Source organism: Python bivittatus, unplaced genomic scaffold (genome assembly GCF_059951505.1).
Source record: "Python bivittatus isolate LINGU-HERP-01145 unplaced genomic scaffold, Pbiv_v1 ctg000440_np1212, whole genome shotgun sequence".
Classification (NCBI taxonomy): domain Eukaryota; kingdom Metazoa; phylum Chordata; class Lepidosauria; order Squamata; family Pythonidae; genus Python; species Python bivittatus.
Window position 1 is genome coordinate 3,251,963 of NW_028277063.1, and position 70,726 is coordinate 3,322,688.

Here is a 70,726-nt window from a genome sequence, read left to right on the forward strand (position 1 = left end):
AAGCACTCTACTAACAGCAAGTACGGCAGTGACTACATTTCATGATGCACATACATATCTACAACAAGAGAGAAGAGGTCTATGCTTCTTTGAGATGGGTTCTTTAAATGGTTGATATAAATCTTACAAACCTAGCTTTACTAGAAGTTTAGGATGCAGATCACTCATACATTATTTCATATAAGCTCCATTCAAAAAGCTGGGTTTCTCAGGAAGACTTGCACAATACCTTATATTCCAGATGAACTGTTTCCCATGGAATCAGCAACTTGGAAAGAGTCCTAGGCAGGCCATGTAAACCAACCAGACTTGCTGGAAGGAATCCAGAGTTAGATCCTCAGTTTCCCCTAAGCTATAAATTCCCTATATTAAACATTTAGCTGAATAACTGACTCAAGCTTGCAGTCTTCACTTTCATACTTATTCTATGCAAATGTATTTTGTAACTGGTGATATAAACACACATTTTGATAACCTCGTACCTTTGGGTTGAGTCCAAATCTTTAAAAAATGATATATTTGAGTTGGTGTTATATATGAAAGGCAATATAGAAATATAGCATTATTATTACTATTATTGGTAGCCAAAGAGTTCATAGAGTGAAATAGCTCATTATGAATTTCTGTGCCTCTGGATAATTATTTTCTGTGCCAATCACAAAGATTTTGTAGATTGGTTTGATGATAGTCTTGGAAAGGCATGGTCACAAACTAAAAATAAACTAGAATTAGGTAAAAGAACAGAAACAGGATCCTACTGAACTCAGTCAAAAGCCCATCCAGTTCTGTACACTGGATACTTTGGCAAAGCCCAGCACAGAGCACAAGACAAAGAAACTGCACCCATTCCACCCCTCCAAAAGGAAACAAGTTTAGCAGATGGGCAGAGAGGCGGAGGAAGTAATGAGACACACCACTGGGTGATTTTAAAAAGCTGAACCACAGTTGAGTTTGAGGCAGTGCTGAATCCATCCAGAGCATCACAGAATATGGGGGAAAGGCTGATTTTTGTTCTGCTGCAGGGTACAAACAGTTATGGAGGGATAGATTTTCATCAGTAAAACAGCATGCTGAGAAAAGGTAACCACCTTCTAATTCCAGTGTCTGTTTCAGTAGACACTGTCTGTTTCAGTGGAATGGTGTCTTCAGTGGATGCTGTCTGTTTCAATGGAAACTGTCTGTTTCCATTGAAACAGTTTCCTTTGAAAACACCACAGAAGAATAGGACATCAGCTTGCATGTTAAAAAAAATATATTATCCTAATAACTCTTAAATAACCATGTAGGAAGGCTATATTATTATTATTATTATTATTATTATTATTATTATTATTATTATTATTATTATATACACAACAACATGAAATCACAGCTGCCTGTTCTTTAGCTGGTGTTGGCCTTCATTCGCATCAAGTTCTTCCCAGGAACCTAGGCTGTCGTAATGTATTGGCATAGTATACGCATGGATCCAAGCAGCGTGGCCTTTTGTAATTGACAGATGGAAATTCTGTCAATGTGCCGATTTTCTAAGTGCTGTCCAAGGTTTTTAAGTATGGCACCCAGTGTGCTGATAGCCACTAAGACCACCACTGCCTGTTTATACCATAATCTTTCAACTTCGGTTTTCAGATCTTAATACTTTATGATTTTGTCCAATTCTTTGTCTTTTATTCCACTATCCCTGGTATTGCCATATCAATTATCCATACTTTCTTTTCAACCACAGTTAAATCTGGCGCTTTATGCACTAAAACTTTATCAGTTTGTATTTGGAAATCCCACCGTATTTTAACCTGCTCATTTTCGACTACTGTTTCAACTATATGTTCCCACCAGTTTTTCATTATTGGCAGATGATGATGATGACAATTCCTATTTGGCACCCAGAGGAGATAGCAAGGCTGAGGGGGAGAGAAGCCAGCTAGCCTCAGGCCATCTTGGGGGTTCAGCAGTGATTTGTAGTGAAGACTTCCTCAATCAACTCAGTGTTCAATGTCTCATTCAGCCCATCATTCCTCTTCTCTCCATAAAGGGTGGGAAACCAGGGCCAAGAGTCCATTAAATCGCCCCTATTCAGCAAAAGTAATCGCAAGGTAAGGAAAAGCAACAGGCTGTCTGCAGCAAGTACACTCTGCTTTACTTCAAAGCAGAAAGTGTGACTATTGGGGAAATATCCTTGGCACAGAAATGACAGAGGGTGGGTGAGCATATCTGTTTGGGGCCATGGAATAGCAGCCTCAGCAGTGCTGCCTGTCCATTCAATCTCGCACTTGCATCAAGAGATTTCCCGCACCTGTTTCCTGAGTTATTATTCCAGAGAAGACTTGTTTTCCCTTTGCCATACTCCACTTCATAGGCAGAGGATGGGGTTGTCCTGGTAGGGTGTGTAATCACTTTCTCGACCCCAATTTCGATTTTGGGTGTGTGCTTGCTCAGTACGTGAGCGTGCATTTCCCTTCCAACTATTTTCCTTAGCCAGTATGCCTGGGTGTGGGGAAAGGAGTGGTGTTTATGTCCTGGCTTCACACCTTTCCCGTTCATTATCTCTCGTGTATTTTGAGGTGTGGATCCTATGTGTGTATACAGGATCTTGTTTGAGAAGGCAAAAATCTTGGCAAGGCAATCTTGGGTTTTTGTTTGAAGCCTCAGATTTTGTGATTCCTTATATGGTAAAATAAACTGTGATACTTTCTTGGCTCTTTCTGTTTGTGCATAAATCACCTGTTAAGATCTGGATCAAAACCAGGATATGAGAGGAGGATTCAATCCTTTCTTGTACTGTTTTTCCAATTAAAACCAACTTGTCCTCTGAAGCAGCTGTCCATAACTATGTGTTCATATATATTGGACTACAGCTCCAGTTGTCAAGATAATAGGAAGATAGCTACGATAGTCCAACACATCTAAACAGCACAAGAGGAAAAATCTGTCTTGAATGAACTATTGAGAAAATGTACTAATAAAGGTTTCCACAGACAACTTACATATGTTCTTAATTTAAAGAGGTTGGAGAAGAAAATACTTCTTCAGAGGTAGCGCAAACAAATAGAACAAGGTCTAAACTAAAACATAAATAAATCTGAAGATTGGGGAAATCAAAGTTTCATATAAAAGAATCTGGGGACAAAAGCATTTAAAAATACCTAAAGATTTCAGTTGTTAGAAACATATTTATTGGGAGTGATTTTTCTCTTTGATTTTTTAACAATACTTCTGTTTGCATTTTGTTCTCTTTTGGCGGGGCGAAGATTCACAAATCTGCTCAAGTAACTAATAGTTGAACTGGAACAGGATGAAAGTGTACTTGCTGTTGCACCTCCCAGGCTATCTTCATAAAGGCAGTGGGAGATAGATCTTCATATCTTGCCAGGAAAAATTCCCTGTTTACGTTGCTCATCCCACTGATTTATCTGAAGAGCAAATAAGAACCTTAAGGAAGCTTAAGCACAGGCACAAGATATTATGGTTCTTGGAACAACAACAAAAATAGCAATATTCCTCCCTATGACATTGAAAATTTCAAAATCACTTAGGCCACCTTTTCTTACCTCATGTCTTGCAGATGTGCTTGCCGTCATCTCTCAAATTCCTAGACAGCAAACCCAGCAGTTTATGTAGACTAAATTATCTGGGGGTTCCTGGACTGGGGAACAGTGATCAAAGCGATTTACCATTTTTTGTCCATTAATGATAATCTAATATTTACCGTCTCACGTGCCTTCGCCAAGGAAAGATTGATACAGACACTGTTTGAAGAAATACTGTAATCAGGAATCACATCCTTGCATTATAGTAAATGGACTTGATCCAGATTTACAGCCTTTTCACAGTGGCAAAGTGATCCTTGATGGAATCCAGCCCTTGCTGTGATGACAGAAAGAGCTGCTGACATACTGATGCATTGCTGTCCTGTGTGTTTTGCTGCTAGCTGGTGTGTTATGGTTCAGAAAAAAAAGTAGGATAAGTCCTTTACAATCATGGCTGAGACAAGGCCACATCATAGGCTCTCCTGTTATATTATAATTAACTAATAAAGATAGGCAGGTTAGTCTGAAGCACTTCTGGATATTGGGCACCTTTGAAAATATTTATCAGACTGAGGATCAGTCTACTACTAGAGGTTTTGTGAATATTATGCACATGTTTAAATGGTCACAAACCTATAATAAACAATCAAGACTTTTCAAAATGAGGCCATGTTCATGGATATGGCAAAATGGTATGGGATGAATGCAGTTGTAATGTTCTTTTGAAAGGGGTGAACAGGTTACTAGACTTTCCAGAAAGTACATATTTTGCCAATTGAAATGATCCAACGCCCCAAAAAGGAAGGAAGGAAGGAAGGAAGGAAGGAAGGAAGGAAGGAAGGAAGGAAGGAAGGAAGGAAGGAAGGAAGGAAGGCAGGCAGGCAGGCAGGCAGGCAGGCAGGCAGGCAGACTGGCCAGCCGGCCGGCTGGCTGGCTGGCCACTGATTCTGTAGAAAAGGAGGGTAATGACTGCTGTTTTCCTCCATATCTGATGCTTCTACTTACCCAAGAGGTGGGACACAAGGATTTGAAAACCTTATGGTACCATTCACACTTTTGCACATCCTTGCCTTTCTCCTTCATGATCTTCAGGCAGCGGTAATAATCTGCAAGGACAGAGGAGAGGCTAATGTCTTCTGATGATAATTGTTCAACTCTTGAAATAGGAATGAGAAATTCACATTGAATCCTTTCTTCATTAAGATGTTTATTGGGTGACTTAGGGCCAGTATCTCTCAGGCTAACGACAAGTTTCTTGTGAGGATAAAGTGATGGTAGTGTGGATAACCATACATAAATGCAAGAAATACATAGCAACATCCATTGTGCTTATTCAAAGTTTAATATACAGTAAAGTTGTAGCAGGTGCATCACGCAACATCTGGAATCAGGTTCTTTGCAAATACTATTACTGTAAATTGTTGAGCTCTGAAGAAATACATTCAGATCAAATATTCCAACCTGAATTACCAGTGGTAGCACCTGAAGCAAAGCACAACTTTTTCTTTGGTTCCTTGGACATGAACAATGTAGTCCTGAGAAGTAAGTTTCACTAAGTACAATGGCAAACTATTCAAGTTACTAGTTTCTTTTTTGCCAGATGCATATAGCAATTTCCCCCCAGCACTTGGGTTTCTTTATCTGTATTTAAAATATGCTACTGAAATGACAAACTGGACAGGCGAAGAAAGACACTCAAGCTTACTTTATAAGCCTTCATGGCTCAGAAGCTGTTCAGCAGAATTATCCTAACTCTTATGGCCACATCTTCTCTTTTACCTACCCAAGTAATTCTGGTAGCAGTTACGGGTCTGGTTGGTGAATGGAAAGCGAGCATCAAAAGGAGCTGTGAAATGGCCAACCCGTCTTTTCTTGCTGGAGTCTTGTGTAGCAGCTGAAACACTCTGCATTTCTGAGAAAGTGAAAAGGAGAGAAAGAGAGGGAGAGGGAAGGTGTATTGGCAAAATATGGAGGATTCAAGTTGATACGCTGCTTGTCCTTTCTCAGAACAAATCATCTTCTCAAAGAAGCCCTCATTCCAGAGATTCAAGTAACTAACCTATCCAATTAATCACTCCCACCGAGGACAAGTAACCATTCCAATGATTCTTACTCCCTTTCCAGGTAGCTGAAGGTTTCTGGCTCAGAAATAGCTTCTCCTTATTGATTTCTCTTTGCTAAGGACCTGCAAAGTTAATAACACCTAGTTCTTATTAAAACATAGTCTTCATCCCAATCCAGCTTGGGACTTTATCCTAGCAGTTTTCTTCTCTTCCAAATTACTTCTTTCAAACTTTACTATGGAAATTGCCCTTCATTTCCAACTTGCATAACCTCCCCTCCTGTTTACTTTCTCACTTGACATGGCCGTCGCCTAGTCATTAACTCTCATAGCAGCTCAGGGTGGCTCCTCCCAACTCCTGCAAGCTGACTTCTTTGAACTCCAGTCCAATCCTCATTTCTCACTTTTCTGCTGTTTATAACATCTCTGCTCAACATACACTATTGACGCTTGCAGAGTTGCCTAATCACTCATCTGGGGTAAATTCTTCATTCTGCCTTCTACTTTCCTTTCAGATTAATTTATGGCAAATTAAGAGCAAATGAAGAGGATGGAATCAGTTGGGGGCCAAAGCACTAGAAGAAGGCCTTAACCATTGTCTCTATCTAAGTTTCCCTCCTCATGGGAGGAATTATACAGCTTCCTGTCAAGAATTCGTAATAAAAAACTTGAGGTGCAAACTTATGTAAACAAGGAATCCCAGGGTGTTTTGGCCACAGATGCTCTGCTGCTTTGTCACAGATCATTTTAATCTTTCACTGTAGAGCCCAAGTCAGGTTGAGGTCCTAGTCAATAATTGATCTCAGACATAGCTAAATAGCATCGGACTCAGAGTTGATTATTATTTGGATAAGAGACCACCATGAAAGCTTATAGCTCTAGGTTACACTGGGAAGACCCCCCTCCCCCCCCAAATTCCAGAAGACAGGAATGACAAATCACATCCATTTTGTTGCCAAGAGTGTGGCTTGAAGGCTGCTTTACTTTTTTTTCTGTACAGAATTCTGAGCTCCCCCTACTGGAGATAATTTGATTAAGATGCATCTGATTATCACTTTGGATGGGACTTTTTTTTTTAAGGAAAAGAAGTACAGTAATCAAAGATTTTTTAAAACCACCACAACTGATTGTCCAAACAGTCATCCCTCTTTAATAGTGGCAAACATACCTCCCTGCATTGGCTTTTAAATATCATACCTCAGCCTGACACCCAACCTCATTCTTATCAATCCCTCTCTGCTTCCAAACCTGTTTTCCCCCTCCAGCTAAAAATATCAGGAAGAAACCTCTGTCTCTACACTCCCCCCCAAATTTATTAATTTATTGTATCAAACAGCTGAGGTGCCTTCTAGCCCCTAGAGAGGAAAAGTGAGGGGGGCATTTCCTTGGTCTGACTCAGGAGCTGGAAACCAGCAGGCCTCAGCTCACCTGTAGCCTCAACCACATCTTAAAAGGCCCCCGGTTTTAATTCATTGCTTTGTAGCCTTGAATGAAAATAATCATGTCAAATATTTAACCGCAGGTTGGGTGGGGCTCCTTCCATGGCTTCCCTCTGCCCCCTCCAATCTTGCCTATTCCTATTCCTGAAAGATTATCCCTGACCAAAAGCAACCCCTTGTCAAAGGAGAGGTTGAATAGTCCTGTACAAGACAGGATTGTCATTTTGGGGGGAACCACAAACAGGAAAGGGAATCACTCTCAGTGCCTTGAATGAGTGCCCTGCCCCATCCAGACCTTTGAGGTGGGGGGGGGGTTGAGGAGAAACCCTTCTGGAGCCAACCCTGGGATAAGACACCACGGGGTAACAGCAAACTAGCCACCTTTTTCTAGAGAATGAACTAGGGTTTACGCTGCTTTCTCCCACCTCAGTTAGATTAGAAATAACTGCCAGAATTTCTGGGAATGGGAGAATATTGTTTAAAAAATGGGCCAATCAGGTGTGCAGCTACTGCTCTGCTGCCTAATGATTGGCTGGAGGCATAGAATCTTCTGGAAGTGGCATAGAGGAAGGAACACATGGGATTCTCCGGTGAAGTGAGGCAACAAAGCAGCTCCTTTTCACAGGATGGTGGAAACATGCCACTCAAGCAGCACTAACTGGGAAACACCGTTTACTCTCACTTTTGGTAGAAAATGTCAGTCTGGAAAATTCCATTCTGGTTGGCTCTAGTGTGTGTATATACACTGCAGCATGGAGATTGGCAGCCCCCAAGCTTGGCTGATCTCAAAAAGCTAAGCCAGCCTGGATCAGATCTGGTTAGAATTTGGATAGGAATCACCAGGAATACCCAGGACTAGAAAGTTGAAAAAACATCTGGATGAAAACAGCAGCAAATCGTTTCCAAACTGTGGCCAAGACAGCTTTACAGATGTGTCTATGCAGTCACAAGGATCTGAGCTTGACTTGGAGACTTTACTTTTTATATTATTTATTTATCGTATGGCACATTCACATCGCAATTCAGTGGAATAAAAGCACAAAAGATAAAATACAAAATATGAAATATAAAATATAAAATTATAAACATATGTCTAGATTACAAATATAACTTTTTATTTCATTTGTCACAGCCAGGAAATAAATACTTTTTATATATGTGTGATTAAGTGTGTACAGCTAAGATATACCCGTGCAAAGCGTCGGCAACAAAAGCTAATACAGATAAGAGCTAATGCAGATTTGAAGTTGATGTGTAAATCTTCCTGATTCAATTTTTTCCCCCAATGAAAGCATATTTTGGATCAGTTACTCCCTATAAGAGATAGTCAAATGTAGAATTATGTTTTTTTTAACATCATAGCCACATGGATTTTAGCAGTAACTATCCTCAAAGGAGTGATGGCACATATTTTTTAAAACATGGAAGTACAGGTAGTCCTTGGCTTACATCCATTCGTTCAGCGACCATTCAAAGTTATGACGGCGTTGAAAAAGAATAGGCATATGACCAATCCTTGAAGTTTCAGCCATCGCAGCACCCCTGTGGTCACATGATTGTGAACTAGGCACTCGGGTGCCTGGCTTGTGATTACGATGTCACAGGGAGCTGTGGTTGGGTGATCATCATTTGTGACCTTCCCTGCTGGCTTCCCACAAGTCAATGGGGAAGCTGGCAGGGAAGATTGCAAGTCACTCTGGTAAGTCCCCCCCAGCCTTCCTGCACTTGCACTGTACCGCAGCACCCTCCTCCCCTGGACTCTCCCAACTCACTGGCAGCCTGTGCTGGGCCTCCCAGGGTCTCCCTGGCTTCCTCTACCCCCACACGGCACCCCCACAATCCTTACCTGGGACTCCCGCTGCTCCCCACTTAGTAACCTGTGCATCTTGGGGTTACAAAGGCAACTAGGACTGCTGGGATTGTCGCTAAGTGATCCGGTCATATGATGTTGCACTTTATAACTGCATCGCTTAGCGATGGCAATCCCGGTCCCAATTGCCGTCGTAACCCGAGAGCTACCTGTGTTTAATGTCAAAACTCTGGGAAATTTCCCACAGTTGTCTTTCAAGCAAGCCAGCAACTGCCACTGCCGTGCTTTGTGGGTCAAATTCACTCTTCTTGCATCTGGCTTGACAGCAACTGTGAATTCTGGATTCTGTATGTGACGTTTCTACCAGTGAATTCTGATTAGGTTTGACCCCAGCAAGGAAGAAAAGATGCATAGAATCCTGGATTGGAAGGCCATTTAGGGCACTGAATTCTACTCCCTGCTTAGGGAAAGAATCCAAATTAAAGCATTTCCAGCTGTCTAGCCTCTGCTTGAACATATTCAGTGAAGGGGAGTCAACCACTTCTTGGAGTAACTGGTTCTGCTGTTAAACTTGTACTCAAAATGTCATGGGGTTCTTTCGGGCTCTGCTGAATCAAGATATATTATGCATTCCTATAATCTACTAAATTACATTAAACATTGCTTATTATTTAAAAATGTTTATTAAAAATATGTTTTGGTCATTGGCATATCTATAGCAACCACTTGCACTTGATTACTTCAAAACTTGATTTGCTAGGCAATAGAGGCTGAGACTGGGAGCAAACGATCTGTGGACATCATCAAAACAGGGTATTTTCAAACTGGTTCATGTACAAGGTCTGACAAGAGCAGGGAAGTAAAACACATTAGAGGATATTTTTCTGTTTACAATATTTCTGCCCTGCTTTCTACTTTTAAAAAGCCTTCAAGACAGCTTGCAAAGCAAATACAATTATGTCTATAAAACAGAGGTTAACAATATTTTCAGGCATTCTGTACAAACAACATTTTTAAAAAGGTCAATTTCTTGCAAGATCATCATTCTAGACATTTCAACAATCTCTCCCCCAAGATCTCACACATTCTTGCATGAACTTTTGGGAGAAGTGATCTCATGAACAGTTCTTTGATTTTTTTTTAAAAAAGGAAATTTTAAATCTTTTATTTATGTTGACCCCAGATACCATGTAGGATCAAAATACAGGTAGTCCTCACTTAACAACCATTTGTTTAGTGACTGTTCAAAGTTACAATGGTGCTGAACAAAGGGACTTAGAGCTGGTCCTCGGATTTACAACCATCTCAGCACCCCCTTGGTCACATGATCATGATCCAGGCACTTGGCAACCAGCTTGCACTTATGATATTTGCAGCATCCCAGGGTCATGTGATTGCCATTTGCGACCTTCCCAGCTGGCTTCTGGCAAGCAAAATCAATGAGGAATCATGTGATTTGATTAACAACCACGTGATTCACTTAATGGCTGCAGTGATTCACTTAATGACCACTGCAAAAGAGATCATAAAATTGGGTGTGACTCACTTAACAACCACCCCACTTAACAATGAATTTTCTGGTCCCTATTGTGGTTGTTAAGCAAGGACTACCTGTAAACAGGAGCTGCAAAAAAGTACAATTGTTCTCACTTTCTGCTTGACTAGTCCTTTTTTTAAGATCTTCACCAAAGACTTAATAAAGATTCTGGTTATAAAAACAGACACTAGATAAACATATATGCACACAATCACACAAAATCAATACTGCTTTTTTCTGTTGGCAGACTAGCCACAGTAATTCTCTTCTCCGATCAAATTTTTTTCTAACCACTTAGAAAACCAATTTCTTTGTCAAGATCCCCACGTTCTTGTTCTAATCCAGTAAAATCTACCTTTCAGAAGAGACATAGTTGTTGCCTGATCTGAGATTACAATTCTTTGAGTTTTAGGACTGGGGGTAAGAGGACTGAGACCATCTCTATCCAGGCCAGGGCTCACTGATGCAGTTCTAGAGAAAGCGAGAGAGAATCCAGTTAGGATCTCATCCACTTTGCCTTCTTTCTGGACCCTGCCTTCTACAGGATGCCCATAGCCTCAGGCTATATGGCGGCTTATACAACTGAGATAAATCTTGAAACAATTATCGGGAATTTGGGTTAGATATGAATTCTCTAGATCTCCTTTTTTCCCCACAAGTCAGTGCTAGATCCCTAATTTTCTCTCCCTTCCAGTCCGAACTGCTTGTCCCAGTGTTGTTTTTCCCCAAACACCCTTCACCCTCTGTTCAAATATATTACAGGTAGTTCTCGTTTAGCTAAGGACTGCTTCCTTTAGTGACTGTTCACAGTTACAGTGGTGATGAAAAAATAACTTTACAACCAATCTTCGTATTTACGACCTTCATAGGTCCATAAAGCAAAGGAAAGCTGAAGTAAGATCATAAGCACAGTCACGGTTTCACTTAGCGACCACTTTGGTTAATGACCAAGTTGCCAGTCCCAATTGTGGTCACTAAATGAGGACTATCTGAACTCTGCACAATCATAGGATGTGCTACTGACTCCTGAGAACCTCAGCCCTTCCATTTCTTTTTTTAAGAATCACATATTTGTGAAGAGACTTCACAACTTTGGTAACTTGTAGACAATAGATGCCACAGGAGGCAGCACCACCGAGCTGGCCTCAGATGATCTGGAAAAAAGCTATGCAGGACCAGCCCTAGTTGGTACTTAAATGGGAACTTACAGCTACATGGGAAAGTTTTAAAAAGTATTCCAGAAGCAAGCAATGGCAAACCAGTTCCATATCACTGGAAATAGTCCCCGTGTTCCATTGTGGATCACCGTCCCTCCCTTCTCCCCCTGTCCCCTTGCTCTGGAATTGTATCCCATGAACTGGAATACAGTAACTCACATATATTTTAAAAAGGCAGTCGAGCAGGAAAAAGTAGGAAAAATGGGCAACTCACGTCTCCCTCCCAGAAAGGATAGCTTTGCTAATTCAGGGACAAATTTCATCTATTTAGAAGGCTGCTGCCAAGTAGAATAAAGTAACAGTAATAAAGCACTTAGGCACCCATGGCGGGGGGGGGGGGGCAAGGGACACTACATACATTGCCAGGCAAACTCAGGCGCATTGTGAAACCGTAGCAAACATTTTGCCATTTTGGCATCATTGTGGCTAGAAAGAGATGTCTCTAATGGGGATGTAGGCTTTTGCTTAATCCTAAGCAAAATATGAAACAATTAGGAATGGAATCTCAAGGGAATAACTTTGCCTGCGAAAATTATATATGCTGTCTTTCTTTTGTTGCCAGATTTACACAGAAAAAAAAAATATTGTACCATGTGCATGGCCATAAAGGAAACCATGCACTGTAAAAATGCTCGGCTTGCACATGCCCTTCTCCTCTTCCTGAACAATCTGGAGGAGAAATAAAGCAGCATTCTGAATTTATTTTCCTTTTAGCAAGCTCCTGATTTCTTGTGTGCAAACAAGGAACTGTGGCTAGTTGTTAAACACACAACCAAAACAATGCAAAGTTTGTGGTTGACTTGACTTGACTTGAGAATCCACTAGAGTTTGCTTTAAAACGCAATTCCTGATTCACATGTAATAAGAAATTAGAAATCCACCAAGTGAAAGTGAATTCTACTTTACTCCTCCACTGGGTCATATAAGAGGATGAAGCTATTCTATTTGGCACATGGCATGTGAATTTTGCTGAACATTCACCAAGAGGGCTCAAAGTTATGTTTGAAATCTCTTAGCTGAATTTCAGAAATGAAAACTGTCCTTTAAGTTTTGGAAATCTCAGTTTCACAATTTGAATACCATTTCATTCTAGTCTTGATGAATATAAGAAGGAAGAGCAGCCTTTTTGGAACAGGCAAAAGGCCTACCTGGTCCAATGTTCTGATTTCCAGACAGTGGATTTTGGAAGGAAAATTTTGTCATAACAAAGCAATAAAGGTAGGATGTGATAACCTCTGCGTGGAGGTTTTGTAGCCATCATGGCTAATAGACATGGACAGACCCTTCCTCTTCCATGAAATTGGCCAAACATTCCTTTAACATTTTCTAAGCCATTGGCTACCACACTATCCTGTGGCCACAGAGTCTCTGAATTTTGTATATATTATTCAAAGAGGTTCTTATCTGGCTTGCCCTGAAGTTCCTGCTGATCAATTTCTGTGTGCCACCTTGAGTTTTTAACAGCATGAAAGAAAACATTCTCTTTGTGCAGCCAACACTCCATTCATAATATGAGGAACTTCTCTACCACATTTCCTCCCCGACCTTGTTACTTTAAAAAATGAAATCAAAAGATTTAGTCTTCCCTTCCCTTCCCCCTACTTTAATCCAGACCTGACTGATGGATGGCAGCCAGCTCCTTGAGGAGGCAGTAGCAGTTTTAGATTTCAGAAATACCATCATGTTCTCTACAGATTTGTCTCCCACTTCAACAAATTTAAGTCACTGGGGCTCGAGGGCACTTTTCACCTGAAATCTCAGCCTAGCTTTGTGGTCTGAGCTTGGAGATCCAGCAGAAAATAATGCCTACTGCAGAGCACCTACCATCACGGTTTTGATTTCTACATGACCCACAACCACTGCAACAAGGATTTAGGAAGAGGGCATGACCTTTGACAGCCTTCTGTTCAAGTCTGCTGTGGATGTCAGATGTCAGAGTTTTGAGCTGATACTGCTAACCGGCTCAAAAGGGCCAGTTGCTTCAGCAAATACAGAGTGCCCCACACCCAGCGTTTTGGGGTTTTTTACAGAGTATCTCATACCCTTTGATACCCAGGATTAGGTGGAAGAGTCAGATACTGCAGAGGGCGAGATACTTGATCTCTGCCCACCAGCAATTCCCCCTACTGCTGGGACCGCATACCAGGCTCTTCTTGTGCCCGGGCTTTGCTCTGGTTTTCTCCAATGGAGGGACCAGTTACTACAGTGACTTTGCCTATAGCTGAGCACCCCACGCTTACAGATTTTGGCCATCTTGGAAGACGGCCAGGCCCTTAGGTTTTCCTTGGTGCTTTTCTGGATAGCGGAGATTTGGGGGTGGGTTTTCGATGGGATAACTTCACTGGTGGAGGTTTTCTCCATGGTTTCAAAGGGGTTGTGGCAAAATCCTAGGTTTCTCAGCTATTCTGGATGCAGTCAAAGTTTTTTTTAGCAGCCTTTTGATTCTCCAAGCCTGGGGCACTGCATCGTTCCACAGTTGCATGGTGCTTGGGAAGTGATGCTGGTCACACCAGGCTCCTTGGCAACAGTTGATTGCCTGATCTTATGGGTTCAGCTGTCAAAGCCCTCTCTGGCTGAAGGCGTCTGTGGCTTAATGTCTTCTTTGCTCATTGACTTTTTGGGGCTGTGAGGATGGAGGAAAGTGTTCTTTCTTCACCACCACAGTGGCTGCTTTCATGGAGTCTCAATCTAGCCCTGGAGTGCCGGGTTTGCTGACTGCTAAAGTATTCCCTGCCTTCTCCTCCTGGAACACAATACTTTTTCTTGCTTGAGCAATCACACCTGAGATTGTGACATGTTTGGAAGCTTTGGGAGTCATGTGCTGTAGAGATCAAACAGAGGAAGAGAAAGATGTGATGATTCACATAGGGGAAATGGAAGAAAACAGGATGGTGAGGGAGCAACACAAAATCAAAGGAACCCAGAATGATGTAGGCTTCATATTATTATCTGAAAAGTAGTCAGTTAATTAGGTGATAATGCCCCAATGCATTTCAACCAGAAGTCTTCCTCAGAGAAAAATGTTTCCATGCACCTTATCTTTCTTCACCAGCTACTCTGTTGTAAGTTTGTGTTTGGGATGGAACGCACTGGATGTCCTCTAAAATTTCATTCAAACTTGGTGATTCTGTGATATTAAGATGGGAATTGCTACTGATGGAATCGGGAGGACTGCTGAAATTGGCTTTATGGATCTTCTTAGTTAAATAAATAGATCTGCCCAAGCGTGATAAGTATAGCATATGCTTATTATAAAGTACACTAAATACTGAAAGGAGAACTTCCTTGAGTTTTTGGAAATATCTGAAAGAAGCAAAAGATGATGTTCCCACCACCATTCTGGCTAAAAATTTCAACCAGAAGCCTGTGAAAAGCAGTTATCTTTTCGGCTATATAAATTGATTGATTAAATAAATAAATAAATAAATAAATAAATAAATAAATAAATATCTCAACTCTGGGAAAGCTAATAGCATCTAGTCTCCTCTGTAGAGATTCAGGATTGAACATTTCAACATAAGTGTTATATTTTTATAATTTTCCCTTGCTGGGCAACACTAACATTGTTTCTTAAGGAATAGACCCAAACCTAAGATTCAAACTTAAGTTATTGCTGGGTTCACACATGTGAAATTCTAAGCAGGATAACAAAATATAGTTGTTGTGATGCACAACATGCTACATCCAAGCAAATAAACTATATGTTGTCTTAACATGATGTCTTGACTCACACACCATGTTTAGAGACAATGGCTTCATTCCCACAACATGGTGGGAATGTTAACTACATGGACACATCCACCGAGAAGTGGTTAGTCACTGTTGACTTCCAAGGTTTTTTTACTTGCCAGTCTACTGTTACCCAACCCCATTTTAGTCCCAAGTAGCAAATTGTGCTTATACAACCTCTGTCTCTGGACTTTCTAGTAAATCCTAGATCTGTAAGTGTTGCCTGGGGTCCCAAAAAAGATGCTGTGTTTGCTCAGAGGGCATTTCTATTATCTATTTCTTCTACATACCTTAATCAATATAATTTGCATGTCATGGCACGCTGATGTGTACATGTGTGTGTTTTATATGGGAAGGGAGTTATTTGCATGGATGTGTATGGAAATATGTATGCATTTCCATGAGTAAGATATAAGTGCTTCCTAATTGGTATAGGGAGGTGGGAGGTGCTTTGTGTTTTGAGAGGGCCTAAAAAACTGATGTAGAATGAATATTCTGCTGCGGCTGCTGATCATGATTTTATGTTTTTTAAACTGATTATGGAGAGTTTTGATAAGTTTGTATATTGATTTTTAACTTGTTTTTTTATTGTTTCCAGCTGTTGTGAGCTGCCCAAAGTTGCTTAGATGAGAAGGGCGGCCATACAAATCAAACTAATAATAATTATAATTATAATAATCCTATATTGTTGCTATATTGATGGAGAAATGCAAAAAAGAAAACGAAGTGCCATCAAGCAAGCATCAAGACAACACCATGCTATTGGCTGGCGATTCATACATAGTTGCAGCATAAGTTGCCCACACGTGTAAATAAGCCATTCATGTTGTCATCTCAATACACATCCCGCCATGAACCATCAAGAGCTATTTGATCAGCGGAGGACACACAAATGTATCAACCAGCTGGAACATTGCAAAGCGTATCGCTATCAGAAGCCTGAACCCTAAAATGAATCCCCAACATCCTTCTCCATCCTTTAGACCAGTACCTTAGTACCATCCTTGCTTTTTGACTTCTTCAGTCTCTCCGCCGATGAGGACAGGATACTATAGAGAGTTACAAATTTAACGCTGCTTCTTTGTTTAGCTGCAGAACAAATGAAACAAACGTCAAATGTAAGGCTCCCAGCTGAAACGGCACCAGCTAGGGATGGGCAAATCTGTCAGTGTCGTTTTCTCTCATTTTTACAAACTGGTCATATTAGTCTCAATTCACCGTGTTTCTCAATTGCATGCAGACCTTTCCTTAGAAGCGAATGTGTGTAGCTCAGGGTTGAACTGTGGAGTCCTTGGGTTCTCTGAGCTTGGTTGTTTGCTTGCAAACGTTTCGTTACCCGGCTAGCATCTTTGGTGCTAGAGTGGAGTGGGGTTTGCTCTCTGGTTATACAGAGTGGCTTGCTTTACCTGTGTTGGTGGTTTTTTTTCTTCTTCTTGTTAGTTCCTTGAGTAGGGTACTGTTTACTGCTTGATTGTACGTCTGGTGATAATCTTGGTGTTAATCTCAGCTTATCTGGGTGATGATTGCTGGTGAGATGTTCTGGTCTCTTGTTTCCTTTTTAAATTACCAAACACACACATACACACAACCAGCACAGGCAGGGCAAGCCACTCTATATAAACAGAGAACAAACCCCGCTCCACTCTAGCACTGAAGATGTTACCTAGCCGGGTAATGAAGCGTTCGCAAGAAAACAGCCAAGCTCAGGGAACCCCAAGGACTCCATAGACTTTTCCTTAGAAAAACTTCTTGTAAAAATTTTGCTTTGCAAAATTTGGAGATGTGCACATTTGGAATCATAGCCAAGTACCGCACCGTACTTCAATGACTTCATTAACTCCAGAAAGGGGTGTTCTGCAGGGATCATGGGTAACCCGTACTGATACTGGTAATTTAACAGACATTTCCTCTTACCTGTTTTTATTACAGTTTTCAGTCTGTTCTTGGACTCAGACACCTGGCTTTTGGTAAAACAGAGGTTAAATTAGACGAATTTAAGGAACTCAAAATAATCCTGATCGTGTGTTGAAAGAGCCCTCCAGATCTCAATTCTGATTGGTTTTGCCCTACATAATATTATTAAGCTAAACAAGCAAATTTTAAAAGTCAAAATGCGCCCAACAAAACCCCTCAAAACCCTGTTTTTTTTCATCAGGCCTGGGGATCCCCTGGCAGCAGAGAGCTTGCATGTTGGTCGCACCACATGTTACACCTTAATTAACCTTCTTGCAATCTTGTTTTTACTTATGTTAATTAGTTAATTATTTTAACTGGTTTTTATATTCTGATTTAATAGTTGGCTTTATCGTACACCGCCCAGAGTCACCTTGTAGGAGATGGGCAGCCATATGCACCTGATAAATAAATAAATAAATACAATTATTCAGAAATGCTTAATTTATTTTAGCATTGGAACCCTGGGGACAATAGGTTTTAAAAATAAATCTATGATAGAAATAAGCATCACAAACTTGCCAACTCTCATCCGTACCTGGTGATTTAGAAAGGGTTTAATTTGCAGCCAGAATGCCTCATGTTGTCTAGAATGGTTAACTTACAACTGCTCATATTTCAGATAAATTGACATTTGGATGATAGAGGTAATGACAAGCAAAGACTGAAATAAAATAAACAGTTGGAAGGAACAAGGGTCTCTACAGACTGGGTTTTCCATTTTCAGACAACAGATTGTTATACAGAAAAGTCAAGGGAAGCTAACAGATTTAAGAGCTACTTAGCAGAACCTTCAGTAGTAATACCTGATAGAATTTTGCATTGTACAATTGCATTGGGTTGTGGGGAGGGGGGCGGGTCAGATATGCCCTTTTAAAAAATTAATATAGGTTCTTTAAAAATTACAGACACAGGCCTTATTATAGAAGAAGCATCCTTTTTTTTTTTCTGAACACAGGGGGAATTCTTTTGTAAGATGGGACCAGCAGAATTATGAAGCACGTAGAGCAGTGTTTCTCAGCCTTGGCAACTTGAAGATGTGTGGACTTCAACTCCCAGAATTCCCCAGCCAGACATGTTCTACACATCTTTAAGTTGCCAAGGTTGAGAAACCCTGATGTAGAGAGTACCTAAACCCAAAGAGATTATCATTTCTCCTTCATATCTTGTTGCAAACCGCCCAGAGTCGTTTCACAAGGTGGGTGGTGACAAATCTGATGAATAAATAAAAATAAATAAATAAATAAACAAACATAGATACAAATATAACCAATTAATTAGTTCAAGCATACACAGAATTAATCAACTATGATTTATTTAATCCAGGGGCCATCCCTGTCACTGTCATCTGCCTGCAACATAGAAGTTCTTGGCTTCTTCAAAGCTTTCTTTTTCAGAGCAAAACTAATAGTACCTGATGAGGACACGTGCAAGAAGCATGGAGTGGACAGTTTGGGGAACGGTTCTTTTACCTTGTCCAACCCAGATTTATTTGTTTATTTATTTATCCAATTCCAAAATGACTCTGAATGGCGTACAATATTAAAAAGAACAGAAAATACATTATAATCCCCACCACAGAAAATACATTATAATCAGAAAAAAAAAAAAAGTTGAGAGAGAGTAATAAAAAACATAACCTTTAACCTCATATTCCCAAAAGGGGCCCACCACACTCTCTAACCCAAGCCCTGGGAGAAGAACCAGGTCTTCAAGGCTCTCTTGAACAAGGTCAGGATAGGGGCCTTTTGACTTTCTGGGGGGATGCTGTTCCAGAGGGCAGGTGCGATGACAGAGAAGGACCACTTTCGGTGTCTCATCAGGTGGCACTGTTTAGCCAATGAGGCTTGAAGCATTCCAGCTCAATGCAAACATATAAGATGGGCAGACACCATAGGAGATAGAAGGTCCCTCAAATAACCAAGTCCTATGCCAAGACTATATACATCTCACTTTGAATCAACGTACCTGGACATTTCCTTTTTCTCTCTCGCCTTATTTTGCTCTTCGTGGAATTTATTTGCACTGGGTAGTTTTTTGGGGGGATTGCTCAAATCTGGGTCAACTGGCACAGAGGGCCCCACGGCCACTGTCTTCCAAGTGACGTGAGAAGTCCCCACTGCTATTGACATCGTGACTTTGCGAACTTGCCGCCCGGTCTCCTCCTGAGAAGTCGGATGTCCCGTTTCTGGGGAAGAGTTTGAAAAGGCCGGTGGCTCGTTCTTTACAATCTTGCTTGGCTTCCCAGAATACGCATCACTTTTCTTGTTCTGGGTCTGATTTGCTAGGTGAATAGGAGCAACCGAAATGCTTTCTTTCTCAGATCTCACTTTTGGTTTCCTTTGGACTGCCTTAGATGGACCATCTGCCACCAACATAGAACTTGCCTTTGGTTCAACTCTGCCTGCAGGTTGATTCTGTTTTGGTGACTGGCTCTTGATGACTGGTCCTTTTCTCTGGGATGGGGGTCCAGGTGACTTTGATGGGCCAGGACTGCTCTGCCTCGATGTAGTGGCAGGCTCCTTTTTCCTGATTGCCTTGGGGCTCTCTTTTGATGAGGATGTCATGGTGGTTCTTTGCAACAAACATATTTCTTTTTTACTTTTTTGAAGTGTGATTGGGACAGGATTAGATTCAGATGATATTCCTGATGAAGGGCGCTTCTGTTTTTCAAGATTGGGCTGCCTGACCCTCTTCAGCTGACCTGTTGCTAAAGCAAGCTCCATTGGCCGGGATGTGAAGGCCTCAGAATGCTTGACTCCAGGAGAGAACTGTGCAGGAGAAAGATGAGAAGCCCACTTGGACGGGGGCTGCATCTGTGACTTAGACTGAACCTTTGCTGACCGGTTAGTTGCAGACTGCTTCATCAATTTAGGAGCTGAATGAGGAACCTGCTCTCTAGAAGGGGGTCTCTGTAACGGAAGAAAAGTACAGTGTCATGGTATACGGGGTAGTGAGAACCGATTCCCAGGAGACAGCAGAGATCAGATGCCATGACCATGTTGCTGCTTCTGAAGCTTTCTTGACATGCCCACTTTTAAGTGAATGAAGAAAACTCCTTTCTGAATTCATTCTAGAGAGAGAAGTAGGAGGATGGAGCAGCTGCTCCACAAAGCCTCAGTCACTCTTTTCTTTCCATTAGATGGGAGATCCCAGTAGACCAGCTTTCCCCAACCTGACCAAGATGGGAATTAGGGAACTTACATTCCAACCCATTTGAAAGCAACAGGTAGGGGAACTCCATATGACAGTTCTTCCTGTAGTAAGAGAGGCAATGGTGGCTCTCTAGATGTTTTGGACTGCAATTCTCATAATCCCCTACTATTTTTCATGTTGGCTAGGGCTTTTGAGAGCTGGAGTTCCAACAGTTATAGTCTAGTACAGTGTTCCTCAACCTTGGCCACTTGAAGACGGGTGGACTTCAACTCCCAGAACTCCCCAGCCGGTGTGGAGTTCTGGGAGTTGAAGTCCACACGTCTTCAAGTGGCCAAGGTTGAGAAACACTAGTCTAGTATAATACTTAAGCAGCCAAAATTGGACTGAGGATCAAGTCTTCACTTAACCAGGAGATCACTTGGTAATTTTGATTAGTCACTCTTACTCAGCCAATCCTATTTCCCAAGTTAAATCATCTAGAACTTTCAGAGAAAAGGCAAAATCATAACAATAACGATGTATCAATTATTTTACCTATTGTGACACAGAACCTAGGCAGTGTTTTTTGTTATAGTAACCTAAAATTGATCTCTCAACACAGTCTGCAACATACCACATAATGAAGAAAAATGCTAAGGACTCATCAGCAAATTCTGCTTACCCCCCAGCCGCCCTCTTCACCCAGAGCCATCACTCCTTGAGGAAAAGGGTTGACTATTAAATCACTGATTTAATTACACAGAAAAGGCCTCAAGTGGGGCAATGTATGGCCCTCCAGAGGTTGTAGGATTCCAGCTCTCCATAGCCTTTGCAAGCACAGCTATTGGTGAAAGTAATGGGCTCTGGAGTCCAACAAAATCCAGGTGTGGGCATCCTGTATATGTAATCTATTTTTCATATCAACTAAAGGGGTACATATGATTTCTATTTCTGCTTTAGACACAGAGGCAGATAGATGACCTTGGGCCAGTCACTCTCTCTCAGCCCTAGGAAGGAGGCAAGGGCACACCAATTCTGAAAAATCTTGCCAAGAAAACTGCAGGGACTTGTCCAGAGTCAAAACTGGCTCGAAAGCCCACATGCACATATGATTAAAGAGATAGCAAAGAGCTGTTTAGGGAACAGTAGTAAAATAAATAAAACAATAAATGACTCATCAAAATGTTATTGGGACAGCTGGGACCTTGGAGAGACCAAGCCAGGACTGTGACACTCCAGATGTTGTTAACACCCCAGCAGCCTAGGAGCATAGCCAATGATAAGAAATTCTGAGAGTTGGTTCGTTGGTTCCCCTAATTTGTGTGGTAACTGGAACAATAGAAGGTATGTTTCAATTAGTAGGTTGGAGTCTCTACAGCTGAAATGAATGTGACACCATTCACACACTGAATGTGAAAATGCTTTACAAAGCTTCAGCTGCAGGTTCAGGAATGAGAACTGCAATGGGGAATGGCCAAGGGTTTGATCTCTCTGCAGCAAGATGTCTCAAAGGATGATAACTTATATCTCACTGGCAGGCCCCTTATTCCAGGCTGTTTTGCCAGTGAATTTCCCCACCACAATGTATCTCGAGCTTCTGAAGTCCTACTACATTTTAAACTTTAGAAATATTTTGGAAGTGATTAGATTACCTGTTAAATTGCATTTTTCCCTGATCTTTTCAAATGTATCACTTGATGAAAAAAGGGTTGAAGGTGTATGTGTTTTAATCAATTAGAGTAAAACTTTGAAAGGTTATAAAGCTTCAGCAATGCTTTGAGCAAAGCCACATAGTCTAACCTGCTAATGAGAAAGGATGATTGGAGCAACCTTCAATATTTATTAAATATGATCTTAATTTTTGCTATGGCCACCCTTTCTCCATTCAGCCTCATCTCTTTCTCCTAAGGCTACCTACTTTTAGAATGTAAACTCTGTCATGTTGTCCAAGATTGAATTGGAGACCATTGGCCCAAAACCGATTAACCCTATCTGGTTTAATGGAACAATATAGATGGAGAGCAGAAGCACGAAAGAAGATATTTATGTGAGTAGGAATGAATGAGACTGCACTGATGGGCACGTAGTACAATGAAGGGGAGAATGAGGCAATGTCTGAGACTGAGAGGGGGAAACACCAAGTAAGCAGGTAGAAAAATGGACTGGCACAGAGAAGGACCTAGATCTGTTCTTTGGGTCAAGAATATCCAGCAAACTTCGAGCATTTCTATCCAGAACTTCTTCCTTGCATTTTCCTATTTCATCTCACCTTTGTGAGCTTAGCTTGCAGGGCACTACCCTTCCATACTGTGCGAAGCTCAGGTTTTCTCAAAGGGACGTTTTCTGGAGTCTTGATCTTTCCAGTGGCTATGCGCGTCAGGTAAATGAGGCGGACCCAGCGCTCAAATAATAAATCCGCCTCCCCTTCCCTGGCAGAGAGTTGCAGGTAATATTTCTGCCCTGTTGCCAGTTGCACTTTCAGCTGCCGTTTGCCCAAGTCACAAACAAAAATCTTCACCAGGTCCAGAGGGATCAACCTGTAGTAAGGAAAAACTCAACATGGGAAACTCAAACTTTGGAGGGAGGCCTGGGAAGGAAGGGTGGGGAGGGCTGTACCAGTCTCACCGAGTGATTTCTAATCCTCTAGATCTCTGCTTTTTATTTGTTGTTCCTTGTTTTTCCCGGGCAATAATCATCAGATCTGGAAGGAGCATCCTGGGGCTGCTGGCTAAAATACCTATGGTGACTACATTGGGGTCCTTGTGGATGTTAATGAATTGGCCATTTTTGGTCACCTGTATGGGGAGAAGAGAAGAGGGTGCCCTGAGATGCCACTAGGTAATTTTAGAAGCTGGATTTTAATGATCTTACAGAATATTACTTAGGAATAAGCATCATTTTGTTACTAAATGAATAAATAAAATGAACATTTGTAACTGTGCTCCCACCCAGTCACCTACTTCCTAGCAATAAAATGCTGTTCGAGGGAAGGAAGAAATCAATTCAAGTAGCAATGGAAGATTTGTTCGTCCTTGGCCCTATCAGTGGTCCATACACTGGGCCCTCGAGCAGCAGGGTCATGTCTGAGTGCTGGTGAAATGGTTTGCCAGCCAGCACAATTCAAGCTATGGAACAGGTCCGTAAGCATTTCTGAGGTCAGCCTATAACAGGAAGCCCAGCAGCAGTTCTCCCTGCTGAAAATTCCTGCTCATTCCTAGAGAAGAACAGCAGACAATCACCTGAAAAAAGTTGCTCTCGAAGGTTTGTGCACCTCCAAACAGATTGTACTCTGGCATCTGCAGCAATTTCTGCAGTTTGCCAGGTGATGGTGACCAGCCCCGGAGAGCGGGTTCATGGATATCTTGTGGAGGGGCCTGCTGGCTCCTTGTTGGTTCCCTTCCTGGAAGGCAGCAACATAATAAGTAAAGAGAACAGATGTGGAAACTGCTAGAAGAATCAGTGCATACCGGCTCACAACATTTTCAATGACATGCCAGGACTGGGCATGTCTCTTGTAGGATCTCAAAACCATCCCCATCCCTTTGTTTTCTTTCTCTTTGTCTCAAACTACAGATTATAAACCTCTTGAGCCATGGATTTGACCTCTTGTACTTGAACACCACAAGTCAACGAGCCATGTCATGCATTTCTATGTTGTAATGGTATGTGGGAATGGCCCCGGGAGACAGGAGGAAGAGCCGCAGGCTGGACAGCCATAATGTAAAAGGTATCTCAGCCCACAGAGGGAAATGGGACATGGGAAGCATTTCAGAAAGGACTCTCCCTAGTTTTGGGGAAAATAAAATAAAGGAGGGGAGATTCTTTCAGATTTGCAAGATTCTGTTACTGTAACCTTACAATAAAGGTAGTGTTCGGACTCAAGGTTTGTGCTTCTTGTCTGAACCACCTTGAAGGACTGACAAACATTTAGTTGCTCTTCTCAAACATAAGAGTCAATTTAATCTGATGAAAAAATCCTTCCAGTCTCCAAACAGCCACCTACTGAGACTAGCCTCATAGTACCTCCAAATCCCCTAAGTGACCCTCAGAGATTCCCCACATTTTAAATTTTAAGATTAAAAAAAACAAACAAACTAAAATGCCCCAAATCTCACCCAATCTTTGTGTGATCATATGACATCGTCTGAAATGTCAGGAAAAATTGCACAAGAGCTGTTGAGGTTCAGGGTATTTAATTAAACAAAATTACATTTTACTTAAATTTCAAATGAGGCTTATTTTGGAGGGCTACCTCCAAAATATGCAAAGTAACCCAGCAAGGACCATAATTTGAGAAGGTGGCTAACCTGGTATAAACTGCTGCACACAAGCAAAACCACAGTCACCCAAGCCTTCCCCTTTAATCTGGTAGTTCTCAACCTTGGCAGCTTTCAGAGGGGTGAACTTCAACTCCCAGCATTCCCCAGCCAGCCATGCTGGCTGGGGAATTCTGGGAGTTGAAGTCCACCCCTCTGAAAGCTGCCAAGGTTGAGAAACACTGCTAATCCCATGAAACTCAACACCCCTACCATCCCCCTGCATCTGGTCCCTCCCCACAACCCAGCTCAAGAACCCAAGCATGTACATTTTTCCTACCTAGAAGGGGTGAGAACATAGCTAGGACTGAGTGGAGCTCAGGGCGAAGTTACAATCCCTGCTTGATTATCATGATACTGGAACAAGGGCTTCTTGTGGGCCACAAAATTCTGGTTTATAATTCTGGGTGGGGCTGGGCCCCCCATGGGCTTCAGGGGTCCCAGTCTCTGTGCCCATTGAGGCCTCTCTTCTTTGCAATTTCCCCCTTTCCTAGCTGACAGGCATGTCTGTCCTAGTGGAATGTCTGTCTGCCAAGTATTTGTGCATTGTGACACCAGCCAATGGGGCTCCTGGATTGTTGGAGAGTAGAGGGAGTCAGCAAAGGGTCAAAAGGGGGTACAAAGAAGATGGGGGCTGGAGGAATGCCACTGTCCAGCCAGGAGGGCCGTTCTCTGATGTCACCGCTCAAATATTTTTAGGTGGTGGAGCTCACAATCTGGAAACTATAAGCATTTGTCTCCGATCTAAAGGGATGACAATATTCCAAGCAAGGTAGCTCTTCTGCCTGTTGGAAAAAATGCAAAGGATCCCTTAAAGTAAATTTCCTCTTATTGCTGCCAGACGATTCAGGCCACGTTGTCACTGGAAAGCTAAAACCGATTTATGTGCTTTATTATCTCAAAATGTACATGATGCAAAATGCCCCAGAACACTCTGTCATAAAAGTAGATAGATAAATTATTGTGGTCAGATGAACAAAAAGGCAATCTATAGTTTTCTTCGCAAGGTACTTGGGAATGCCTATTTAAGGAGAGGTTTTTGTCGGTGCTTCAAATCCCGCTAGAAGAGAGGTTGGCAACCTACGGCCCATGGGCTGCATCTGGCCCACCGCCTGAAATCATCCAGCCCGTAGTCCCAAAAAGAAATATAATATCCCCCCGGCTTGCAGTGATTCTAAAAAATAATTCAAGTTTGTAATTCCGTCTTAGACCTGATGTAGAACTGCACTGTTTTAATAAACTGTAATGATTTGGATGATGTAATGAGCCTGTATATAGCTATACGTATGTGTTTATAGTGTACCTTCAGTTACTGAGGTCTCTTCCTCCTCCCTCCATCATCTTTCCCCAACCGCAAGAGGCATTCCAAGACTCTGCAGACCATGATGCCCTCTTTTCCCCTTTGGCCACCCCCCCTTTTTTTCCCCTTAAGAAAGAAACACATGCTGGTCCGTGGTTCGTCCCAAGTGCTGGTGTATTTGCCCAAGACAGGGTAATGCAGACGTGGCCGTTGACCCGTTTGCGGAGGAAGGTTGCTGACCCCTGCTCTAGAAACTCAAACAGCGCTCAGGAGCTAACAGAAGAGACAAGGCTCGGCCAAATGAATTACTTTTATTGCAGATACTAGATGCCCTAATAACAAAAAAGCTCTATTTATAATAGACCTATAGTTGAAGTTTTCATGTTTCTTTCTTCTGCCCTTACATGGTAACAGACATTCCACTGCTTGTTTCGTGGCCTTGGATGGGGTTTGGATAATGGTCCTGTCCAGTGCCAGCTCAAGGGTATATGGTGCCCGCAGGCTACGTTGACTGATGGCACCACCTCCCACTGATGAAAAGATTTGCATCTTTAGAATGATTTGGAAGGAGGGTGGCGTTGGCATCCCCTAAGCTTTGACACTCTAGGCCAGTGCCTGCTTAGCCATAGTCTAAAGCTGGCTTGGTCATGTCTGGCCTCAAGTTCTTTTGCTTCCAGCTTTGCAGGCTTCAGCCCTCACAGGTTTAAACAGATTTAAATCCTGTGTCTAGATCAGTGTTTCTCAACCTTGGCAACTTTAAGATATGTGGACTTCAACTGGGGAATTCTGGGAGTTGAAGTCCACATATTTTAAAGTTGCCGAGGTTGAGAAACACCGGTCTAGATATACCAACTGAAAGGCAAGGCAAAGATCTAGCACTGTGTTTCTCCACCTCAGCAATTTTAAGATGTGTGGACTTCAACACCCAGAATTCCCCAGCAGTGCTAACCATGAGGGAGGGAGCATCACTTGTGCCTTCCTTCATCAGGTGAGTGACTTACTTGTTGCAGATGGCTCCAGCATTTTGTGAGCTATGACAGGACAATGAAGTGACAGGCAAATGCATCCCCAACAGGGCTGGTGCCATAGAGAAGGCTCAGAAGATGGATCTTGAGCCTTTTCCATGGGTTTCCAGCCTAGGGAATGATGCGCTGCTCTGTCCAATGGACTCTATTTGTTCTTAATCTTTATGTGCTATGCTCTACAACAGTGTTTCTCAACCTTGGCCACTTGAAGATGTGTGGACAACTCCCAGAATTCCTTGCTGGCTGGGGAATTCTGGGAGTTGAAGTCCACACATCTTCAAGTGGCCCAGGTTGAAAAACACTGCTCTACAACGATAGTTGTGATGAGCATGGGTTTGTGCCTATAAGGATGTCATGGTGGCAGCAGCAACAGTAGGTATCACTGCCTGTGTTACTAGAAATTTGGACTGGGGAACTGTGGCATCTCATTATGTACCATGAGGCAAGGGATGTCCAGGGGTGCGTCTCCACAAGATGATCTCATTGGCTCTTAGCAACATGAAGTACCTTCATGGAACTGCAGCTAGTTTTGAGGCCTTTGCAGATTTTCTGGATGGGGAGATTTCATTTTTTTTTTTTTTTTAGAAAATAGGACCCAGTGGTTATTCTTTTTGCATCTCCTATGGGATAAGGGTAGTATAGTAGCATTTTCCTGATGTCCTCCAGATGTCTGAACTTCAGTTCCCGGAATTTCTAGCCAACGTGGAATTCTAGAAGTTGATCCAACTTGTCTGAAAGATGTTAGATGAAGTGTAAGACTACAGTAGAAGATTTCCCTGCCATATGAGCCCTCAATTTCCCATAATTGTGTTAAGCATGATACTACTCTACCAACTCACCTGAGAAACTTGGAACCATTTATCTTCTCTTTTAATTGTCATTTCACCTGCTGGCAGTAGAAGAGATGTGACACCAGGATCTTCAGTTCGCCTCCTTTTCTCTTCCCTCCCCTCCTCCTTTCTCTTCGATGTCGTATTTTTAGATCGCAAGTGTGAAGGGGTCTGCTTTTTCTAAATCAGTGTATAGCATTTAGAACCCTTTAGATACTGAACAATTAAACAGTAAAAAACACTAGCAGCCATAGAACGAATACAACAAATGGCATCAGGAATTCTCCAGCTGTTAGCATCGAGAAGCCCAAGTATTATGCAGCAGATATAGTCTAGCCAAATGGAAAGCTATTTTACAACTAATTTTTTCTAATGGCATAAAAACTGTCCTGCTGAATGCAAATGGACATTAACAGCTGGGCTTTATCGTATGCTTATTTTTCCTTGGATAAATAGGAAGTTACTGCAGTGTTACATTAAGATAATCTAAACTTTCATTTAAACTTGCAGGTGTGGTTCTGTCTACCAGGAATGCTTTAGACCAGGGTTCCTCAACCTTGGCAACTTTAAGTCGGGTGGACTTCAACTCCCCTTGCTGGCTGGGGAATTCTGGGAGTTGAAGTCCACCCGTCTTAAAGTTGCCAAGGTTGAGGAGCCCTGCTTTAGACAAAGAAGTCTCTTGCTCACTTGTGTGAGAAATGTTATCTTCTGCCTTGGAAAATCCTGAGCAAGCAAGAGGATGGTCAAGATCACAATAGGACTAGTACCAGCAACAGCAGGAATAAGAACAATAGCTTTATTGAGAAACCCACAAAGATAGAGGCTGAGTTCCTTCCACAGACTCAGTCCCTGGTGAGTTCAATAAACAACATACAGCAACCCTGAGAAATTAAAGCACGGTGGTGCCCTGAAGCAAATGTTCCAGAGTTCCAGGCAGGATTTGGTTAACTCCAAGGGGCGAAGGGGGCGGAGAAGAACCAACCAATCCCTGTTGTAATTCCAGAGCAAAGGCAAGGAAGCTCCCCCTTGAGGTCTCTTTAAGTAATGCAGCAGTTCACATCAACCAGCTTCAGCAGTTCTGTTCCTGAACGTCCAAATTCACTAGAACTAGAAAAGCATCTGGCGATCACAGTCAAGTGGGGGAGCCAGAAAGGAAGGAGAGGGCCTTTGCTTCTACCATTGTGGGTGCTGGTTCTCTTCCAGATCATTTCCCAGGTTCCTGGTTTTGGGCATTTGGAGCTCCAATTATTTTGATGCCCTACCTTCAGTCCCTATTGTTACTAGGCAATTCATGGCTATCCGCTACCAAGCATCTGGCAAGCAAGAGGTACGTTGTTATTCTTTGCACACAGAGGGTGGCATGAGCAAAAACAGCAGGATTTGAAGGGGTTCAGTCTATATACCAACGAGCTGTCCAACACATCGCTCCAGTTTGAAAGCGTGGAAATGATGATATAAAGCAAAGGGGGGATCAGAGGAGGCAACAGAGGCACTTCTCCTCACCAAGCCTGTTCACCAAACAGACCCCAGTGCTCCACTGGCTTTTTCCCATCACCAGTCTCAACATGTAAAAAGTGTATCCCAACCCTGAAAACCCCAGAGAGGGATGACCTGAGTAAGGGAAGAGAATGGGAAACAGTGATGGGAAGGCAGTGCCCATCTGGCAGCTGTGTCATTCCCTCCCAGGTGGAAGCACGTGTCCCAAGCGTTGCACCCATCCTTGTCCCCTCAGGCCTGCACCTGCCAGACAATGAGATGGCTTCGCTCTGCTCGACGGAGACGTGGGTTCGGGTGTAGCAGGTCCCCATAGTGCTTATCTGTGTTGTCTCCTGGACATGGAGGAAAACAGTGGCCACGTGAGAAGAGGTCAGGTCTACCCCAAGCATGACCAAGAAGGACTCTTCTTTATAAAGGAATCCCAATCCAGTTTCCTCCCCAGGTGTGTTAACTGCTGGATTACACCTCCCTAGCATCTCTGGCCATTGTCCAGAGTGGCTGGAGTTAACGCTGAGCCACCTCTGGAGCACTGGAACTTCTCCATCCCTGCTTACCTATACGGAGATTAATATATCCTTCCCCTCCACTTAGCACCAAGCTGCATGGTTTGCTTGGTTCCTCTTGGCTGTGCGAATCCTTGAGGTTTTCTGAAGCAGGCGGGTTCACACAGCCTAGAATAATGAAAAGCAGTCAGAGCTATGCATATCCCCAAACCACCAAAACTGAAATGATGATGGTGGTGATAGTGATGATGATTTCCAGGCCTGTTCTGGATAGGAATAGCAGCCTTTGAGTGTTTGGATGCCAAGACTGAGACGATGACACCCTCAGTATCACACCTGATGCTTAGAACAAACTTCCTTTCTCATCAGCAGATAGTTGGATTGGCCTCCATCTGAAATCATGTTTTTCCTTCCAAAGATCAGTCCAGTGGGATCACCCCAAAAGTCACAAAATTCTGTCCCACTGCAGTTGCAAGTAGAAGAGGATGAATTTGACCAGAATGGCTTTTGATCCAGCTCTAGGTATTCCGGTTTGATTAGACCAGTGTTTCTCAGCCTTGGCAACTTGAAGATGAGTGGAATTCTGGGAATTGAAGTCCACACATCTTCAAGTTGCCAAGGTTGAGAAACACTGGATTAGACTCACCCACAGAAACCCTCCTATTCCCATTCTCCTTTCTCTTTCAGCCGTTTTTACTTTTTCTTTATCTGTTGTTTTCTCTATTTATATGATCTACATTAGCTATTTCTTTCTTTTTTAAAAAATGTCTTCTTGCTGTACGATAGGATAAATTGTCTTTTGGTCTATGACCAAATAAATAAATAAGGCACTTTTAGAGCTCTGGCTAACATATTTTATTCTCCTATGTATTTTAATGAGTTGCATTTTAGGCAATGAGGCGAGGTAACACTTAAACTGAAAATGAATTGTTCCACCCTACCCATTCTAATTGTTATTTAGGTTAGGTGTTTTATTGATTTTAGCTCTTTTATTGTTTTTTTTAAAACTTGTATTGTGAATAACCCTCAAATAAAAGCTAATGAAGGCAGTATATCAAAACTGTTTTGTAAACAAGGCCATTAAACATTATTAGCTAGAAAAAATATATTATTAGCTTGCATTTTCAGAAGGACCCAGGGGAGGGTGACCTTCTCTGCAACCAACATGGAAATGCAGGTTATTCACCCTGAGGCAGGTTAGATGTCTTCCAAGCAGAATGGTAAAGAAAGGATAATTGCCCACTAATTCATCTATATGGACTTTCTAGTTGCCTCTGCCAATCTGGCAATTTGTTATATACATGGCCACAGATGTGCTCAAAATAAACAAAGTAAACAATCCATAAAAAAAAATAAACGAATTTAGATAAGCGGCAGTTCAGGATCCTATTTCCTGCTGCCCCACCCATGAATCAGAATTATAGAAAAGATGCAACCCTTATACCAGTGTTTCTCAACCTTGGCCACTTGAAGATGTGTGGACTTCAACTCCCAGCCAGCAAGGAATTCTGGGAGTTGAAGTCCACACATCTTCAAGCGGCCAAGGTTGAGAAACACTGCCTTATACAATGGTACAAAAGCCAGTTTTTCTTGGCGTAGAATCTCCACCCTTTGCTAACACTGAGTAAAGACATAGTCTGCTGTCATGCAATGCAAGACATCATATTAGCCAACCACTGAAGTTTTGCTCACTTCACTTAAAACATAGCTACTATTTTAAAGGTTCCGTCCAATTTTGGGGGGATATCTATTTTTTTGTTGATTTAAACTTTAAAAATACATTAATCCAGTCTCACCTAATCTGGCATTTTCTGCCCATAGTTGGTCCCAAACTCTAAACATTCCCAGCCAAGATGCTCAAATGAATGCCTTGTTTATCACCACCCCCACTTCCTTCCTCCTCCTCTGTTGTTTCTCCTACGCCAGGAAAATCTGTAAACATCTCAGGGAAGAAACCTGTCAGACTTTGCTAAAGTGCCATGCCCATGGGTGTTCCTTCCTGGCCCAGAATTCCTCCTCCCCAAAAAATCAAGAAATGGGTTTCTGGTGTTTCTTGAAGACTACCTGGGACAGAGACGAAGAAACGGACAGCATCGCGGTGCCCATGGTAGCTGATCTGGGCTTGCTCCATCGCACAATAAGGGATACCAGCAGAGGCAGAAGTCTTCAAGCTTTCAGAAAATTCTGTAGAGAAACAGGAAAAGCCATCACAGCACTGAGCAGCACAGCTATGAAATTTCTCACAACCAGAGGGACATGTATTTGCTTACCAGAGACAAAAGGCACAGATATAATGGTGCCACCGGATGTGCCAACCCACAGTCGCTTTCCAAAAGCACTGAGCGCAGAGATATTCAAGGCCAAACTAATGCTGCTGGGCCCTGGAGGATGGGGAAGAGAGGGCATGGGTAAGCTCGTATATATGCTTTCCCCAACTGGGGCTCTGTGGATGTGTTGAGGCACATCTTCTCCAAAGGTCATCAGGACTGGGAATTCTGGAAGTTGTGCACCCCAACCTGTGCACCAAGCTGGGGAAGGCCATTCTTCGTAACAAGAGCATCATCATCATCAATTACATTTATATGCCACCTGATTCCCAATGATTCTGGGCAGAACTCCTGTCTAAGTCCACACATGATGTATGACAAGAACAGGATTAAGCAACCTATGTCTCTCCAAGTATTGTTAGATGACAATTTCCACTAGCCCCAGCCAATGTGGGCCATGGGAAGAGACACTGGGAGGTACAACATCTGAAGGAAGTAAATCCTGGCCTAGGAGTTCTGCCCACAACAGACGATCTGAGAAATGGCATCCACAATAGCTAAGCAGCTTTCTATAAAGACTTCTAATCCTTCAAGAACCCTCCAGCCCTGCACATTCTTCCAGCTGCCAGAACAGCTTGCAGATCCTGTCCTGCCTTGCCCACTCCTTCCCACCCTCTGCAGTTTCCGCTATCCTGCCTCTTGGTGCCCTCTGGCTCCTGCCACTCACCAAGCACACGGCTGATGAAAGGTTCCAGCTCCACTTCCTGCAGCGGCTGCCCTGTCTCCGCATGGAGAAGACGCAGAGTGGTCTCCAGACGGACTGAAACCCAGATGCCACCACCAGCTGCTGCCATGTGCCGGACGTGGCTTTCAGGGTGCGAAGTCACTTCAAAGTACCGCTGGGGGGAAGGAAAAGAAGTTGGTGGTAGGGAACAAGATTCAAATGACAATTTTCTCTGGTGCAGGTGCAGGGAACCAATGACCTGCCGACTGGGCGAGGACCTTTTTATATGTCTGATGCACCCTAAGATCACTCCTGAAATCCAGGGGAAAATGCCAAATTTCTGTAGTACAATTTTGCAGCAAAATGTCTTTCTGGCATTTGTCCCACTTGGCTGCAGGGTCTGCTTGTTTGTGTTGTGTTTGCCTCGAACACACAGTGGAGACATCAATGGACAATGCAACAAGGTTGCCCAAATCTGATCTACACTGATGGCATTTGGTTGTCCATGGTATCGGGCATACTATCCAGTATGGCATTTTCCTTACTACCCACCTAAAGCCCTGTCAAAAGATTGGCCAGACTTTCCCAAACTGGTATTCTCCTGGTGTTGGGATAACTCCCATCATGCTCAGTCACTGGTAACACATCTGGAGGACACCAGGTTCCAAAAGGCTGTTTTGATCCTTCTTTCTCCAAGGTCTTGGACTTTATACGCAAGCTATATTATTGCAAAACTGATCTCAGCAATTCATCCTTTGTTTGCACCGATTTGGAAGCTGCAGCACCTCTAGATAGTATCCACCAAGTCCCAAGTTTTGTAAAAAGTAAGTTAAAAAACTAAAAATGCCTGAAAACTGAAAGAGGAGCATGGAATCTATTAAAAATTTAGATGCAATGGATTCCAGCCGCCTGAGCCTGTCCCAGCCCCACCTGAGTCTCTCACTGTACAGCTTCTTGGCTTCCACAGCTTCTAATAATTGTCTCATGTCCTAACAGGCTCACCTGAATGCGAGCAGTACGAGGATCCAGCACATAGATTCGATTTCCATAACCACACCAGAGCCAGTTAAGCACAGGGAGGGTGCAGCGAATGGAGCGCCGTGGCCTTCCCAGTTCAACCAGGCGTGGCGAGTGCAGATCCCAGTTTCGATCTAAGAGAAGACAAGTGTCAAGCCCCACACAGCTGGGCAAGATCGAGGAAGCAAGATCTACACGGACTTCAGTAAGGTATCTTTAATGCTAGTCTCTGGATAACTACAGAATCTTGGAAACTGCAAGAAGAATTTCCAGCCCTCCTTTACAATGAGTTTGTTAAGGCAGAATCTCTTTGAAATGCTACTTCCCAGAGTTCTTACTACCTGGGCTTAGCTGCTGTTTATCAGACAGGCTGGCTGCCAATGGACTCACCTTCTGTCTCTTGATTATTTATGGCTATTTACCCTTCTGTTCCTTTCCTACCCTTCATACAGTCTCTCTCATCAAGAAATTAATGACAAGGTCGCAGCCATGGGGGAAATGGGGTGGGAAAGAATGCAAGCAGCAGGACATACCTGCGTTCCGATGGAATATAGCTAGAGATCCATTAGCAAGGGCAGCTACAACGCGGCCTTGGGTATGCCTGGAACAGACAGGGCAGAATAATACAAAGGGACATTTCAAAGCACTCGAAGCGGGAGGTGGGCAGCTTCCACCAGGGATACTCAGTGGGGCTTCCTCAGCTTCCACCCGTGTGGCAAGGGTTGCGTACTCACACAATACAATGGACAGCCTCCTTCAAACATGCTTTGCCTTGGCAGCGTCGCCAGTCAGTCGCAGCGCAATGAATATAGATACTGCAAAACAGAAACAGCAGAATGAAGTGGAGAGAAATATCCAACAGAAGTACCAGAACCCTCCTCCCAGTTCTGCCATTGGCCCAGGACCAGTTTCAGCTGGGACTCCTAGCTCCCCACTCACCAGCTGTTCACATTTGGCAGACAGCATTAAAGTCTCTACTATCACATTGCCTTTACACTACTGGGCATATCCAGTGTAAAAGCAAGGTGAGCTTCAACTTCTGCCCAGCATGGCAGATGGACCTTTAGTGTCTAACAGTAACAACAAGAAGAGGTTGGTAGGAGGAGAAGAGGAAGGCAAGAAGAACCAGAGGCTGTCTGAAGCAGTTCAGCATGGACCATGCAGGAATGGTATCTTAGATCAGACACATTCATTTCTTCCCCACTTTGGTCTCAATTACCAGCCTTCCTGGGTCCCAATCCAGACAGTGGGTTCTGTGCCAACTGCCTCCATTTCCCTTGCTTCTTCATGGCTGTCGGATCTGGGTGCCAAGGGGTCTTCAAGGATCTCTGGCTCCACCACTGGGTTTTCACCAACAGATACTGTCAGCCCTAGAGAAGAAGAGGGAAAGCAACGTTAGGGAAGGCAAAGCATTTCCACCAGGGACCCACAACAAATTGGGGCCTTGCTTTGAAATCTCGCAGCCAGTTTGAGTCTCCTTCAAAGCAACTAGACCAGTGTTTCCCAACCTCAGCAACTTTAAGATGTGCAGACTTCAACTCCTAGGCCATTCTCTTTTTCAGGGACATGTAGACATTCCTGAGTTTGAGAATAAATATCAAAAATCCACAAAGCACTGAATAATGAAAGTATCAATCTAGAAAAGTCTCTTTGGAAGAAAGCCTTAGACTTCTTTTGTATAGGAGCCTGTCTTAGACCAAGTCCACGTGGCCAAGTACGGTCAACATGGATTAAACAGCAGTTCTCCAGGTTTTCAGGCTCTGTGGCTAAGCTACAATTTCCTTCAAAAGTAGGTTAGACTGAGATTTGAAACCAGGTCTACTTGCACTTGAAACTCATATCGCTAAGCCAAACAACCAATGTATTCAAAACACATATGTCCATCCAATTATTGTGTCATATAAAAGAACTGCAGGTTTGCACATAGACTGGAGTCTTTGGCTGAGTTTGCATGACAGGTTCAACCAGGTCACCTAAAGACCAACTGACTCATTGGTACAATACATTAATTTTAGTTTATTTTAACCTTGGTTTGGCCATGGCTTAGCGTGTTTTGCAAACTCGTCCCCTTTGGTTAGTTTAGGATTCAATTTATTGTGGAAATCCAGAAAATGAGTTAAACCTGGAGAGATCCTTCCTATGACGACAGACCCCCCACTCAAGGGATGTCTGCAACTCACACCAAACTTTTGTAGCTCCTAGAATTTATTTTATTTATATTTCAAATTTAGCCACCACCCTTCTCACAAGGAAGTGACTCTGGGCGGTTTACAAAAAGAATACCCCCAGTGTGAGCAGAATCAAAATTTGAGTGGGAGTGGGAGTGAAAAGGATTTCTTAGTATTCTTGTACCCATTATGCCCCTTAAATTCCCCACAAACCTTCCCCAAACCAGGTTGATTTTTCCATTAAATCTCATTCCCAAAACTCTTCATCAAAAAAATGGCTGAAAGTTTTGGCCCTATCTACCCACGATCTCATGACTTCACCTCTCACAGAAAGTCTCTCACTCCTGGGTATTTGGACAACAGAATCCCCTACTGTTCTCCCTGCTCCTTAGCATAGTTTGTCAAATCCCACCTCCCAAATGTTCCCCTGTCCTTCTTCTCACTGACCAGGAACACAAGCAATGGAGAGGACGTGAATTCCAGGCAGCACAAAATGTTCTAGGAGCTGATTAGTATTGGGGGCATCGAAGAGCGTCACTTCGCTGGCGGAGTGGGTCCCAGCAGCCACCCACAACTGAGAGCTGCCGGTGGAGCAACAATGGGGGTTACCCTGAAAGGAAACGAAGAGAAGGGTCAGAAAAAGGCAGGCATTCCTAAAGCGCCATTCCCACCACCTTCGGGCCACCCATCACTTGCAGTTCCCAATCTGAAATCTTAGGCAGGCGGGCAAGAAAGTTTACACAAACTGGAAAGGTTTTTTTTTTTAACTGTCTAGCCCTCATCTGGGTTCTGTGCCACAACGTGCACTTGCTCAGGCAAACACAATAGATAACTATTACTTGAGAATGTAACTTTTCAAGGCCTGAATTGTCCAGTAACAAGAACTGAGACCAATAACAGAATTGTAGATGGGAAAGGGAAAGACAACTGTTCTCCATCTTGGCGCCATTCCAGATATGTTAGAAGGACATCATCTTTCCCATAATTCTCAGCCACCATGCTGGTTAGGGAATTCTGGGAGTTGCAGCTCCCAGATATCCAGAGCACACCCAGAAGATTCAGGGAAGGCTGGATTACAGACGGACAGCATAAAGAAATCCCAAGGGTGAAAGGGTCTGTGCTGTGCAAATCTGCAAGGGAGCAAGTTCTCAGGACAGAAGTCGGTCAGTGCTTACAACCTGTGGTGCTTCTTGAGGCTCCACCCCAACAGATGCTGCAGCACACCAGAGCTACAATAAGAGAGAAGCAAACATGAAGTTGATATCCATTCATTCCTTTGCTAGGGTTGATGCAGAATTTTCACCTGACCTGCACCCAGAAGTGTTTGCTGCAGGAATTCCTAAATCAGATCACCCAAGAGAGGCACCAGAGACATTAAAACTTTCCTCTGAGCCTACAGGAGACTGCTTGGGATCTCTGTGCGATTTCTCTGGTCCACTTTGCCTCCCTTCCACTCATTCTTGATCGGGGTTGTAATCCTCCGGAATCCGATGAGACTGTCCCATCCAGATCAGTCGTAGCACAGACACACCACAGACTGGCCTGCCCCCTACTTCTCTGCATTCTCTGCTCTGACTTCTCCAGTTTTACTCCTACCGCCTTTACCACAAATCTCTTTTATTTGCAGGCTACCGCAGTGAATCACACTAGCCTTAGTAGGATTTACGCAAGTTTGCCTTCCTTTTTAATTTGGGAAAAAGAAAAAAAAACAAAGACACATCCCGCAACTGTTCAGGATTTGGAGACAGCCTGCTTCATCACCTTGGTACTGGGGTCCTTCTGGTCCAGCATTCGCAGCTGCGCAAGAACAGGCACATCAGCAGTTCCTGAAGGTAAGTCATGGCCCTGCAGCAAAACGTTAACCCCACATTAATGGGCAGAAACTCAGTTTGAAACGTTAATGGGTCCCAATGGAGGATAGGACCTTTTTTACGGGGTGAGAAAAAGTTAAAAAGTTAAGACCCCATACACCCCCCTCATTAATTCAGAAGATCCATGCCACGGCTTTGTTTTCCACATGGATATCACTCCATTGCCCATTTCAGGAGTGATAAAACACGCATGTCATAGTAGTCTTCTCCCAGGGCTTTGGTGAGGGGGACGGAAGCCCCTTTTAGTTTAGGTGGGTTGTTTTTCTTTGTGCCCATCCAGTTTTGTCATTCTGGCTGTCTTTACTCTTCATTTTTGTCTTTTGTTGTTTCCCTTTTGTTGTTGTTGTCTCTTTTTTAAAACAATGTGTAAACTGCCCAGAGTTACTGGATGTGATGGAGTGGAATTATGAAGGCCAGGCTCAGGGAGATAAACATTTTCTTAGCTCGCCAGAACCGCGTGGGAGGATCAAGAGGATGAGACTGGCACTTCCCTGAGGAATTCACACTGTTGTGGCTGGAGGACTTTGGGAACTGGGATTTTAGTCTGGGAAGATTCTTGCTAGAGGTTGTAGCTAATAAACATAGCTGGACTGAATTTACATGGTCTCTTGGAGTTCCTTGGGCTAGGCCTGACATCGGGAGTTTAAATTCTCCTCCTCGGTTCTTAGGAATCCAAGGTCCTTGGGAAGAACTTGATGCGAATGAAGGCTAAAGAACCAGCTAAAGAACTGGCAGCTTGATTTCACGTTGTTGTGTATATAACAACAACAACTTGTGTTTTTCTCCATCCAGATAAGTTCACATCAAAAGCATTAATTCATGAGGACTAGTGTCTCGAAATGGGATTTATGTAGGTAGGGTAACCTCAAAGCATGCGATCCCTGCGTGCATGCCAAAAATGCTCACCTGAAGTGAAGGTGGCTGGCTCCACCCATGGATCTGTGCCCGACCATGCTCCTGCCAGATGTGTGAGCGGATCTCACAGTACAGTTCTCGCCGCTTCTGCTGTGGGGAGCCATCAGCCCTGCATTAAATGGGCGAACAATCCAATTCATTACAAAGCAGGAAAGCTCGTTGTATGCTGGTGGAAGATGCATGCCTGCTTAAAGCACTCACAGCATCACTCCGAGTAGGAAAAAAAAAAGATTTTTAGGTTAACAGGGGAGGAGAAAGATTTCTACCCCAAAGGGGGAAAAAAACAACCACCACCTGCTGGGAACCTGGAAGAGCTGTGAGCAAACAGTGCACACAAAATTGAGCAGGGCAGATTAGTGGCAAAGAAGTAGCCAAACAACCTTGCATCATGTTTCCAAGGATTCCTGGTAAGAGGAATTGAGAAGTTAGGTCTTCTCCAGTGTTTCTCAACCTTGGCAGCTTTAAGATGAGTGGACTTCAGCTCCCAGAATTCCCCAGCCAGCCATGCTGGCTGGGGAATTCTGGGAGTTGAAGTCCACACACACATATCTTAAAGCCACCAAGGTTGAGAAACACCGGTCTACTCTCTCGTAAACTTACTCAGTGGGCGAGGTTGCTCGTGGGATGAACCTCAGGGTGTTCCGTCCCGAATCTCTGCGGTTGCTGGAGCTGGGGCTGGGCCAGGCCCTCCCTGGTGGCGGAGGGGAGGCAACAGTGCTCTCAGGAGAATCTGATGGGCTGAATAGGCGATCAAAACTGCCGGGGTGGGGGTGGAAGGAAACCAATATGGTTAGAGGAAAGAGAAGGGCAAGGAGTCCGTTCTAAAAAACACATCTGAAAGCAAGTAGCAGTAAGGTAGGTCACTGAGGCCAGGAGATCTCGGTGACCTGAACAAACAAACCACAGCATGGAAGTTCTTTGCCTGCCAAGTTTTATTCCCTTTCTGTTCCAGGGGTCTAGCAATAAATTGCAGTTGAGGCGGCCCAGCTAGAAATCTTAAGCTACATATCACTAGGCATCGTCCTCCCACATACTGTACTTTCAAGTCAACGCTTGCACCCAGGAGACCTAGAAATGTTCTTTGTTTCAAAAGAAAAAGAAAAGATGATGCTCAGGATGCTAAGTTGGGTACGCAGGGCCGAACCCCCCATGGCAGAATCACGAAACCGCTCGCTTTCGCTACTGAAGTAGTTCTTACGCAGCACCTACATTTTCCAAAACGATGATTTCTTCATTTGAATCGCTTGTTCCTCGCGTGATGCCCTAAGAAGAAATAAACAATTATTTAAGGGTGTCTGCCCCGGTGCATTTTGGTATTTATTCTCTCACTTGGAACAGCCACTAGAAAAAGAAAAGAGGTAACCAATTCATACCCATCCCTGAATCTATTCTAACTGCTGCTTAAACACAAATTGGCACTTAAGAGCTACAACAGTTACAGACTAGAGCAGTGTTTCTCAGCCTTGGCAGCTTGAAGATGTGTGGACTTCAACTCCCAGAATTCCCCAGCCACCCATGCTGGCTGGGGAATTCTGGGAGTTGAAGTCCACACATCTTCAAGTTACTAAGGTTGAGAAACACTGGACTAGAGATATGAAGACACAGAAAAACACCTGGGAAAAATTGGTAAAAAGCAGTTCCCCCCACCCAATGGCTTGTTTGTTGACTTAAAAAAATAAATCTGGGAAAATTGGAAAGAGTAAAAAGGTTACTCTTTTATTCTTCTATTAGAATAACGTGTCATGGAAAGACCATTCACTATTCCAGCTCTTTGTATCTAGAAACTGTAGTGCTCAACCATGTGAAAGGAGAGAAGCTTGTCTGGGTCTGAACAAATATTTACTTGCCCAGATCAGAAGTCTATCAAAAGGATAAAAACAAAGTTTCAGGCTCAGCAGAAACAGAAATTGTTGATAGTAGTATTAGTTCAGAAAATGAGACTGAAGATACAATGTCTAGAGGCAAAATTTCTATGCAATAACTGTAACTGTGTTTTCCTGTTTTCCTCAGCTTTTTTTCTAAAACTGTGAACAAACAGAAGTGTCGAAGGCCAGACATGTAATTCTATCATCTGTCTTCAGTTTTACTTTTAACCAACTTGTCAAACTGACAAAAATAATTAATTTGTTACGGTTGTAACCAAGTGAAAAACAAGCTGTTTAAGTAAATTGGGTTAGTGGATATGACGACTATCTACCTAAATTACATTTTTTACATTTCATAAATACCCTGAGAATTTTACAACTAAAGTATACTCTTAAAATAAACCTTGACACATCTTATGTCCTTTAAGTGGCAAAGTGAACTTAGATTGGGAAAGTGTGCTATAAAAATAAAATTGCACCTATTTCAATTTTAAAGAAAAAAGGCATAGAAGGAAAGAATCCAGCCAGTGTTGTACTAGGTAGTAACAGGACTTGTGGAGTGAGCACTTAATGTAGTGTTTCTCAACCTTGGCAACTTTAAGATGTCTGGACTTCAACTCCCAGAATTCCCCAGCCAGTAAGCTGGCTGGGGAATTCTGGGAGTTGAAGTCCAGACATCTTAAAGTTGCCAAGGTTGAGAAACACTGACGTGATGTAACCAGAGACGCTGCTAAGATTGGAATACAAGCCTGACCAACTTGTAATTCCCACTCCCAGAATAACTCATTTCCTTAACTGCAGCTGCTTAATCAGCCTCAGAAAAGAGACGTTCTCTCTTCTTCTCCCATCTTAGTCCCTGGGATGCTGTTACATCAGGGAAGGAGAAAAAGAAATCTTCAGAGCAGAAGCAAGGGATGGAAAAATCTCCACTCCATTCTGGGTCACCCCAAAGAGCTTGGCTAGAAAACAATCCAAGCTTTTTAGAAAGAACAGTGACTCAATTAGCCAAGACAAGTTCTAAATCCAATGGCAGCTTATCTCTCTGGTTCAGCTGGAAGGGTTGGCAAAGGCTGTATAGAATGATAGGAGGATAGACAGATTCCGCTCTCTCTCTGCAATCCTGAATACAGCTCACCTCAGAAGCTCAGTGCGTCGAACTGCTTCCTGTAGTTCCATCAGCCTCTCTTTATACAGATTACGCTCCATCACAACGCGTGCCATCTCAGCCCGGGTGAACCGCTGGGTTCGGGACATCCCCCCTTCAGCCTGTTGAGGAAATGGACAGCCTTGCCTCAAAAGCTCAGATGAATTTCTCTCCATCCAAAGCTCTGAATCTCTCTTTTACCAGAAGCCCAGTCCTCCCAGCCTAGTATCCTCCAGACATATTGAGGCAGTGGTTTCCAGAATTGACCAGCCAAATGCATGTGGATGGAAACACACAACACATCTGGAGGGCATCAGGCTGGTCTACACTCCTGCCTCTCCCATCTCCAGAGACCTCGACACCTCTGCCAGGTTTGGATGAACCCTACCTCTCCATCTTCACTGGAACGCCTTGATTCCTTAAATTCCTGCCGGATCCTGAAATTCAGAGGTTGAAAGACTTAAATATGAACATGTGTTTTGTTTTTTAAATCAATAATAGTTTCAATATCCTAGAACTGGATTAGAAATCATATAACCAATTCAGTGCATTCATGCACATAGGTTGGAATATACAGTACATTAATTTTTAATTAAGACATATCCCAGAGTTTTAAAAAAAAAGGATTAAAAGGCAGCACTATAACATTTGAAAGACACAACAGTCTATTCCATTGTTTTCAAACTTGGCAACTTTAAGATGTGTGGACTTCAACTCCCAGAATTCTGGGAGTTGAAATCCATATATCTCAAAGATGCCAAGTTTGAAAAGTTTAAAAAACACCAGTCAATTCATTCTAGGCAGGACATTTATTTTTATCCCAGAAATTCTCCCCAGCAATGACAATTATAGTTTCTCCTATCTTAACATATCTTTTTAAACTTCATTCCATGTCTTAACATAGTTATTTTGAAACAACATACAATTCATATTTGTCATAGTGATACCTGGATATTTTACTTTCTTCTCAATTTTAAAACCCGTTTTATTCATCAGTTCTGTGATAAAAATGAACGTCCTGCCTAGAATGATGTTTTTGTTTCAGACAATACCTGTTTTGACAACCGATGCACCATTTAAACAGTGGCCAAAGGATCTATCTAAATTTGTGTGGTAGGGGAAAAAACCCACAAATTAAATACAAGATGTTACCGGATGCAAAGGAAAGAAGAGAATTGGGTCTCCGTATTTGAAATTGTATTTTGCAGCTTGCTTGGATGAAAGAGTGGCTGCTGCTGAGAAATAGAAGGCTTTTGGAGTTAGAAGGACATGACCTGAACTTTGGGTGGCATGATATTTGTGGTACCACAAAGTCAAGGTTAATGTGGATTTTAAAAATCATTACGTTAGACGTGCCATGCTGAGAATATGGAACAGATACAAATCCAGATTGTGCCTGAAAACACCTTTGTGACTCTCAGCACAAGAAGCATTTTATAGACAAGAAATAATAGGCAAATACAAATGGCTAACCTATCGTGAGATACTAGAATTTTGTCAAGGGGAATACAAAATAAAATCAAGATGGCAGAGGGGCATAGCTGCCAATGATTTTTTTATTTACAATTATTAGAAAGATTTAAAGTAATCAAAAGAGTTTATGGTTTTGAACATTGTAAGACTGAGTTTGAAATGGAATTATGTACAAATGATGAACATGTAATTGCTAAAATGTATAAACTTCTACCAAAATTTGAAACAGAAGAACAGGTTAAACAATGTATGATAAAGTGGGCTAAAATGTTGGTTATAATATAAAGATGGAACAATGGGAAAATATGGCGTTGAAAGGATTGAAGTTTACACTGTGTTATAATCTTAAAGAGAATTTTTACAAAATGATGTACTGTTGGTATATGTCACCAGAGAAATTGTCTAGAATATATAAAGGCACTTCAAATACATGTTGGAAATGTGAACAAGAAGGGACATTTTATCATGCCTGGTGGACATGTAAAAAAGCTAGAAAAATTTAGATTCAAATACATACACTGATTTAGAGGATTTTAAAAATTACTATATAACTGAGACCAGAGGTCTTTCTTTTGGGATTGATGGACAAACAGTTGAAAAAGGTTATGGAACTTTGTTTTTGTACATGATAACTTCAGTAAGATTATTGTATGTGCAAAGATAGAAAGATTTGGCAATACCTACAATGGAAGAATGGTTGATGAAGATGATGGAACTTGCTGAGATGACCAAAGATTTATGGTTTTGATGATTAGACAGGATAGATTATAGAGAGACATGTTATAACTTTAGAGAAAAGTAAATTTATAATTGTACTTATAATTGCTGTAAAGAAGGTCGGAAGCCACTTCTTTGTATCTTTTTTCTTTCCTATTTTTCTTTTACTTTTTTTCCTTTCTTGTACTTCTAGCTTTCTCTTTGATTTCTTTTTTTCTTTCTTACTTTATATTAGTTTCTATTAGTTTTTATCTTCTTTTTAAAAACTTTTAATAACAAGTGAAAGTCCTTCTCAATCTAATCTCTCTCACAGGGGCATTATGGGAATAAAGGGAGAAGAACCACAATCGCTGGATCATTTGGAAGAAATCTGAGAAAAAATAAAATGAAATTATGCCCTGTCCCAGAAATGTGGCTATTTAAAAACTCATTACTCCATAAGGTCCTGGGTGCCTCTGGATATATAGTCATTCCATATTACTACTTTGAGATGACGCTGTACAGGTAGTCCTCACTTAGCAACCACAATTGGGACCAGCAACTCGGTCACTAAGTGGAAAATCACATGACTGCAACTGTGCTTACGATTTTACTTCAGCTTTCCTTTTTCCCCACTCCCCCACCCTTTGGAATGCTTACCCAAGTGCTGAGATAATCAGGAAGAGGGGAATTAACGTTTGTATTTATATTCATTGGAGAGGAAGGGATTACAAGAGAGTAAGCAGGCACACACTGGGGAATACACATTGAAGGGAATGTGCTACCACTGGTGCGCATGTGGCTCCAAGCCCCAAGTCCACTAGGCAAACAGTTGGCACTAGCACATTCCTTTTAATGTGTATTCCCCATTGTATGCTTTCTTACTCTCTTGTAATCCTTTCCTCTCCAATCTCTCTGCTCTATGAAGGGGGGCGGTAGAAAAAAATGAATCAGGCACAGGACAACACATAGTGGCTATAATGGCGATCACATGACTGAGTGATGCTGGGAAGGTCATAAATGTGAGCCTTGGTCGTAAATAACTTTTTTCAGCAAAATAGTAACTTTGAATGGTCGCTGCAGAAGGCAATCGGTAAGAGAGATCTACCTGTACTTTGTTTTATCAAATCTAGTGTTGCCTGGTAGACAAAGCGGTGGAATAAATATGGTAGAGTTGCCAAGATTTACCGAAGAAGTTCCAACTCAGCCTCTTTCAGCTGTGCTTGACAGCAACGCAGGTCGGCCAGTGATCTCTCATGCTCCATCCGTAAAGATTCACGCTCTTCACTGAGCTCCTCCACACGATCAATAAGATGGCGGCGGGCTGTATCCAGAGTGATTCTGGGGATGGGATGGCCAAGCACGTTAAAATTTTAAAGCCAGCAAGAGCTGCATGGCCCAGAAGGATGTGCTGAGTCTGAACCCAACTAAAACACCAGCAGTCTTATGGACAGCAGGTTTGAATCTATGTTTAACAAGCGTTCTGGCTCTCATTAATTTAGCATAGCAAAATAGGTGTTTGGTCTTACCGTGCCTCTTGAAGCTGAGCATTTTCTGCTATCAAGGTTTCAAAGGCATCCCCTGCAAAGACAGTTAATATGGACATCAGTGACATCTGCTCTTTATGCATCTGAATTCCCTGTAGATTGGAAGTTACAGGGGTTTCTGAGAGTGACAACCAAGCTGGGATTCCTGGATTCTTGGGGAGGGGAATAAGTCCCAGCAGGGAAAAAATGCAGAAAGAAACATTATATTTACCCTGTAAATCAGCACCATCATCCATATCGGTGAGGAGGTCTGGGCTGAGGCCTGAAACCTCGGCGAAAAGGGAGACCGTGTTGCGCTCGAGGGTGGTATTCAAGGGGCTGAGAGACAGACAGACAAACAAATAGACAGACAAGAGTCCCCACCCGCCTCCATCCTGCCAGTAAGATGCAGCCATGTCTAACCACGCTAAACAGAAATCAGTGAACGGGTGAGGGATGATGTCTATGTTGAGGGAAGATCACTGGGGGAGAACGTGAACTCGGTTGCCCTCAGTATATCACCTCTTTGTCTATTCCATGCAATGAGAAGAAGGAATAACCTTGAGGAACAGGAAGAAGAGCCACAACCAAGACAACAGTCAGATAAAAAGAAATCTGAGTCTGGGGCCAAAACTGTAACCTGAGAAAACATCTCAGACAAGACCCTCCCTAGTTCTCACAAACATAAAGGGATGTGGGAGGAAACACATTGAGACTTGCAAGACTATTGTCAGCCCTCCAAAGAAGACCAAACTTGGAAACCAAAGACACACAAGCTAATACTACTTTTATTATAAAGTTATAGTAACAGAATCTTGCAAGTCCCAATGTGCTCCTCCCCGCTTTATCTTCATGAGAACTAGGGAGGGTGATGTCTGAGAACACTTTCTCAAATTACATTTCTGTCCTAGACTCAGACTTCTTTTATCTGTCATCTTGGTGCAGCCCTTCCTCCTGTTTTTCAAGGTTATTCCTTCTGCCCATTACATCCCAAGACTGCAATGTTTTCAAAACAGCAGCCACAGAAGAGACGCATGAAGAGAGAGAAGCTGCCTGTCTGGCCATCAAACTCAACGGTATATGATCCTCCAAAGCAGAAATTAGGATGCCTAGAAGAGCTAACTCTCCTTTAGATGACAATGATGCAGTAGGGTGAAGAGGAGACTGGAAATGGCAAAACATTGAGGATGGTAAGATCATGCTGAGATTAAGATGCATGAAAGAAAGGCCTAGGTGTTTTCTTATTCCACTAGAGAAGTATCTCTAGTCAGGTGTATACCAAATATACTTTCCCAACCTGTGCTTTCTGCTCAGAAGTATAATTAGTAAATACATTCCCCTTACCTGCTTTGCCTTTGGGGGTCAGATCTGAGTTCTGGGGTAGAGCTTAAAAGGTCATCCAAGTCAAAGCAATGCTGACTAGGAGAAGCTGATGAGAGAAGAAAGGGAAGACCACAAAAATGTTGTTATTTTTATTGATTATTATCCCTAATTATCTCCCTAATCTTTAGGAACATGGATACCTCCTTGCAAGAAAAAAATTCCAGCTCAACCCTCTTGTTTTCATCTGCATAAGTCTCTACCAACCGAGGGATATTAGATGGGGTCCCACAGTGGTTCCTAACCCAAACGTACGTAGGCCACTCTATCACTTTAAAACTCTACCATCCATAGATGTATCCTGCAACTAATACCAAGCTGGGATATGTGACTTCCAATCATTTCATTAAAGTCAGTGGAGCATACTTTAGGTCAGTGTTTTTCAACTTTGGCAGCCTAAAGATGTATGGACTTCAACTCCCAGAATTCCCCCAGCCAGCATGGCTTGAAGTTCACACATCTTCAAGCTGCCAAGGTTGAGAAACACTGCTTTAGGTATAGAGAAGGTCCTGACTTCAGTTTTTGGCTGTTGTGGAAGCATGGAGTGGGGTGTGTGTGTGTGTGAAGGACCTTTCCCAGGAACCTTGGAAAAACACAGCAAAGCAGATAAGAGCACAGTGTTGCAGACTAGGGACCAGCAACAAACTTGAAGAGGCACATTCAGCCTGTGCCAATTATCTGCAGCCTTTGGCAATCAGTTCAGGAAAGTTATCTGCACCTTCCTTGCAGTTTGCCATTGGAAGAAGGAGAAAAGAGAGTACCAGAAAGAGAAAGGGGGGGGGGAAGAGGAAGAAGGGTGTCAGAAAGAGAAAAAGGCAGTGTTGGTATTGGTATCAAAGTCTACACAGAGCTCTGCTTGCTTCAGCCCTCTTCACCATCTGACACCCCAGCAGATTATTCCTGAGCGAAAATAATCCTCAGCAGGAAAAAAAGTTGACAGTTTGGTGTAGGAGTTAAAAGCACCAGGCTAGAAACTGGAAGACCATGAGTTTTAGTCTTGCCTTAGGCACAAAGCCAGTTGAGTGACTTTGGGCCAGTTACTTATTCTCAGCCCTAGGAAGAAGGCAGCAGTGGCCAACCACTTCCGAAATCTTGCCAAGAAAACTGCAGGGACTAATCTTAGTCTACTTGGAACAACACTCCAGTTTCGGATTAAAACTGATCCTACCAAAGGGAGAAAGAGAAAATCTCCTCCATACCATCCTTTTCCGGCTGGATGTCCATTTCCTGTGCCAAGGGAAAAGCATTTCTTTCTGCAACTTTCTGGGGTGTTTTCTCTGAATGAGCAAGTTCATTCATTTCTCCATGTTCCTAAAAAGATCCAGCCGATTGAGAGAAAAACAGAATTGGTCTTGTGGCTTCCCTTAATACCCCTGTTTCTCACCAGCCATCCGCTTACAATTTTTCAGAGCTTAACCCCCAACCCTAATCCACATACCACTGGAGACTCAGGAGGCCTGAAGTCTGAGGTGCTTGTCAGAAGCTGTAGAGGTACACGAACTGGTGGGGACATCAGCCTGTTCATTGAGAGAGAGAAAAGAAAAAGATCTTGATTTTCTCCTGACTGCACTGGGCTGTTTAAATGCTGTGGCAAGGCTATGTCAGCCGGTGCCATTTCTTACACCTTCCACTTTGCGCTAAAGTTAAAATAATCTAAAATTACCAGTGTAGTTAAAATAGGCACATATTCTACCCCACCCCCTTAAAAAATTTAAAGTAAAGGGCACCAGTATCATACACTGAGAAAAAGCACATAGTTCATTGCTATTGTTAACTGCCTGTGAGACTTTATTGTTATCTTTTTAAAAGGCAAGAAAAGGCCACTACTAGCCAGATTTGAAGGGAACAGGGCAAACCTGTCACCAAAGAGGCTTTCTTTGTAGCGCTGTGCATGACTTTTGAAGGCAGTTGGAGAACAACTCAGCTGCAACCCATCTCCACCCAGTCTTTTGGGAACAACTAGTTTTCATAGCTGTGGAGGTGGCAAGTAAATGTCAGCACACACACATCTAACTATCTTCACATATGCAAATCTTGACAGTCGCCTGTGCACCGTTGCCAGATCTGCCTTTATTTCAATATGCTGATGCCAGGCCACCACAGAGCTCTTCCCTTCCACAGCAAACGGCCAATAACAGTGGTGGGTTGGGCCCTGTGGTATGGATAAAAGAAACTAGGGCACCCTGCAATTCCCCACCCTCTCATAATTCACCCAGCCATTGTGGATTTCAAATCATGGTTTATATCTTCATATGGCATAGGAAAGCATTACTCAGTAACACACCGTGAAATAAAACATGCTGAATCAAGCCAGGATCATGGACAAAAAGCTTCTTCTTTGGCAATAGGAGGGACTCGACTTGGTTTACAGAGAGTGCAGGGCTCCCTGGTAGATCCCAAATTTTCCTCCAAGCAAGGGAGGGATCTAAAGCAAAAAAAGGTGGCTTTGGAGGAGGTGTGAATGCAGACACGGCCCTTGCTGGTACCTCCTTAAGGAAGTCCTATCATTTCCTGAGCTGCACTTATCTCAGGAAAACACATGTTTGAGTTAAGTCACTGACAGGGTCCCCCAAGATGTTTTGAAGTGAGCATGGAGGTGCTATCAGTGCTTCCAGACCTCAAACATGTATCTTCCTGGGAGTGCATAGCTCAGGAAAAGATGCCACTTCTGTAAAGGGGTGCTGACCTTAACCCACAGCTCCTCCAATCACTTTTTCTGCTTTGGTCCTGAAGTACTGCACACACACCCCACTCCAAACCTTTTCTCTTCTGCTGATGCCGAGCCAGTTTGTCCTGGACCAGTTGATGCTACCCTTTGTGATCTCAGTTCCTTGTAGCTTTGCACCATCTGAAAGGAACAGAAGAGGAAGTATGAGGGTGGCCTGGCTTGGAAAGAAAAGGGGAGGAGGGGTGGGAAGGGCTATTAAAATGCTTCTGCTGTTTAAAAGTACCTTTGCGTGGCTCTGACTGAGAATCGAAAGCTCCTTGAGCAGTGAAGATTTTTGTTCTTCAAGGCTAGCCACTGTAAAGGCAAGAGAGTGGTGTTTTATCAGTACCAAAACCTTAAGCCAGCCTTAACTTGGCCATTTTCAAACATAATGCTAAAGTATTTCCCTCATATTTTATCTTTATAGTTCGAGTGAGAAGGGGAGCAGAAATGATCCATTCCCTGGAAGATTAACTGTGATGATCCAGTTCTAATAACCAGAAATCTCATGGGTGAGAATACTCTAATGTTGTAGATTCGTGCAAAGAACACTGAGGCTGTAATCCTACGTCCATTTGGGAATAAATCCCATCTGAATGAAGAATAGTCTGTTTCAAAGAAGAAATATATAGGATGGACTTATACAGCTTTTCTGTATAAGCAACAGAGATTTTTACTAGCAATGCTACGTATACAGTATTTTTTTTCAAGGAGGAAAGATTCTTCCAAAACCATGGATGTTTTACCTGTTCTATATTCTATGTAAACTGCCCAGAATCTTTTGATTGCAGTGGGATAGAAATAAAATATATTCCCAAAAATAAAATTGGGAATTGCAAAAAATAAAATTAACATTAATTAAAATTAACATTTAAAAAAAATAATAGTCTGCTTGTTCCTGAACTGATTTTTTTAAAAAAAAGTAATGTTGAATAGAAGACTCTCTTTTTTTTATTGCAAGTCTTGAACAGGTTGGTTTGAGCAGTACCAGAGGAATAAATGGATATAGTTAGAAACCATGTATAATCAAGTTAAACAAAACTTCACACAAAGGGAGGCAGTAAAGCAGCAAGTTAACATTTTGCCAAACACCAATAGCACTATTAAACCCTGTTTCCAGAATAGAATACTCTATTCGATGTAGATTGAACAAATTACCAGGCTTATCTGCTAGACAGAAGGCAAAATCCAGCAAGATTGCAACTCAGATGAAAGAATTAAATTGTGATGGGCAATCAAATTCCCTTCACCCATCCAGATGTTAAGTCAATGGCCAGAGTTCAATGGCCTTCAACTCCTACAGAAAATGTGTACTGCCCAGCAGTTTAATCTGTATCTCCTACTGATTTTGATGTATCTTGAGAAAAAAAAATGTTTATGCTGCTTGTACTGTGCCTGTTGTCTTACACCCCAGTCTTGGCTAACTAGATAGACCGGCCTAGCTAGAACTCTCAAAAGCGGAGATGGTGCAAGGGCACGAGATTGGGCATGTCTGCTACGGGATGGGCATAGGAGGGACCAGATGTTGCTGCAAGCAAAGAGAGGGAAAAGATAGGAGGCCTGTTACTTGAATCTATTCTGCCCGTATTATGGCCTACCTGCATCTGAAGAGACAGAGGAGGCTCTTGCTACAGGTTGCAAAGGAGCATGGGATGGTGGCACATTGGCACTGCGTACAGATACTTGGCAAAAGAATTATGCTTACCCTGATCTGCGTAGCTTCGTGCTTTCCCCTCCAGGGCTCGGCTCTGGCCTTCTAACTGGTGTACAGCCATTGAATGTGCCTTACGTTCCTGCTCCGTCACATCCTCCAGCTCCATGAACCGCTGCAGAAAGAGAATCCAAGTGTCAATCTCTCCCCTTGTCTCGGGTCTCTTTCACGACATCTCCAAGCTTTCACCATCGAAAAGCGGTTTGCATCTCCCTCGGGCATACTTGTCCTCTGCCACGTACCTTCACTCCAGTTCAAATTCACTTCATTGGGGCAGATGCTGATCCACCACACACAATGGGAAATTATTATAATTTATATATTAAGATGTATCCATCTCGTCAAGGTGGCATATATTATTTTCACTAGTCTGGGGGCATCCTTTTCTTAATCAAGAAAGAAAGCCATTGTCTTAGCAAAGTCAGGGTCAAACGTTACTTTAAAATTGGGAGCGGTATAAAAAGAATGAATAAGTTAGACCTGCTTGTTTTCCCCACTGATCACAAAAGCCAACAATAGCAACATCCTCTTTGTGTTCCTAGTAACTGTACTGGATATAATATAAAATAGTCATCACACACACATGCACACAGAGGTTGAGTTTGGCTCCTGGTTACTGACGTGGATGCATACACGCAGTTTTCTTGGCATGATATGGAAGTAGCTTTTTGGCTTCCCAATCTAGCCTGAATATGGATAACTTTATCCTTCATGAACTTGTTCTCTTTTGAAGCCACCCAATCTGCCATCACATCTTGTTTATCTACACATTTTTTCCTATCCTTTTACCATTGAGTTTCATTGGATCACCCTGGTTCTACTAATATGAGAGTTAAGAAAAGTCCCTACCCACCTTTTCTACATTGAACATTATTTTATATACTTTTGATCATGTTCCCCATATTTGCCTTTTTTCCAAAGCTAAAAAAGCCTCTACATTTTAATCTTTTTGAGGAAAAGACTTTGGCCAGCTGGACAATGCTCTTTTTGAGATGCAGTGACCAGAATTGTATTTGATATTTGAGGTGTAGTCACCATACACTTTTATATGAAAGGCATTATGAAATTGGCTGTCTCAAGCTCAGTTTATTTCTTAATGATCTCCACAACAGCACTGGCTTTCTCACAGTAGTCACATATACATACAAATTGACATCTTCATGTCAATACATCCTTTCCTAACCTGGAGCAATTCACGCTCAGCTAAGATCCCATCTGCATATATGTGAAGTTAAGGATTTTTGCTCCAATATATATCACAGTTCATTTGTTCATATTGTAGCATCTTAATGAAAGCTCAAGAAAGAGCAGAAGATACACATTTCAAACCATGAATTTGGAGACAGTTACTATGGATTGCAAGAAGAAAGAGTCGGTTAGTTCTGGATCAAATAAAGGTTGAAATGACAGTGGCATGTCATTAGAAAAAATGCCAACTGTTGGCCAATTGGGAGAATGAAAAGATCAGGAAAATTACGAATAAGATGCATGGACAGGATCAAAGTGATATTGGAATGTCTTTGGAAAACGTAGGTCCTACTGGGGGTGAGACTTTACTCAGGAGTTGAGCTTGACTCAGTGGCATCTATAGAACAAACTGCTCTTTGACCTAAACTATCATAAATTACTTGGTCACGTCAGCAAACGTGGCACTTCATCCCTCTGGCGAAAAGCTTCGGTGCCAGCATAAAACCCTGGGCGAATCTCCAGCTTGCGTTCTTCGCTGAAGTGTCTGTTTCTGCCTCCTTTCTCTTCTTCAATCCCTTACTGACTGACCTCTTATCCCATGACTGATTACTTTGCTCAGGAGCCTTCACTGGGGGCATGTTGTCAAAAGATCCTGGAAATTAACAGACACCAACTTCAGCTCTCCCCGCTCGCCTGGGGCAGCATTAGCTAGGAATAGTCACGACTACCTCGGTGGCAGGATAAGTCTTGGTTTGCTATTATTACACAAGCCTTCCTGAGAAATGTTCATAGGCGAAACAAGGGGATGGGAAAAGAAAGTTCTTCTGGTTGGGGCTGGTCCGGCAGGACAAGCGCCCCTCCCAGCTGCTGAGGAGGAGGAGGAGGAGGAGGAGGAGGAGGAGGCAGTGACCACCCTGCTCCGGCTGGCACCAGCTGGCATGTGAGCTCTCTGAGCAGGAATTGCCGGACTGCCCCTTTCTCTCCTCTGCCCTCAGCTGAGGCTTCACCAAGGTCCGAAGAACACCAAAGCGAGGCGCGACGCGGGTGGAGCGCAAGGCGATACCCACCTCATCTGCCCGCTTGCGCCCTGCCCGCTCGCGCTCATATTGCTCCAGGAGTCGCAGCCGGTCATCGCGCAGCCGCTCCAGAGCCTGGTCCCGGTCCCGCACCTGCCCGCAAGCCTCTTGCAGGGCCTCCAGGACAGAGACCACCTGCGGCAGCAGCCCGGAGACCGCGGCAGGGCCGTGGGCGCCCACCAGCCGCTCCAGTTCCCCGTACAAGCCCCCGGCCATCACAGACACCAGCTCCTCGTAGGGCGCCGGGCTGGCATCGCCATCTCCCCCAAAGGTCTCCTCGGGGTCGTCCATGGCAAAGCGCTCTAACCCCCGCACTCTCCAGCCTGGCACTGGAGACACACGCGGCTCCTGGGCGCCTTAACTCTCCTGCTCTGATTTACCGGATTTCCCTAAATTGAGCGAAACTCCCTGCCCCCCTTCACCCCCCCGCCCCCGCCCCCCAAAGCAGGCTGCGCTCTACTAACACGATTGCTCCCGCTTTCTCTGGAAAGGCGGTACGCCCCCGGGAGGTCGTAACCTAGGACCGAGCTCCCAATTTCCTTCGAGATCCAAGTGGATGCTCCGACATACAGTCCCCTTGCTATAGGCACTCTATACTCTGCCCCATAGATCCATTCCCTTGCCCTCCGACTTCCAGTTTCTGAGCTCTAACCACTAGGGAATACTGCCTCTGAGGATCGAGGGGTCCTGTCTTTCCCTCCGACCGCCCTTCTGGCTCTCCCCCCGCTCTCCGGTCCCTGGCCTGAACTTCAGATCGCCAACCTCCAGCGGCCGCAGCTGCGATCCCAACTTCAAGTCACTTTCCAAGAAGAAAGGAAGGCGGGGCCAGAAGCTCACAAGTCCACCAGTAGCGCGTGAGGAAAGCCGTAAGGATGGCCAATGGTGCGCCCGCATGCGGCCCGGCGGCCAATGGCGCGCGGCGATGGGAGGGCTCCGGCAAAGGGCCGGCAAAAGGGGAAGAAGAGATACAGTAGTATGAAGGTTCTATCATCATATGATTCTCGGTCATGTGACCTGGAAAAGCTGGCAGGGCGGAGAGGGGTTGGGAGTTGGTTGTGCGAGTCCCTGCCTTGCACTGGGGGTTCAGGTGTGTGGCTCCGGGTTGGATAATATTAATTCTGGTTTTTCCCTGTGGGTTAATAATGCGAGTTTCGTTCACAGCTGCCTGTTGCTTTACAAGTAGGTCTCTCTTCCATTTAAAGAGTTGGCCGTGTTATTCTGAGCTGGCTGGGGAATTCTGGGAATTGAAGTCCACCCAGCTTAAAGTTGCCCCGGTTGGGAAACACTGCTCTAGAAGTTTTCTTGGGTTGATTGCAGAGAATAAGGGTTTTTTTTTTCATATATAACAGCATGTTAATTTGCTTTATTTCATTTTGAGCCATTGTTCCAGTATTTGAGCGATGGACAGTCCTTTAGGCTGCAATTTAATGTACATTACCCAACAAGAAAGTCCACTGAGTTTATGAAAATTATCGGTGTAAGTATGTACCCAGACTGTGCCTAGTTTCATTAAACAGATACTCTATGTTTAAATTTCTTTCTCCTGCTCCAGTTTTAGTCGTGGGAGGTTCTATACTCTGCCTCATCCATGTCTGATAGCAGCTGGGTGGAAGTAAGAGGCAGGGCCGCCTTGGTGGTAGCACTGAGATTGTGCTCTCTTTTGTTGGGAGAGATATTTTGCACTATTGTTAACATTTTAAAACATTTAACTTTCCGTATGTTTTAGCATTGTTGACTCTGATGTTTTTTGAACTGCTGCTGTTTAATTATGAGAGCAGATATATTTTTTAATCTTCATCTTGTCGTGTTTTAGAAATATTGCCTGCCATTTTGATAGAAAGCAGGATAAAGGATGTAAAATTATCTCGTTTCTTTAGATTTTAAAGGAGAGACACTTTAGACGTGTATCAACATGCCTCACTGGGTTTTTGTCAGTTAAGGAAGCATACAACCTAAAGTAAGCCGGAATCTTGTTGTAAACAAAAGAAATCTTAATATCTTTACACAGCAACCATGTCCATAGTCAACCTTAGCAAAAAAGAAAAACTACTATTAAATAATTAGCTGGCAGTAGCAAAATAATCAGCTTACACCAGCTTTCCCTAACCTGTCTGTCTACAGATGTGTTAAGACTACAAATCCCAATGAATGAGAATGTGGTGGCTGTGAGGTTAGAGGAGGTGATCATGTATGCAGTGCGTAATTTTATATCCTTTATCCTGCTTTCCATCAAAATGGTATGCAATATTTCTAAAATGCAACAAGATGAAGATAAAAAAATATATCTGCTCTGATAATTAAGTAGCACAGTTCAAAAAAGAGGAAGGGCTCAAACCTCTTTCTGAAATCCTCTTGGTCTTCACTGTGGCCCTACCTTCTGCCCAGGGTTAGAATTTGGTAGTAGTTCCCACTGTCACCACTGAATTTCCGGAGGTGTGCCTCACCTCTAGTGTGTGAGAGAAGTAAGACTCCCACACCCTGCTGCCTTTCTGTAAATAAAATGGTAAGAATGAAATAATTGTTGTAGCATCACATCGTAGTCATATAGTGTTGAAGCATGTGATTAAAGATATCAGTCTGTCTACCCCTTGGGAGGTTGGATAATCTCACAAGAGATAAAAATCAAACTTTATTTTTAAAAAATCTATAAAAATCACGTTTTAGATTTTAAAGTTAAACATTTTAGAAATTATAAACATGCACTGTTGCAGGACCTACAATGCACTGCTGTCCAGTTAACAATGTACAGCAGCCAGAACTTTGTTAAAATATGAAATCCAAAAGACCACAAGTCTTGATGTGTTGTCATTTCCTTAGGCTTCAAGTTTTAGACAGCTCAAGAACTTATGGTCTCAAAAGATTTGAAAAAAAAAAGATGTATTTCATGCACAATATACATAAAAGACTGAAGTATATGCAATCACTGAGCTTGTACAGATATAAATAATTTTGGAATTAAACACAGATCAAAAAATTAAAATTCAACACAGCTTCTGCCTAAAAGCTTTATCTGTTTCTCAGAGACTGTGTGAATCCTGAAGCAAAATCCTCTGTTTCTTCTGGCAAGTACCTGGGGGCAATTCCAGACATTTATCTGAGCAGCTGGGAAGATGTTACACCCCACTAGTTTTCTCAACTCAGGCATAGCAACTTCTTTCTTCATTTCCCCAGAACTATCCTGACTTTTTGCTTTCTAGGAAGAGAAAAGCTGGGGCATCTCCCTTTGCTTTATAGGAGAAAAGTCATGCTTCCCCCAGTGCTGATTCTGCTTGAGAGGAAAATGTGTGTATTCCCAATCCAGGAAGTCAAGAGTCCTCTTTGTGAACGCAGGCTGGGATCTCAACAATATGTTTAGAAACTCTTTTGAGAAAATAAATGGCTGTGAAATCTTTTAAAACCAGAGCTTACGAATATCTTGATTATGTCTATAATATGTGCGATTTCTTCCACGTTTCCCCTCCTCCCCCATACCATTTTTTTTCTATTAGGCCCACTTATCTCTTCAAGGGACCAACACAACAGATAAGATTTGTGGAAATTTTAGCACTGTAGATTCTTTGAAACAACATTTGATTAAAGTCTGAGAGGAAAGTATAGAGCTTTCATGTTGCACAGACACTTTCATTAGGTAGAATGGAAAAAAGCTAATTCCAGCTCAAGATAAAAAAAAAAAAGGAAGAACAATATTTGTTCAAAATGCAAATAATTTTGTTTCCTGTGGGGGCATACCCAGCAAGCTTTTTCTGCTTCACAAAGCTGTAAAGATCAAAGTATGTCATTTTGGACTAAATTGCCTGATACTTATTTAAGGGGACCTCTGAGTCTGTCTTAGCTCTTTCATCAGCTGCTGACTATAAAGGTTGATTTTATAGATTGCCAAAATAGTATTATTGCTGTTATCCTGGGTGCAATTCCCAAATACCCTTGGTAAATTTGAAATAAAGAATCAGTTGTGATGGCCAGATCCTGGCATGAATTCAAACATCAGTGTCACATCTCGCTGGATCTTTGCATCATCAGCGTTGTGCAGGTTGTTCAGGTGATCCTTTGATCTTAGGCGATTCTGTTATTCAAACTGTTATTTTGTTATTCAGACATGATCTGTGGTCCTGCCCCAGGGAGGCAGCTCTCTTGGCATGTGGGGAATAAATATTTAACTCTGTGCTTCAACTTTGCATAGCTCCATTTCATTCCATTTCCAAACAGTTGGAAACAGAAAATAAGGGACGGTTCAACTACTTAAGCAGAGGTGAAAGCTGGCTGCTATTTAGAGCAGGAATAAGAATCAAGTCCCCTCCGGAGGTTTTGAACTTCAACTCCCATCAGCTCTTTTGTCCTTGTTTTTGTCCTCTTGCCTGATGAAGATCTTTGGGGGCTTTAAAGGTTGCATTCTCTCTTTTGTTATTTTGATTGTGTAATAAAAATATCAACTATGGATTTTCGATTTCCCATTAATCAACTTGGCAATGCTAGCCTTTTATTCCCATATTCAAGTAGCTTTCTTCTGTCTTTGATTTTGAATACAACAGGATCATTAGTAAAAACAGAGGTTTATGGTCTATCAATGACTAACCAGTTTATTATCGCATAAGGTTTCATGGATCATAATCCATGCCATTGATTTTTTACAATGGGATTCAAATTGCTTGGCATAGTTACTTATTGATAACTCCTGTTGAGCTTGAATTTACTTCTGAGGAAATGCATTTAGGATTTTACAATAAATCTTTTTAGGCCCCTGGAGAAAGCAATACAGTATAATTGCTGGGTTGGAAAGGTGATTCTCCTTTCCTACTGCCAGGAATAGAAAGGGAAGTAAAGACATTTGCAGGTTACCAGCAGTCTAAAGGGCACAGTCTGGCTAATAATGGTTTGGAATATGTAGTCCATGGAAATGGCCAGTTCCCACAATGGTAAGTTTTGAAATGCATTGATTGAGGAGGGAGAGGTGAAAGAAATAGACAGTACAACTCGAATCGTATTTATTTAGAAGTTAATCTTTTTTAAAGCTCAGCAGAATTTCGTTCTTAGTCAATACATTTGGAATGTAACCATGATAGCTTTGCAAAAGTAAACTTCAAAGCGCACTGGCGTTGACCCCCTGCACACCATCTGCTCTTCCCTTGCTCGGATCCCTATCATGTTCCTCTCACCTTGCCCCCTTGTGTTTGGCTGGCCACACACAGGACTCACACAGTGAGCAGGATTTTTTTTTTTTTAATGCCAGTAGGATTGGTCAATTACACACCGTGTGTTTGGGTGTGTACTGATCCACATGCAGCACGCCTGAAAAACTTTATGGGTGAGGTTCCTTTTATGAACTGCTTGGCAAATTGTGAAGGGAGGAGAATAGAGCATCCAGGAGTGTCTCTAGGGAAGGTGGAGGGCAGGGGATTCTAGAAAAGGGAATAGCCAGAAACTTCCTGCATTCTGTAAGGAGGTTATTTGGACCAGAGACGGTGAATACCCAGAACTCTCCCAGCTGTGTGAGAAGGCGGATTTGGGGGTGGATGGGGTGGGGGCTCAGGATCTAGGAACAGGCCTCTTGAGTCCCTTGGGAGAGGTTTGAAGGAGGTTAGTGAGCAAGTGGGAGCTTAACCAGGTTTCTTAGCTCTGAGGGTATGGCAGAGTTAATTAGAGTGTTGGTCCCTCCCTTTCTGGAACTGGTTGGACGGCTTTCCTGGCGCTCTCACCTGGGGCACTCCTTCTTTCCACTTGCAACCTGGATAGTTGGCCTTCCTGCTGCTCATTTTCCTCTTCCTCCTCCTTCCTTTAACTGGGTTTGTCTGTAAATCCGCATACTGGCATATGAAGGAACCTTTTTTTTTTTTTTTTACATGGCTGTTGCAACCTGAGCTTTGGGATCCTTTTTTCCTCAGTTCTGAACAGTTCCCCAACTCCTCTCAAGTAAGTGCACCCTTTCAGCAGCCCCAACCCCATGGTTTCCTCAGGACTGGGCCGTTGCCGGCTGGCCCTGGCGTTTGCGGTGTTCATGGACGCTGCAGGCACCGGGGCACTGCTGACGGGCATCTTTGCTAGACTGAGGCTGCGAGGTCGAGACTTTGGGGACCTTTTAATCTACTCGGGTGCGGTGCTGGTGTTCCTGAGTCTGCTCGGTTGGATTATGTGGTACACGGGCAATATTGAGATAGCCCCTGAAGATCTGACGAGGGATTATCACGCCAAGGGGGGCACGCTAGCACGGCTTGCCAGGAAGATCTCACGGACCTGGTCGCGACGCCAAGGTGGTGGGCTGGCCATGAGGGCTGTTTCAAGCAGCCGAGAAGCAGCATAGAGGTAATATATGTTCCCCTTTTTCTTACAAATCACATCAGGACAGGTTACATAGGACAGTAACCAGTTCCTTTAAACTATGCTTCATGTGTGTCTGAACACCTTGCTTTATTCCTTTTATCAAAAAGTGTGTGCTGATTTCTGCACATCAACTTCCATATCAAACTGTCTTACAGCAAGGTGCCCTGGGTTTATTTATAGTTCATTAGCAATCCTAATAGTAATTGGGACTTTTGGAGATCACGGTTAGCCCAGCTCCCATTTCTGTAACATAAAACGGTGCATCCTGTAATCTGGATTAGTTCCATACTTGGCATTATTTTTATCTATTTTGTTGTACCAGCATTAATGAGGATTAGCTCAGCTGGTTTTGTGGTCAGTGCACAAATGGGGATTGTAATTTGCCTTGGTGATCGTAAATATGAAATGAGTAGGGACTATTGCACAGGAATGGGATTGGATGAGTAGGGTGACCAGCTACCCTTTTTCTGTCCATGCATGACTTGCTGTTGCAGTCATAAATCCATCATCTTCACAACTTCTTCTGACACAGACTTCCCATTCATGTCAGCATTTTGCTCTAAAAGAGCTACATTCCATTAGAACAAGTGAAACTGGATTGTGGATCTGACTGTGAAATTTGTTTCTTTACCTTCCCCTGTATTTTGTAACGTTCCATATTCCTTCCACCATAACATTGTATTATCCTAGTTTCTCATTCATATGTTACCCTATTGGAAGAAACTGACATTGTCCCCACCCAGCAGAGCTAGGGGTAATGGTAGCTACAGCCCAGCACATCTAGAAAGCATCATGCTGGGAAAGACTGGGTTTAAGGGTGCTGGGGAAGTCCTCTGCCCTTCACAACTACCGTGCATGAAAGGTCAATTAAAAAATGATGTCTCCTTCAAGTTGAGCTTGATTCTGGTTGACCAAGGATATGGCTATTGTCACTGCTTTCTTCTGGGTTGAGTGTTGATTTTGCAAATTGGGTTATAGCCTTGGTAGGTACTGGTGGCTTCCCCTCCAAATGCTAGCCAGATCTGACCTAGCTTCTCTTTGCAAGATCAGCCAGGATCAACTAGATACTCCCAATAAGGAAGTATATGTTATAGACAATAAGCATACCGTTGAGGACAATCAGAAGGAAACTGCCCAGCACTCACCCAATGCAATTCTGTCTAGATGTTCAACATACTAATTAAGGTTGGCTTTCCTTTTTCCATGCAAGCGTAGTTTTTCAGTCAACAGTTTGGCTAGCACAGCAATCTCTGCTACTGGTTCTATGCCGGGAGCAGTATCTTTTTGACTTTTGGCCAGTTTGCAACTGTTAAGAGCTGGGTGGTGGCCAGTGGTGCAATACAGTGCTGGGAAAGCGGAAGTACATCGTAAGAATAATGGGCTAAAAAGACAAACCTTTGCCCGAGTCATTATATGCCAAGAAGCATACTTAAAAATAATATCTATATAGCTGAGTTCACACAACGCGTGAGGCTAGTTTGCTTAACCATAGGTTATTAAATTATCATGTGGTTTGGTTGGTTTTGGTGTAGTGTGGTATAAATGTAGCCTCCAATAGAATGCATCATATAACTGGCTGATTTAGGTTGTTGAAAGGTAGCTTTTATCCCCTCTTTTTAATGGTTATTTACTTTAAACTAGACTGAGCCTGGTATAAATCTAGCCAACAGAAGATTATGCTCTGTAAAAAAAAACAAAAAAACCCACCATGGCTAGCTTTTTACAGCCATTGCATAATAGTAAGGAATACCATATCTGAGCTGCAATACCCCAGATGACCTCTGGGTGGTAGCAAAGAGCATCTATTTTCTCTATTTCTCTGCTGCCATCTACTGGTCATCTGGATTTTTTGTAGACCAGATGTGGTACAGGTAGTCTTCATTTAGTGACCACAATTGGGACTGGCAAGTTGGTTGTTAAGCAAAGTGGCTCCTGAGTGAAACTGCGACTGTGCTTAATGACCTTACTTCAGCTTTCCTTTGCTTTACAGATCTGTGAAGGTCATAAATGCGAGGATTGGTCATAAAGTTGCTTTTTCATCACTGTTGTAACTGCGAACGGTTGCCAAGCAAGGCGGTCGCTACATGAGAACTACCTATAGTCTTATAACTATAAAAATAAAATAAATAAAATACAATACTAACCCAAAATACACAATGAAATAAAATACTAACCAACCGGCAATGGCTACTAACTGACTGAATAGCATGAGTCATGTATCAACAAGGATCCTAAAACTGTATGTATTTTTGGCCAACCTCTGAAACTCTGTCATTGGAATGGAACTCTGGGTTTTATACAGATGAAGATTCATAAAAATTAACATATTTTTAAATAGCATTTAAGCATTTCACTTCACACATGCACATAGGGGTATACCCCCACCCTCACTTCACATGTTTACAGAGAGTCTCAATAGCTTTGGCCTTTGATCTGAGCACATCCTTCCAGTCCTGGGATTCTGATTGCCAGTCAGGTTTCCCAGTTATGACCCTACATGCATTGGGTCTTTCTCATTCCCAGGAAATGTACAGTGGGAAAAGAGAGGCGTGGTGCATGGATCATGGGGGCCCATGGGTGAGCGGGTAGGATCCTATTTCTCTCTGACCCCAAATCCAGAACATAAATGCTGTTGAATGCCTGTACATGTCCTCAAATCTCTTTATAGTCAATCCACTGTACAAGGCAGGTGGGGAGGGGATGAAGGGGCAGAAAGTAAAAGTTACTCTCATGGCAGAAGTGAGAATAAAACTGGGGACTTCCTGTTTTATAGTTCCTACTGTTAGCGGTTCAGCCGGCGACAGCTGCAGTGAACAATCCGCACATTTCCATTTTTTATGGCTCTGTGCAACTTGAATGGGAACTCATTTTAAGCTAGAAGGAAGGCTAATATCGTCCTTCCTTGCCAAGAGAGGCCCCTCTAGAAATGCAGTTCAAGTCACATAATAGAGAAGTCAGGGAACAATGCTAATTGTGGATGAACTTCTTCATGGCTTCTGCTTCTTTGAACTGAAGCCTGTTCCTTGCCAGCCCTTCAGACAAAGGACTGATCTGGAAAGACTTTTCTCAACCGCAGATATTCTTCTTTTCTGGGAGTCCTACTGGATCAGACCAAGGACCTATCTGATTCAGTAATCTATTTCCTACAATAGTCTACAACAGCATTTCTCAAGCTCAGCAATGTTAAGATATGTGGACTTCAACTCCCAGAATCCCCCAGCCAGCATGCTGGCTGGGGGATTCTGGGAGTTGAAGTCCATACATCTTAACATTGCTGAGCTTGAGAAACACTGGCTTACAAGCATGCTTTCAGAGCTTGGTCCTCTCTTCTGTTTTATTACTTCCCTTATTGCTTTTGTTTGTCTTTCAGCATCTTCATTAAACTTTCAATACCACATATTCAGAGACAGACCACAGATGTCATTTTTATATCTGGATGAAACTAGAGACTTACCGCGCTTGCTCTGCCTTGGAGGGTTCTCCTTGCAAATACAGTCTCCTTTGCTATGTCTACATGACTGTTCCCTGTAATATTGCTTTTAGTGCCTGATTGGAATGGAATGAATGGAGAACAATGTCTATAAAATTATGCATGCATTTAAATCCCACCTATCCCACTCTTTCAAGGGACTCACGTTTGCTTATACAACCCAACATCATCTTCATCATTTCTTTTGTTCTCCTCCTCCTCCTGCTGAAAATATTGAATTCCAGAATTAATGTGATTCCAGAATGAATGGGAGTCCAAATCCTGTGCATTGTGTGTGTTACTTACAACACAGCTGTGCATTTTCCTTATACATTCATGCATATTTTGCTGCCCAGAGTTGAATTCATTAATGTAAAACTGTAGACTGAGAAAACCCCTAAGAATGGGGAACTTGACAGAACTAGTGCATAGGAGGTTATTCTAGAAAAAGTTGACATCGTACACTACTTAGTGTGGATAGCTAGCATGCAGTGTTGTTTGCATGGAGTCCTAATTTTTTAAATAATTTCTGGTTGAACAGAAGATAATTTTTAAAGAATTTAGAGGGGTTAGATTGAAGATGGAATAGTATGAAAAAGACAAGAAAGAGGGAATGAGCAGATACATGCATGGCTGACATTTGAACACTTTTCCACTTAAAATGAAACAGATTTTTGAAAGAACCAAGAACTCTCCTTCTAACTTTAAGGCTCATCCTTAAAGTTGTTACGTGTTCATCCCGTCCCACAATATGGTCATTTCTTAAGCCAGCTTCATTTCCAGCCAGTATTGCACAGGCAAGAAACAGCTTGAGGCTGCCTTGTGGAATTGACTAACAACTGCATTCAAGTCATGTGCTAAGCCATGGTTTATTGACTAAAACACAGTTGGGTTTACACAACAATGCAACCTATAAGTCATGATTTCCCAATCACAATGGTTGAGTCCACACAACACAAAACCATGTCCAGGCAAAATTGTAATGTGTTGGGTAAGCTGTGCTTGTACTGGTCCCCACAGCTGTGGCTGGCTTCATGGCAAAAAAGCAACTCAAATTGTCACCCCAAGTATCTGACCCTCAACTAGAAGAATTGTGGAATATCTCCACGATCTCAATTGTGAAAGTTCTACAAGGCAGCATCCTGATATGATTAACTGATCTATGATTTACAAATTAACACACTGCTGAGGTTCTCGCATGCTGAGCTAGTTGAACTAGTTAAGATCTGAGCTCTGCGGAGGGGAGGGGAAACCCCTTGGTGGTGTGGAGGAACAGAGCTCAAATCCTGAAGATTTGAGCTCCATTCCTCCAGTCCCAGGAAGGATTTCTCTTCTGTCCATGAAGGGGAGGGCAAACCCTTTGGGGGGCTTTAGGAATGTTTGAGAATGAAAGGGCTGCCTGCCAGGAGGATTTCAGCTCTGTGCTGAGCTAAAATCCTTCAGCAGACAGCTCTTTCACTCTGTCTGCTTAACAACCCAGATCGCTTAACAACCACAACTGGGAGTGCCCAGATTGTGACCATTGAGCAAAGCACTCACGTGGGCATCTCGCTTAACAACCACTTCGCTCAGCAATCAAGATTCTGATCCCAAATGTGGCCTTTAGGCGAGGACTACCTGTATTAAAATTGCACAAGGAAAACTTCCTTGAAATAAGAAGTGACCATTTCATTTTAATATTTGAAAAAAATATTTCTAAGGAAAAATGCTGGGGTTGGGTTGCTTCTCTTCCTGTCCTCTCCTGGTCTCCTAGGTCCTAGGACCGAGGTCTTAACCTAGTATCTCTAGATGTGTTGTGCTAATAGCCTTCAGTTCTGGCTAGAAGCCCACGCTGGCAAGAAATCCTTGAAGTCAAAATCCAACTGATCTGGAGTACAACACGTTAGAGAAGGAGAACACCCTCAGACGACTACCACTCATCCCTTTCTGCAGATAGATGGGGATGTCTACTTCTCCCTGAAAAGGATCCCTTTCCTCCTCTTGCAGCGTTGTCCCACCCAAACAGCGGCTTGTTCACAGCAGAACAGCCACTCAAAATACAAGCAAGAGGGGGACAGCACTGTTCGAGGCCTTTCCTTGCAAACTGAGTTGCTGTGATGACTAAGTTTTTAATGCCTGCAGGTCTAGCGACAGTGGTGGTGAACTGAAAAGGCGTTTGCCAACCCAAATCCATGTACAGGAAGTTGAAGAGTTGTTTTTTTTAAAGGGCAACCTTGACAAAGAAGCACAGCTCCCCTGCCCCCCACTTCCCACTGTTTTCCTATAACATTTCCAGCATCTCCTGGAACAAAATTGTTTCTCTAGACAGGTCAATATGTTATATAACATGAACTCTGGGCCTTTTCCATTCTCTCCATGAGAAACCAATTTTAGCATCTTCTGAGCTTAATTTCCCCCTTAAACAGATCATCTCTTTCCTCCTGATCTGCCCTAAACTGCAAGGCTTGAGAATTATTGGCTCTTCTCTTACCCCAACCTACTGATCTTTCCCTTTTGCATGGTAAATAAATAGTAGTAACGAGCTTGTGATTAACTCTGATTTTTCTTCTGTTCTACCTGCAGGATGGATTAAGCTGGACAACGTTCTTCTAAAACTGGACCGGACTGAGAAAAGGATGTGACTCTTCATTCATTGCCATGGAATTCCTGCCCATATCTATTTAGTATCTTGTGATACTAGTGTAATACCGTATCATGTGAATTTTGCTTTCCATATGTTTTTAAATATATATATTATGATTTTTTTCAGGACCAAGGGTGGTATTATTATTACTTTTACTACTATTACTATTCTAAATCCAACTAACTTCCATTCTTTCCTTAGCCCACCTTCTAATCCTTTCTTGGTCCATCTGAATCTAATGTATGTATAATACCCTTGAGATTTGTGAGAGCATGGCAGCGCATGCTTGAGAAAGTTGCATTGGGTGAATAACTTTTACGTTTAAGCTTTGAAGCCAGACAAGCAGTAAGGTGGAACTGAGAGGAATAGCTGGGGCAGGTTCTAGATAGGGAGAGTTGAACAGGAAGGAGGGCTCCTGGGTTCTGTGGAAGGGCATGAATTCTTCTGGGGCATGAGTAGACTCAAATACCGTGACTCAATCAATAAATGGAGAAAAAAAAAACTATACTCTTTTATTGGTAACTATAAATGCATCGGAAGATTGCAATATCACGTTAGGCAGGGGGTGGAGCTGGGGGAGGCGCTGGGGGAGGTTCTGCTGGTGGAGCTGGTGGAGCTGGTGGAGGTTCTCCTGGTGGACCTGGTGGAGGTGGTGCTGGTGGAGGTGCTCCTGGTGCGGCTGGCGGAGGTGCTGGTTCTCCAGGTGGTGGTGGTGGTGGTGGTGGCGGTGCTGGTTCTCCAGGTGGTGCTGGTGCTGGAGCTGGCTCAGGCGGTGGCGGTGGTGCTGGTGGTGGTGCTGGCGCTGGCTCTGCTGGTGGAGGTGGCGGTGGCGGCGGCTCTGAAGGTGGTGGTCCTCCTGCTGCTGGTGCTGGTGCTGGTTCTGGCGTTGGTGCAGGTGTTGCTGGTGCCGCTAGTTGAATTGGTTCTGGACTTACTTCAGAAGCTGGCTCTGGACTCCACTGTTGCTCTGCTCCTCCTCCTCCTGGCTCTGGTGAATAACTTCCTTGGGCCCAGGTATCTAGCAGCTCTTGTCCCTTGTATTCGTCAGCCTCGCTTTCCTCATCTAAGAGTTTGACTAAGTAATCAGCCATTTCACCTCCACTTCGTGATGGCTCAGATATTTTTTCCTTCCTCTGCAAGTCCTTAAATTTCCTGTGTGGGAAAGAAGAACCTCAGAATGTGGGACAGGAAGTAAAGTGTGTGCCTGTGTGGATTTGTAATTTTCTTACATGCAGGTGCAGTAAGGAACTCTGAACAGGATGGGAGATGTCCTCCAAATGTCTGGGGTTAAGGCACATTGAACCAAAATGTATGTATGATAGGATCAGAACGCAGAAGCACAATCCTTTCCACACTGGATGTCTTCTACTGACATCACCCATATCCTGTTCAGAACTGCACTGCTAGTAGTAACTGGGAGGGGGGCAAAAATTCAATATGGCATCTGTGTACATGCATCACATGGGCACAGACACCATCTTGATTTTTGTTTTTATCTCCCTCATCACCACCCACCCCTTTGTGGACAGTTCCGGCAGTACCCAATGCATTACGCTGATGTGTGGCTGTATTCTTCTATCGCTACAAATACCTCAGTTTTTAACTGCTCATATGCTCCCGCTCATTTATGGTATTCATTTATATTTTTGTCACTGCCTATTTTCACTTTGAAAACTGTTCCAAAGGGATGGAGTGGGGGGAAGAGCGGCTGTCTAACCGACACAAGGGGCAGCCAATCAGCTTGATGCACAGCCATACTCTGCAAAGGGGAGGTCTGGGAAGTGTTGCTTCATAACTGACATATGCGCTATCCAATGAGTGTTCTGAAAAGAGTTTTCATCCTAAACTAAATCTGAGCAAGTGGTTGGTCCATGTACCATAAACACAGTGAATGTTTCTCCATAGTAGGTGGTTTCACCCCTGAATTAATATACAAATAGATACATCCAGATCTTTTCTCTCTCTTCCTAATTAGATTTTGCCTTTATAAGAACTTTGGTTAACAAATGAGGTGACTGGAGGTATAACTCCTTGTCATCATCTCCAACCGAAATGTCCCAACTGGCCATGGAAAAGCTGGTGAGAAGAAAAAACATAGCTATCCCAAGATGTGGTGGGTGCAAAAGGAGAAAGGATACCCACATTACAAATCTTTGTCGGTTCCATGCTATTTGAACTGTGCTGTTTTCCAGCTCCAAACCCTTGGAATTCTAGTACAATTCTAGCATGTTCTGTAGATTTTCATTCCCTCCCCAAGAGCCACGAACCCCAGGACTGTCCAGGAAGGAAGGGTGACTGTTAAACCAGTTTATCTGTGATGTAGATGTGCCTGAGAAAGACGATGAAGGAACAAATTGATGATTGTATGTGCCATCAAGTCATTTGTGAGTCCTAGCGACCACATTGATCAGATTTTCTTCAGGATGAAGGAACAGATAGAGAGGGCATTTTCATCCTTTTCTTAGAATTGCCTTCCCTTTATTCACTCAACATTTATACCATCTCCAAATAATGTTGTTGCCGATTGCATTCCAGTATCTTCTGTGTGAGCCTCCTGTTTTCTAAAACACTTCTTTTATAGCATCTTTTAAAAAACAAAAACAAAAACAGGCTACAGTTACAGCACCAGCTTAAGTCAGGCTCTTGCACCCTGAATTAAACATTTCCTAGCCTTGCTTATCTTATTGCTTCCTGTTGATTGTGGTCAATAAATGATGCATTGTCTTAGCTTTAGAAGAGGCATAGACAAGAAGTGCTCTAAATATTTTTTTTCCTTTCCATATGTTATATCAACATACAAACAGCCAGGGGGATATATGGTAGAAGTTCTCCTTGATTTCAGGTGGGAATTTTTCTGGCCCCACCTGGAAAAATCAAGGAATAGAACCTTGTGCTCTGCTGTTGTACTATGGATATACCATAGCAATGTTTTTCAACCTCAGCAACTTTAAAATGTGTGGACTCCCAGAATTCCCCAGCCAGCATGGCTGGCTGGGGAATTCTGGGAGTTGGAGTCCACACATCTTAAAGTTGCTGAGGCTGAGAAAGATTGCACTATGGGCTCAACAGAATTGCTATATAATATAGAACTATATTACATTTCAGCACAGAATTACTTCCATCTCTGTTACAGAAAGGCAGGGCTTCAACAGAGAACAAGTTTGGTGCGGTGGTTAAGGTGCTGGACCAGAAGCTGAGAGACTGTGAGTTCTAGCACTCCCTTAGGCATGAAGGCCAGCTGGTGACTTTGGGCCAGTCACTCTCTCTCAGCCCAACCTACCTCACAGAGTTGTTGCTGTGGGGAAAATAGGAGGAGAGAGCATTATGTAAACCGCATTGAGTTATATCCCACCTTTTATTTTTTACAACTCAAGTTTAATTTAAAACATTTAAGCTGGGCTCCATACTATAGATCAATATTAAACATGGTTTCCAAGAAAGAAAGGTTGGAACAGAGGTAGAATCAGATCCAAGGCTCCTGGTTTCTCTTTTTCTTTTGAGGTAACCGAGCTCCTGTCAGTTACATGGTCTGAGCAACAACAGGATTCCTAAGGTATCTGAGAATGGAGTGGATTTTAATTTGGATAGAAGTAGGACCTGTCACAGCAGAGTTAACTGAGGTTCAGGGTTTGTGGTGGCAAATAGGTTGGGTGGAGGGGGAGAACTAGGATTAGATTTGGGATTATGCAGCAAGATAGGCTCTGTCCTTCTAATGCTCAACATTAATGCATGCTTATTGAAGATCAGCTTTCATAGTCAAGGATTCTCATTTAATGTAAATTCCAGTCTAGCCTTTGGCTCCTGCACGGAGTGTTTCCCGCACCTTCTGTTCAAAAGCCATGGGGATCTTCCAGCAGATAAAGCTGTACTATAGACAATTTTCTAGATCTGACCTGAAAATATGGGAGTCACCAGAACCCAAAGCAGGTGTAGCAGGTATGAATTCCCAGCTGCTGGATGCCCAAGTCCCATAAAGCTTGAAGATTTGAGCAAAAGAGTTCTTTTGTGATGGAAAGAGTGAAGTATGTATCTGCCTCGGAATCCTGCTTTTTGGATGACTAAAATCCCAAAGAATTAATCAACAGATTATGTCAGTCTCTGCTGAAAACTGATAACTGCCTCCCCATAACATCCTACAGCCCAATATGGTACCCAGGTTCTGCAGATATAAGGACCAAAAACCTACCAGCTGAAAAAGAGACACATGAGGAGGATGATAATTACAAGGATTCCTCCAAGGATGCCTGCATTTCGACGTTGTTTCTCACCTGCAAGAAAAGAACAGCTGTTGCTCAGGGAACACGTCACTCAGAGGCTGAGTTGTAAGGTCCAGAGAGGTCAGGTTGTGGGAACCTTTTGCAGAGCTCCCACCGCACTAGCCCTTGATAACGGCTGTGGCAGTGTGATCAGCAGTAAGCAATTGTGCAGGACTGGGGCATCTGCTGGGTCAAACAATTCAAGAGGGCAGTCGCAGATGCCCTCTTGAATTTTTCGATACCCCTCCCCAAGCTGCAGTTTTAATTTCCTACAGTGCCCTTGAATGAGCCCTTGTTAAGGGCTTTGTGGGATATCGGGTGCAACTTGGGGGCCCTCCTGGACTTACAGTTACTGCTTAGAGAACAGGTGGCCACCATGGCCAGAAGAGTCTTTGCATGGGTCCATCTTGTGCACCAGTTGTACCCATTCCTAGAACAGGAGGCCCTTCAGACAG

At 43.0% G+C, this 70,726-nt stretch overlaps 3 protein-coding genes and 1 pseudogene across 9 annotated transcripts; 1 reads left to right on the plus strand and 3 right to left on the minus strand.

The window, feature by feature from the left end:
- Window positions 1-3,185: 3,185 nt before the first annotated feature.
- COX6B2 (cytochrome c oxidase subunit 6B2) lies at window positions 3,186-5,437 on the minus strand. Of its 2 annotated transcripts, XM_025165828.2 has the most exons (3): window positions 5,311-5,437; window positions 4,533-4,633; window positions 3,186-3,410 (listed from the first exon to the last, which is right to left on the minus strand). In XM_025165828.2, the coding sequence occupies exons 1-3, from the start codon at window positions 5,435-5,437 to the stop codon at window positions 3,357-3,359; spliced, it is 282 nt and encodes a 93-aa protein (XP_025021596.1). In that variant the 3' UTR covers window positions 3,186-3,356. The 2 variants fall into 2 exon arrangements, 1 of the variants encoding a protein (XP_025021596.1); XR_015796482.1 differs by lacking the exons at window positions 4,533-4,633; window positions 5,311-5,437 and adding an exon at window positions 3,549-3,727.
- Window positions 5,438-14,142: 8,705 nt separating this feature from the next.
- On the minus strand, window positions 14,143-23,705 carry LOC148215703 (uncharacterized; annotated as a pseudogene).
- Window positions 23,706-28,662: 4,957 nt separating this feature from the next.
- Window positions 28,663-54,026, minus strand: LOC103057415 (C-Jun-amino-terminal kinase-interacting protein 3-like). 5 transcript variants are annotated; one of them, XM_088142661.1, is made up of 27 exons: window positions 53,600-54,026; window positions 51,339-51,459; window positions 49,878-49,948; window positions 49,674-49,774; window positions 48,365-48,443; window positions 48,126-48,237; window positions 46,891-46,975; window positions 45,779-45,885; window positions 45,550-45,601; window positions 45,209-45,361; window positions 42,240-42,288; window positions 41,843-41,973; window positions 40,052-40,105; window positions 39,443-39,598; window positions 38,834-38,951; window positions 37,818-37,901; window positions 37,235-37,285; window positions 36,504-36,666; window positions 35,108-35,258; window positions 34,623-34,703; window positions 34,422-34,489; window positions 33,874-34,022; window positions 32,875-33,046; window positions 32,151-32,261; window positions 31,945-32,064; window positions 29,932-30,048; window positions 28,663-29,709 (listed from the first exon to the last, which is right to left on the minus strand). In XM_088142661.1, exons 1-27 carry the CDS (start codon window positions 53,897-53,899, stop codon window positions 29,609-29,611), a joined length of 3,057 nt encoding a protein of 1,018 aa, XP_087998787.1. In that variant the 5' UTR covers window positions 53,900-54,026; the 3' UTR covers window positions 28,663-29,608. The 5 variants fall into 5 exon arrangements, with proteins under 5 accessions (XP_087998787.1, XP_087998786.1, XP_007426907.3 ...); XM_088142660.1 differs by having other exon boundaries at window positions 37,232-37,285; XM_007426845.3 differs by having other exon boundaries at window positions 37,232-37,285; window positions 49,686-49,774; window positions 53,600-54,025.
- A 5,140-nt stretch (window positions 54,027-59,166) lies between these two features.
- Window positions 59,167-66,537, plus strand: TMEM238 (transmembrane protein 238). 2 transcript variants are annotated; one of them, XM_025165832.2, is made up of 2 exons: window positions 59,167-59,905; window positions 61,914-63,112. In XM_025165832.2, exon 1 carries the CDS (start codon window positions 59,547-59,549, stop codon window positions 59,901-59,903), a length of 357 nt encoding a protein of 118 aa, XP_025021600.1. In that variant the 5' UTR covers window positions 59,167-59,546; the 3' UTR covers window positions 59,904-59,905; window positions 61,914-63,112. The 2 variants fall into 2 exon arrangements, with proteins under 2 accessions (XP_025021600.1, XP_007426906.1); XM_007426844.4 differs by lacking the exon at window positions 61,914-63,112 and adding an exon at window positions 65,955-66,537 and having other exon boundaries at window positions 59,272-59,905.
- Window positions 66,538-70,726: the final 4,189 nt, after the last annotated feature.

Bases quoted from the DNA above. Each gene is read 5' to 3' on its own strand.
- COX6B2 (XM_025165828.2), bottom strand. From the start codon at position 5,437: ATGCAGAGTGTTTCAGCTGCTACACAAGACTCCAGCAAGAAAAGACGG. The intron at 4,634-5,310 runs GTAGGTAAAAGA...CTGTCCTTGCAG, and splicing joins CTGCTACCAGAATTACTTGG to ATTATTACCGCTGCCTGAAG. The intron at 3,411-4,532 runs GTAAGTAGAAGC...TTTGCTCTTCAG, and splicing joins CCTTGTGTCCCACCTCTTGG to ATAAATCAGTGGGATGAGCA.
- TMEM238 (XM_025165832.2), top strand. From the start codon at position 59,547: ATGGTTTCCTCAGGACTGGGCCGTTGCCGGCTGGCCCTGGCGTTTGCG.
- LOC103057415 (XM_088142660.1), bottom strand. From the start codon at position 53,899: ATGGACGACCCCGAGGAGACCTTTGGGGGAGATGGCGATGCCAGCCCG. The intron at 41,974-42,239 runs GTAGGGTTCATC...TTTCCTCAACAG, and splicing joins GTTCCAGTGAAGATGGAGAG to GCTGAAGGGGGGATGTCCCG. The intron at 32,262-32,874 runs GTGAGTGGCAGG...CCCATCCTCCAG, and splicing joins TTTCATCAGCCGTGTGCTTG to GGCCCAGCAGCATTAGTTTG.